This window comes from Lactuca serriola, chromosome 9 (genome assembly GCF_051521515.1).
Source record: "Lactuca serriola cultivar US96UC23 chromosome 9, Lser_US96UC23_V15, whole genome shotgun sequence".
Taxonomy (NCBI): domain Eukaryota; kingdom Viridiplantae; phylum Streptophyta; class Magnoliopsida; order Asterales; family Asteraceae; genus Lactuca; species Lactuca serriola.
In genome coordinates, this window is record NC_136416.1 from 203,763,713 (window position 1) to 203,835,801 (window position 72,089).

Genomic DNA, 72,089 nt, shown 5'->3' on the forward strand with positions numbered 1-72,089 from the left:
AAAACATGAGGATGTATATGGTCACATCTTCACCTTCGTGCGATTATCTGAAGTACCTGAAACATAACTCAAAATTGTAAGCCAACACTTAGTGAGATCCCCCAAAGTATCAACACACAATACACATAACAACAATAACAAACAGCATGCATACAAAGCCTTCATCCTAATTGGACCGCCTCACCAGCCTACAGTCTATCGGGATCACTCACAGAACCTTCAGGATGACTGGACCACCTCAGCGGGCCTTCAGTCTATCTGGACCGTTCTTCGGGCCTTCGGCCTGACTGGTCCGCCTCACGGGCCTTCAGTCTATCCAAGCCGCCCTGGGTCTCTTGGCCTTCAATCTCCACTGGTCCGCCTCAACCCAACCACACTGAACATGTCGACATATACATAACAAATAACCATATAAACATATAAACAGTTAACTGACAATTAAATAAATCTTACAAATCTCTAAGCATAGCATCATCCTATATACCAGGATACTGGTCTAACAGCTCACTACAGCATACCAACATGTAATAAACCAGGATAACAATCCAATGGGCCAGACTTGGTGCCTTCGACCCGAAAGTAAAATGATGAAGACTCACCTCGTAAACTGACAGAAGCTGATAAGTTCCCTGACTCCGAAACTCAACTCTCTATCTGACACCTAATCCCACCAAAGACCAATTCCATCAAAATCCCAAAATACCCTCAGTGGTCAAACTTGGTCAAAGTCAAATGGCCAAACCCACCAAGTCAACTGAGTCAACCCAACCGAGTCAACTCATCCGAGCTTACCAACTGTGAGTATGCATGGCGTACTTCGGAGTTACGATGAGCGTACTCCAACCCTTGCAGTTGACCACCATCAGGGTGGTTGACCTCGTATGCAGGGCGTACCCTTTCAAGCCCAAAAATCATTTTAAGAGCTTAATGGCTTAAGCATGTATGTCCCAACTTCAAATCCATGGTCAAAATATACTCTAGAGTCCAACTTTATGACTTTACATGCCTAATAAGAGCTTAAATCAAGGTCTTAATCCATTAAGACCTTTTACAAGATGCATGGAGCAAAACTAACCAATGGGACTTCATTTTTATAACTTAGGACCCCTCCTATGGTCTGAAAGGACAACTCAAATCGTCAAGAACATGCGATGCTCAAGATAAGACATTTGTGACCCAAAACGTATCACTAAAACACCCATTTCTAGATCTATAAGATTAAAAAATCAAGATGCAAACTTTATACCTATGAAGGGTAGCAAATGAAGAGTAGATCCCAGATCCAATGTGCCTCACTCTCCAAAGATGATTTTGGCTTCCTTCCTTCTTCTTCTAAGCACACAAGCATGCACTTTAAGGCTTGAAATGGCTTCACAAGGTGGTTCTAGGGTTACAACATGAATTAGAGGGTCGAGGCTGAGAAAATGAAGGGAAATAAGGCCATAAGGATGCTTAAATACTAGCCAATCCCCAAAAATTAGGGTTTCCCCATTTAGGAAGTACGCCCAACGTACACCACGTACGCATGGCGTACTCCGAAGCCCTTATTTACCAAAATGCCATTAAGGCCCTTTTGCACATAATTCTTTAACTTTAGGACTAATTGCAATATAAATGAATTAAAGGGTCGAAATTTGAAGTACCTTAACATCGGGATGTTACAGATAGCAACATTTACATATTTAGGGCTTGGTCTCCTTACACCGGATGACAATCTAAGGCTAGTTGGTTTATACGATGTTTCACTTTCAGCAATGGAGTGAAACATCGTGGTTTGCCAAGGCTATTATCTATGTGCAACTGTTTCTTCTTCTTTAACTATAACATGACCATTACCAAGGATAAAGTTAACACTTGATGATTCAATCTTTTCCTTGATCTTGTTGGAGAATTGGAGTTTTTCTTGGTTTGAATACCATCATGATGACAATTCGTCGAACACTACATTACGTGATACATAACACTTTTCAAAATCCGGTTCACAACATCTCCACCTTTTCCTTTCTTTGTCATATCCTACAAATATGCATCAAATTGCTTTCTTTTCTAACTTGTTGTGAAGGTGGTTAGGTATGAACACATAGCATACATACCTAAATACGCGAAAGTATCTTACATTGGGTTTTACCTTCCAAAGTAGTTCGAATGGGGACATAAATTTGAGTCCTTGTTGTGGAATTCGATTGACTACATATGCAGTTGTTTGCATGGCTTCATCCTAAAATCTTCAGGGTATATTTTTATCATGTAGCTTGATTCTACATATTTCACCCAAGTGCCTGTTCTTTCTTTCATAGATCCCATTTTATTGGGGTGTGTTTGGGCAGGTCAGTTGTCTCTTGATCTTGTGTTCCTTCAAATAGTTAGTGAACTCGTCTGAGAGATACTCACCCCCGTTATCTAAACGTAAACACATTACAACATGTTTCAAGCCTCTTCGGAATTTTCTTTAAAATCCTTTAACTTTTGGAATACTTCTGTGTTTTCTTTCATGAAATACACCCAAACAAATCTTGAATAGTCATCAATAAAAGTTACCATGTACCTTAAACCTTTGACTGATGGTTTCTTCACAAGTCCAAATACATATGAATGGATAAGCTCTAAGGGTTGTTTAGCTTGAAAGTTAGACTTCTCAAAAGGGTTGTTGGTGCGCCTTGCTATATTGAGACCCAACACAAAAAGTTTATTTGTTCACTTTTAATTGAGGTAGCCCTGTAACAAGTTTCTTTCTCATCATCAACTTGTCATAGCTTACATGGTTTATTCGTATATGCCAAATTTCACTAGTTTGGTTCCTCCTGGTTCTTTCTACATATGTTGTTTTCGCTGACATGACATATATTGACTGTGATTGATGCCCTTTCAACATAGGTACAGATGGAGTTTCAAACTTCTCATCTTAACATCATTCGGTCCAAAAACCACATGATATCCCACATACGATAACTGGGAAAATGAGAGCAGATTCTTCCTCATTCCTGGGACATTGTACACCTCAAGTAGTGCCAACTCATGATTGCTTTTTTTTGGTAAAAACACGACATCACCTATATGAGTTATGGAGAGTTTAGAGTTGTCGGTTATGACCACAACCCTGCTTCCTTAATATGTAACTAGATCTTTTAACATTTTATTTTCTCCTTTCATGTGGTTAGAACACCCAAAATTGATAATCCATTCATCTAGTTTGTTTCTCTCACCAGGTGTTGTAGCATTGAATGCATCATCTTCACTAACTTGAGCAGTAAGTGCTTATGCGTACCAAGGCTCTTCCTCTTGAGTGGTTGCAGCATTCCTTTCTTCTACAGGTTTTGTAGGGCGATTTCGAGCTATATGATTCTTTCCTCCACAATTGTAGCATTTAAAGATCGTTTGTTGTGATAGTGACCCTTACTCTTATCTCCTTTATTTGAATTTTGGGAACTCTTAGCCTTATCTTCATCCCGTTTAAAGTTTTGACTCGAACCGCCCTTGAACTTTGTTTGACATTCTCAACATAAAGAGCTTTTTCTACGGTTTTATCAGTACCACCTCCCATCTGCTTTGCTAGAGTCTCTTGTGCTGCCAACAAATTTTCGAACTCCACTAAGGAGGGTTGGATTGGCCATCCTTGAATTGTTGCTACAAAACTTCGAAGTTCTAATTTCAAACCATGTATATTGATCCTTTTCATCCTTGTTTCACTAATGGGAGCTAGAGGATCTAACTCTCCAATCTCTCTGCACGTAGCCTTCACTTTATGAAAGTATTGGGGAATCAACAACTCTTTTTAAGACATTGAAAATAGATCATTCTCGAGCATCTGGAGTTTTGTATCATTCTTCTTGGAGAGCAGCGTAAGCAAGGTTTCCCACGCTTCGTTTGGGGTTGTAGTATCTCTTATATGTTCTAGCATTTCTTCTTCCACATTCGTCTTCAGCACAAGCATTGCTTTCCCAGCCTCGATCTTCCATTTACATACTACACCATTGTTATCTTCAGCCTCCGGTTCATTTCTTTATGTTCCTTTTACAGGTTCCCAAAGATCTTGGCCTTGCATATAAGACATTATGCAGGTAGACCAAGTATTTTAGTTGTTTTGATTGAGTTTCTTCACACCACCAGCCACCTGCATCTCAGCCATGACCCACTGTTCTGATACCACTTTGTTAACCTGCTAGAGACCTTAAACAACACTCACACAAAGTTCTTTAAATGTACTATGAAGATAAAAACACATAGGAAGCAAAAGACATTACACGTATGGAAAACACACACTAAGGATGTTTATTATTGTTAGATCATAGATCATTAACTAAAGACAAAGCATCACACGCCTTATAAACATTACAACGAACGTGGAGCACTAAATATGGGATAACCCACCACTACTTCTGAAAACTGAAAAGAAACTAAACAAGGTACTAAATTAAATTAATAGGACATAAACATGTGGAGACCTTAATGCACAGAAACCAGATGCAGAGGTGTTGTACTTTCAATAGAATGTATTTTTTATTTTTGTTGTCACCTTCAACCATTATTATGTAAATATTATTTTACAAAAATTCAATGACCTCATTAGTATAAAACATAATTTCGTTTTTTCGGTTGATTATCATCAAAACAACGAAAGATGTGTAGATACACCCAAATATCCATACTAGTCAAATAGGTCGATTTCAACTTGTTTGATTCAACCAAACTCGAATATTTTTGTATCTCATTAGTTTTGTCTTTAGATGCAAGTCTGTTAATTCATCTTAGGTTGGTGTAGTATTTTTTGTATAATGCCAATAATTGTTAGTCTTAATTATATATGTATGTTTATGATAGAAGTTAAAGCATTGAGAATTGATATGAAAACCATTTAATTTGTTTCTAGACTCCTCAAGCACCAAATGGATTGTTGATTTCTACTATTCATAGTCCTCTAAACTAGGTTGGATTATGATTTTGGTAAACCAATATTTCTTTGAGAAAATATACTATGTTGAGTTATGATTATGAAACCATGATACATGGGAAACTCAACTCTCTATCTGACACCTAATCCCACCAAAGACCAATTCCATCAAAATCCCAAAATACCCTCAGTGGTCAAACTTGGTCAAAGTCAAATGGCCAAACCCACCAAGTCAACTGAGTCAACCCAACCGAGTCAACTCATCCGAGCTTACCAACTGTGAGTATGCATGGCGTACTTCGGAGTTACGATGAGCGTACTCCAACCCTTGTAGTTGACCACCATCAGGGTGGTTGACCTCGTACGCAGGGCGTACCCTTTCAAGCCCAAAAATCATTTTAAGAGCTTAATGGCTTAAGCATGTATGTCCCAACTTCAAATCCATGGTCAAAATATACTCTAGAGTCCAACTTTATGACTTTACATGCCTAATAAGAGCTTAAATCAAGGTCTTAATCCATTAAGACCTTTTACAAGATGCATGGAGCAAAACTAACCAATGGGACTTCATTTTTATAACTTAGGACCCCTCCTATGGTCTGAAAGGACAACTCAAATCGTCAAGAACATGCGATGCTCAAGATAAGACATTTGTGACCCAAAACGTATCACTAAAACACCCATTTCTAGATCTATAAGATTAAAAAATCAAGATGCAAACTTTATACCTATGAAGGGTAGCAAATGAAGAGTAGATCCCAGATCCAATGTGCCTCACTCTCCAAAGATGATTTTGGCTTCCTTCCTTCTTCTTCTAAGCACACAAGCATGCACTTTAAGGCTTGAAATGGCTTCACAAGGTGGTTCTAGGGTTACAACATGAATTAGAGGGTCGAGGCTGAGAAAATGAAGGGAAATAAGGCCATAAGGATGCTTAAATACTAGCCAATCCCCAAAAATTAGGGTTTCCCCATTTAGGAAGTACGCCCAACGTACACCACGTACGCATGGCGTACTCCGAAGCCCTTATTTACCAAAATGCCATTAAGGCCCTTTTGCACATAATTCTTTAACTTTAGGACTAATTGCAATATAAATGAATTAAAGGGTCGAAATTTGAAGTACCTTAACATCGGGATGTTACAGATAGCAACATTTACATATTTAGGGCTTGGTCTCCTTACACCGGATGACAATCTAAGGCTAGTTGGTTTATACGATGTTTCACTTTCAGCAATGGAGTGAAACATCGTGGTTTGCCAAGGCTATTATCTATGTGCAACTGTTTCTTCTTCTTTAACTATAACATGACCATTACCAAGGATAAAGTTAACACTTGATGATTCAATCTTTTCCTTGATCTTGTTGGAGAATTGGAGTTTTTCTTGGTTTGAATACCATCATGATGACAATTCGTCGAACACTACATTACGTGATACATAACACTTTTCAAAATCCGGTTCACAACATCTCCACCTTTTCCTTTCTTTGTCATATCCTACAAATATGCATCAAATTGCTTTCTTTTCTAACTTGTTGTGAAGGTGGTTAGGTATGAACACATAGCATACATACCTAAATACGCGAAAGTATCTTACATTGGGTTTTACCTTCCAAAGTAGTTCGAATGGGGACATAAATTTGAGTCCTTGTTGTGGAATTCGATTGACTACATATGCAGTTGTTTGCATGGCTTCATCCTAAAATCTTCAGGGTATATTTTTATCATGTAGCTTGATTCTACATATTTCACCCAAGTGCCTGTTCTTTCTTTCATAGATCCCATTTTATTGGGGTGTGTTTGGGCAGGTCAGTTGTCTCTTGATCTTGTGTTCCTTCAAATAGTTAGTGAACTCGTCTGAGAGATACTCACCCCCGTTATCTAAACGTAAACACATTACAACATGTTTCAAGCCTCTTCGGAATTTTCTTTAAAATCCTTGAACTTTTGGAATACTTCTGTGTTTTCTTTCATGAAATACACCCAAACAAATCTTGAATAGTCATCAATAAAAGTTACCATGTACCTTAAACCTTTGACTGATGGTTTCTTCACAAGTCCAAATACATATGAATGGATAAGCTCTAAGGGTTGTTTAGCTTGAAAGTTAGACTTCTCAAAAGGGTTGTTGGTGCGCCTTGCTATATTGAGACCCAACACAAAAAGTTTATTTGTTCACTTTTAATTGAGGTAGCCCTGTAACAAGTTTCTTTCTCATCATCAACTTGTCATAGCTTACATGGTTTATTCGTATATGCCAAATTTCACTAGTTTGGTTCCTCCTGGTTCTTTCTACATATGTTGTTTTCGCTGACATGACATATATTGACTGTGATTGATGCCCTTTCAACATAGGTACAGATGGAGTTTCAAACTTCTCATCTTAACATCATTCGGTCCAAAAACCACATGATATCCCACATACGATAACTGGGAAAATGAGAGCAGATTCTTCCTCATTCCTGGGACATTGTACACCTCAAGTAGTGCCAACTCATGATTGCTTTTTTTTGGTAAAAACACGACATCACCTATATGAGTTATGGAGAGTTTAGAGTTGTCGGTTATGACCACAACCCTGCTTCCTTAATATGTAACTAGATCTTTTAACATTTTATTTTCTCCTTTCATGTGGTTAGAACACCCAAAATCGATAATCCATTCATCTAGTTTGTTTCTCTCACCAGGTGTTGTAGCATTGAATGCATCATCTTCACTAACTTGAGCAGTAAGTGCTTATGCGTACCAAGGCTCTTCCTCTTGAGTGGTTGCAGCATTCCTTTCTTCTACAGGTTTTGTAGGGCGATTTCGAGCTATATGATTCTTTCCTCCACAATTGTAGCATTTAAAGATCGTTTGTTGTGATAGTGACCCTTACTCTTATCTCCTTTATTTGAATTTTGGGAACTCTTAGCCTTATCTTCATCCCGTTTAAAGTTTTGACTCGAACCGCCCTTGAACTTTGTTTGACATTCTCAACATAAAGAGCTTTTTCTACGGTTTTATCAGTACCACCTCCCATCTGCTTTGCTAGAGTCTCTTGTGCTGCCAACAAATTTTCGAACTCCACTAAGGAGGGTTGGATTGGCCATCCTTGAATTGTTGCTACAAAACTTCGAAGTTCTAATTTCAAACCATGTATATTGATCCTTTTCATCCTTGTTTCACTAATGGGAGCTAGAGGATCTAACTCTCCAATCTCTCTGCACGTAGCCTTCACTTTATGAAAGTATTGGGGAATCAACAACTCTTTTTAAGACATTGAAAATAGATCATTCTCGAGCATCTGGAGTTTTGTATCATTCTTCTTGGAGAGCAGCGTAAGCAAGGTTTCCCACGCTTCGTTTGGGGTTGTAGTATCTCTTATATGTTCTAGCATTTCTTCTTCCACATTCGTCTTCAGCACAAGCATTGCTTTCCCAGCCTCGATCTTCCATTTACATACTACACCATTGTTATCTTCAGCCTCCGGTTCATTTCTTTATGTTCCTTTTACAGGTTCCCAAAGATCTTGGCCTTGCATATAAGACATTATGCAGGTAGACCAAGTATTTTAGTTGTTTTGATTGAGTTTCTTCACACCACCAGCCACCTGCATCTCAGCCATGACCCACTGTTCTGATACCACTTTGTTAACCTGCTAGAGACCTTAAACAACACTCACACAAAGTTCTTTAAATGTACTATGAAGATAAAAACACATAGGAAGCAAAAGACATTACACGTATGGAAAACACACACTAAGGATGTTTATTATTGTTAGATCATAGATCATTAACTAAAGACAAAGCATCACACGCCTTATAAACATTACAACGAACGTGGAGCACTAAATATGGGATAACCCACCACTACTTCTGAAAACTGAAAAGAAACTAAACAAGGTACTAAATTAAATTAATAGGACATAAACATGTGGAGACCTTAATGCACAGAAACCAGATGCAGAGGTGTTGTACTTTCAATAGAATGTATTTTTTATTTTTGTTGTCACCTTCAACCATTATTATGTAAATATTATTTTACAAAAATTCAATGACCTCATTAGTATAAAACATAATTTCGTTTTTTCGGTTGATTATCATCAAAACAACGAAAGATGTGTAGATACACCCAAATATCCATACTAGTCAAATAGGTCGATTTCAACTTGTTTGATTCAACCAAACTCGAATATTTTTGTATCTCATTAGTTTTGTCTTTAGATGCAAGTCTGTTAATTCATCTTAGGTTGGTGTAGTATTTTTTGTATAATGCCAATAATTGTTAGTCTTAATTATATATGTATGTTTATGATAGAAGTTAAAGCATTGAGAATTGATATGAAAACCATTTAATTTGTTTCTAGACTCCTCAAGCACCAAATGGATTGTTGATTTCTACTATTCATAGTCCTCTAAACTAGGTTGGATTATGATTTTGGTAAACCAATATTTCTTTGAGAAAATATACTATGTTGAGTTATGATTATGAAACCATGATACATGGGAAAGAACACGTATAGAAATGCTTTTAGTTTTACATATATAATGTGATACATGTTTTGTTTTCACAAAGGGACATGATATACAATAAATGTTTTTCTTTTTCTTTTTCTTTTACTTTTGATTGAGTTTCTTTTTCTTTTCTTTTTTGCTTTTGCTTTCTGTTTTTATTATCCATTCTTTTTTATCATATCTTCTTAACCATCGAGAAACACAATTTAGCCAAATAGCTCCAAATTACCATAACCAATTATGAGACTTGTTATACAATTGATTTAATGCAATACATTGAAACGAAAAACAGTCTAAAAATAATCATTTGTTCCAACAAAACAATATAACATGAAAACAAGAGTGTAATAATAATATACATCTTCTTCATAACAAAAATAAAAATTCCTAGTTGTAGAACATGTTGTTGTGTATGATTATGCATGGTATTTGAGGTTTATAGTTTACCATTTTTACCTTTTACCTTTTCCATATTTCATATTTCATCAAATATTGGATTCAATGGAGTGATTTGAGATGGAAAATTTGACACGTTGACTGGTATGCCTTCTTTGCTGCAGCCAATTCGAATTTTTTAGTAGCAACTTCATTTTCTTCTAATTTTGTCTGAACAAAAAACCTTATCCACCACGAAGAGCTTCTCAATTTCGCCTATTATAAATATATAAATTCATTTTTTATTATTCAATGTTTCTTTAAATTTCAAATTTGAAGTAATTGGGATCAAGTAAAATATAAAAGAAGACTTACAGGGCGACCAAATTTGGACATTTCAGCCACTTTGACTCTACGTTGACCAGGATAACCTTTATCAAAATAAAATCAACATTACTTTTAGACAAAATTACAAAAATGGTCCCTGTGGTTTGCCAAAAGTCACAAAGTTAGCCCCTGCTAAATTTTTTTTGATGCAAATGGTCCTTGTGGTTTGCAAAACTTGCACAAATGGCCTTTTTTACTAACTCCGTTAGTATTCAGCCGTTAGGGACTGAATTTGTAACGACATTTTCGTCTTTTCAAGTATAAAGAGACTGAATTCGTGACATTTGGTAAACCACAGGGACCATTTGCATCAAAAAAAGATGAAAATGCCCTTACAAATTCAGTCCCTAACAGCTAAATACTAACTGAGTTAGTAAAAAAGGCCATCTGTGCAAGTTTTGCAAACCACAAGGACCATTTGCATCAAAAAAAATTAGCAAGGACTGACTTTGTGACTTTTGGCAAACCACAGGGACCATTTTTGTACTTTTGTGTTAGTTTTATATAAAATATAAGTATTCATAAGTGCTAAAAAAACTCACCAGAGAGAATAACAAATCCATCTGAAGATACTCTTGCTAATTCTGGAAGAGTCTTGTTGAGGTACCTTGGGGACAAATAGTCAAGAGCATCCGAAACAATAACAAGAGAAAATGATTTTGATTTATAAGGAAGAGGAAACTTAATATCAGCAACTCTAACAATCCCTTTTCTTATAAGGCTTTTGCAGTTTACATCACTTTCATCCAAATCATAAGGTTCAAGACCCCATGCTTCTGTATCTTCTTCTTTCAATAATTTGGACACCACTGAACATGAATCGGGACCCACGTGTAGAACTTTATGCATGCTGTCACCATATGCTTTTTTTAGATATGGTAATGCTTGATTTATCTCTGCTGAACATGAAACACCACCTGCATATTCAACATATGGGAAAATTCATAATCATTGAAATTGAATAGCAAGTTAGCAAACATAAAGATAGCTAATTGTTATTATTATCTTAAATGGTTTACCTTCAAGTCTACTTAGAGCTACTTTATCAATATTGCTTCCACCTGTTGTTACAAAGATAAGTTTGATATAAGTTTTTGGTTCATGGAGATAGGAGAAGAATAGAAGATAGAATTTTTTTTTTAGCCAAAAGAGATTTATATGTACTAACCTGAACCACTATAAACATAGCCAATAATGAGAAAAGCTCCCTGAAAGTTTTGAGAGAAGGGAAAGTCTCACTCAGTATTTGAGTTAAGAAAAGAAGAACATGAGTAACAGATGTTACAATAGATGGAAAAGCTTTAAGAGGTGTGATTACCACAAGAACAAGGCCAATGGATAAGAAAGGGGAAGGGCGTGATTTTGGATTCAAGGATCCCATAAAGGGGATGCCAGTTCCATCACCCAAACGCCTTGATAAACTAGCTGGCCTCCTTGACATCTGTATATGTTGTGATTCACCTGCAGAAAAATGTTTAACTCGTTTTATTATGAATTGAGTTGAGTTATCTGAACTGAAACAATGGTAACTTTGAAAGATCAATGGATCCAATATCAGTGACAAATGGGGTGTTCCACAATTTTAATTCAATAGCTGAGATTTAGTATCCTAAATGGCTAAATCAATCCGTTAATTTTAATTGTTCTGAAGCTGACGAACATTTCACTAATCTAAACTAACACAGTCATTTCCAAAACATGCTGATGGATAATTTTACTCGGGATAAGTATCCAGTTAAAATAAGCGAGACTCAAAATCCTCTTCGAAGAAAAACGGGAGAACGAAAGTGTCCCGAACTAATACATTAAGCGACTTGACCACTTGGTATGAATGTATGACGAAAACCTAACGCGGCATTCTTCAAATCGTTATTAGCCCAGCAAAACAAGCAATCAACCAATTTTCGTTACCACTAAATACAAACAACATCAAATTCACTAGAATCGATCAAGTGAAAAGCATTATTCAACTGATTCTGTCATAATTCGTTGTTCATACTGGTATAGTCCTCAAAATTAACAAGCAGATAGTCAGCAATTGATTAAACAATTCATCGTAATGCGAGAAACAAACAAAAACCACAGTGCGCGAGTGATGATTAGAAAGAGAAAGAGAGTATGTGTGTAACCTGAATGAAGTCGGAGAGAGCTTGGAGCTTGGAGATCTTGAGTTGAGAGTAGTTATTTGGATCTAGATCTGTGTTTTTTTGCAGTAAAATTGTGCTAAAAATCAAGTGGGGTTGTATGTTACTTTATAATTATCTCTCTAGGATTCTCTCTCTCTATCTCTATCGCAAACTGTGATTAAGAAATGTATAAACTTGTACTGTAAATTTCTGCGATTTCTGGTGAAAATGACAGGTAAATGCGCACATCGCGCATGTTAGTAGGGACGGGAACCCGCGTTGTCGGTTTAGGCTTTCATTACGCGTTGAGCGAAATGGGCTTTTTCTTTTCTTTAAAGTTCCTATATTGGGCTGGACGCCTATCTAAGAACCCGGCCCATATATGTATCGAGTTTGAGTTGATGTTTGTTCTACTTATGAGGATGAACACGTATTTGTATAGATGAGAGGAAGAGAGGTCGTCCATGCAGGAAGTGGATAGACAGTGTGATGCTAGACTTGAAAGACTTAGGTCTTTCTAGAGTACATAACATCTAACAGGAGGATGTGGATACATAGGATTAAGATAGTACAAGACTTAGGTCTTTCTAGAGTACATAACATCTAACAGGAGGATGTGGATACATAGGATTAAGATAGTAGAGTAGTATAAGAGTAGTATAGGAATAGTTAAGACTTAGGAAGAGTCATTTAGGTTTAACATTTTCTTCTTCTTGTCTCCTGCCTATGTTTGTGCTAGTAGTCCTAGGATTCTACCTTCATTCCCTCTTTATTTGTTGTTATTAGCTAGTATTCAGCTCCATATGTATGTGCTAATGTTTTTTCCTTACTTTATTAGTTAGTATACTTTATATTAGGGTGAGCATTGTCTGGTTTTTTAACCAAATCGAATCGTGCATCCAATGGTGGACGCAGAACATTTGAATAGCACTGACACTCATATTACGAAGACGTTGCACCTAATAGAAAAAAAAATACACTGCGGGGCCGAATCATAGTAGCGGCCTGGGACCCCCGGGCTCTACATAGGTCTACCACTACGCACATTGCAAGGTGCAATTTCTATAAGGTAAAAGCCAATATTTTGTTCTGATGTGGTTTTGCGGTTTTGGTTCCATTGATTTCGATTTCAGTTTTTAATCAAAAAAATTAGCTAGTGCGATTTTACGGTTATAATGATGTGGATTTTCATGTCCAAACTTGATTTTTCAGTCGATTTTCCTTTATTTCCAGTAGAGAATCTCATTTAAATATACTTAATATGCATGTGAAATAGTTATATGTTATTTGGTAGATTCCAATCGAAATATACAAACTTCTTTATGATATTAGGATTTTGAGATTTGCATTATATGTTGCTCTGCAAAGGATTTCATTTGTAACACCCCGTTTTTATTTTTCGACATATAAAGATATAAAGTTTGTTTATAAAACACGAAGTAAAAATATATTACCCTTTAGCTAAAATAATCTAAATGAATGTTGTAGTAAACGTGAATACAAACATGTAGATATAAAGAAAGTCGAACATGGAGTTCGTACATGAAAGTTATGATTTTTTTAAGTTTTGGCAGATTTATAAATTTAATGGCACGCTTTAAGGAATCGTGACGCGGGGAGTTAATGCACCGACACCACCTACAGTCATTTGCGTGCAAGAAATATCAAGGTAGGTATGTCCATCTCGGAGTTCGCGGCGCGACACAAGAGAAAGCGCAACGCGAATGTTGGTTTCCCAGCCTATAAGTAGAGGTATCAAGCATCTTCCATTATTGCACCTCTTTTAACCTATTTATCCCTCTCGAGCTCTTGGTCCTTCGTGATTCGATTTCTTATCCTGTAGAGCATTGAAAGTTTTGAAAGGATCCTTAAGAGAATGATCAAGTGTCGAAGTTACGTTCATCGTTTTCCAAGTTATTTATCAATTGGGTAAGTTACATTTTCGCTTAAGTATAACTTAATATAGAGTATACCCATTTGTCATTATTATGAACCCGTGTATTAGATTAATTGTAACGTCCCAAAATAAGGTACATTTATCACTGTAACACCCTGTTTATTTATTAGATAAATAAATAAATTAATGATGGAATGGTAGCCCTAAAATAAATATTTATATATCAAAGGATGGTCTCGAGGAGTTAACTGTCATGATTTTAGAGGTTAGGGGTTAAAAGTGTAAGTTTCGGATTGGTTTCGTAAATATTATTGAAGGCAGGGATTAAACTGTAAGTTCCAAACTCAGTTTGTAAATATTTATAAAGACAAGGGCTCCGTGATAATTATTGGGACTTAATTCAAAAGAAAAAGAGAATAGAGGGTTGAAAATGTCATAATTGGGAATTGAGGGTTTAAAAAGATAAATTATGGATTAGTTTTGTAAAGATTTTAGAATATAGGGGCTGCATTGTAAATCTTGGATCTGATTTGTAATATATTTAGTTGGCAGGGGTTGGAAGGGTAAAATATGGGCTGAATTTGAAAAGGAATGTGAAGGGAGGGACTGTTTGTGACATTATGGGGAAAGGTTTAAAGGTATCGGGTATATATTGATCCATAGAACCTCTCGCCGGCGGTCACTTCCACCCTTACAATTCCCGGCGCTGCGCCACCTTGTGGCTCCCCAATCGCCTCCTCCTTTCATTTCGTTTTTTCCGATCAAAGAATGGACAAACATGTAGATATAAAGAAAGTCGATGGATCTCCTCTCTTCTCCATTCGGTTTTATTGCTACGTCGTCTGCTGCCAACCGTCGGTGTGTCCGTCAGCCTCCTAGCCGCCATAGGAGTCGGAATAATCCGCCACGGTTTCGGATGTTGCTGTTGTGAACCGCCACTGCGCTGCAACCGGGAAGACGCGGTCGGAGCTGCTTTGTGTCTCCTTCTTCTTTCGTTCTGCCACCTTGTGAACGTCAAGCCGCCGCCTTAAGCCGCCGCTGTTACCACTCGCGTTGTTGCTGTCGTCGCCAGCCGCCACCAGGCGGGTGGCTGGGGTGTTTGTTACAATTAGAAACATGTGTTTGTGTTGTGCGTGACTTCGTTTGACCGGAAAAGCCACTGCCACCACCGTGAGGTGGTGGTTGCCGCCGTGTACCACCATGGGTGGGTATATTTTCGTGTGTATGTGTTTGTAATTAGATTAGGGTGTGCGTGTGTTGATCGGATGGGCTTTGTAACTGTAAAAATAATTGATTAATGAAAGAAAACCAAAAACCACCACCTTAGGGTGGTGGCTGCCGCTACCGGTCGCCGTGTCGGGTAGCAGTGTGCTTAGTTGTGTTGGGATTGCTAGTTTGGGGATGTTTGGTCAAGGGACTAAAACCCTAATGGGCCTATTGGGCTAAGATGGGTTGGAAACCGTAATTAGGGTTTAGAAAACCCTAATATTGGATTTATGGGCTTAGACTTATTGAGACCCACTTGTGGGCCATTGGAATAATGGAATTGTGTGATTAAGCCCAATCACACCATATGACTTATTTAGAAGAATGATGGACTTAATGGATTAAGTCCTTAATGGGTTAAGTGAGAAACACTTAACCCTAATCGTCATTTTATGTGAAACCCTAATTTCACATGGGTGTATTGTTGGGCCTTCTATTGGGCCTTGATGATTGTGTTATTAATGGGCCATCCAAAGTCAAGCAAATGGACTAGAATACTTAATGGGCCTAGGGTAAGGCCTATGTAAGGGTTTGGGCCCAATTTGTAAAATTGGGCCATAGATGGGCCATACTTTGGGCCTTAATGATTATATGATGTTAGGCCTTATAATAAGACCATGTATAGGCCTGGGCCCAATTTGGAAAATTGGGCCATGTGTTGGGCTTGATTCCTAATTGACTTTGGGCCTTAGGATTGAATGAGCCAAACTTGGGGGTAATGTAGTAATTATCCAAAGAATGTACTATTGGTTATGTGTTGGGACCCAATTATTAATTGGGTGATGTTTTGATATTGACAGATCGGGAATCTGTCATCCAACAGTTGGGGTCGAGTCTGCGGGACTTCAGCAGTATGGGGTTGGGTCTACGGGACTTCAGCAGTGCGAGGTGAGTTACCTTCCAGTAGGAGTGGGTTTACGGCCATAATGCCGACCCACTAGTAGGAGTTATTTGTTAGATGATTGTCTTTGTGATAATTATCTGGTGTGTTGTTATCTGATATGCTTTATGCGCTAGGATGCTATGACATATGTGTTAGTAGTGGTAGGGGTGATATAGCTCATAGTTACCGGTTAAAAGATACCGAAGGGGTAGATAGTACCCATGCATGCCTAGCAGTATGATCATGATATGTTATTATGTGGTAGTGGTAAGGGGTGAAATAGTCCCCGGTTACCGGTTAAAAGATACTGATGGTGGATACTGGTTGAAAGATACCGATGGCGGATACTGGTTGAAAGATATCGATGGTGGATACCGGTTGAAAGATACCAAAGGGGGTATACAGAACCCATACAATGCTTATTTGTCTGTTTATGATGTTAGTATGTGATCAACATGTTTATGATGTTAGTACATGATCAGTATGTTTATGATATATTACTATGCGATAGTGCTAGGGGTGAAATAGTCCCCGGTTACCGGTTGAAAGATACCGATGGTATTATGTGGTATGTGGTATGATGGGGGAACTTACTAAGCTTCGTGCTTACGGTTTACAGTTTTGGTTTCAGGTGCTTTGTTTGCAAAGGAAAGGAGCCGGCTTGATCGCAGCGCATCACACTATGTTTTCCGCACACGAGATCCTTGGGATTATACTCTGATATGATTTCATAATATTATATTGTATTGTTCGCACTTTGGTTTTATGTAATAACCTAATTAAAAATGAATTTTTTTGTTGAATTTTGGGATGTTACAATCACTCTTGAATCGTTCCCTAAAGTATCAAATTAGTCCCTAAAAGAGAAAAGTTGGCAAGTTAGTACGTCGGACGTACGCATGAGTACGCACAACATACTCATGCACCATGCAGAATTGCGGAGGCCAACTAGTACGTTGGGTGTACCAAGGGGTACGTTGGGCATACTAGGCTCATATGCAAAACCCTAATACTTCATTTAACCCTATATAAAGAACATTATGAATCTATTTCTAGCCACCCTTATCAGCCTCCAACCCTCTCTAAAATCCTAATCTCATGTGTTTGGATTATGTATGTGATTTTGCAAGTTTTGAGTGATTCTTGGCTCTTGTAGTTGAAGAATAAGCTTAGAGAAGAATAAGAAAGTGCCATCAAGCTAGAGATCCAGAAACTTCCCATCATTATACATCATTTTCAAGTATAAAGCTTATACCTTGGCTAGTGATCTTCTAGATCTCTTTAGTGTAGGATTTATGAGCTTAAGTCCCCAAGTTTGGACCTCTTTGAGTCTGGGACTCTCCAGGGAGTTTAGGTTGTCCTTTCATGCATCTTATGGCATTCTGGTTGATAAAAATGCTTGCTTGATCTTCCCTTTTGACTCATGCATGAGTAAAGTAGCTTGGAATGGATGAAATGATGTTTTAACCCCCCATAGCCATGCAAAGGCTTAAAGCCCACGACTTTATGGAATAAGAAGCTTTAAATTAGTCAAATATAAAGTTAGGTTAAATGTCTTAACGGATTAAGACATTTAGTAAAGGATTTGGAGATCTGGGGAGTACGTTGTGCGTACTCCTGACTACGCGCAACGTAGTCTGGTTATTCCTCGTCACATGTTTGATCAGTTGTACGCCCAACGTTAGGTGTAGTACCCCCAACGTACTCACGGGGTTTTGACTTTTGTTGAATTTGACATTTGGTCAAAGTTTGGAGTTTTGGGGTCAAGGGAAGGGCAAAATGGTCCTTTTTGCCCTTAGTAGGTTTAATCGTGGCTTTGGACTCGTGAGTTGTTTGGACCTTAATTTTAATTAAGGATAATTATTTTTTCTGCAGTTCGGGTGCTATGTTTTCGTGTCATCAGTGTCAGGCGAGTCTCCTCATTTACTTTTACCTGTATGGTAGGCTAGCTGTAATATCATGACCAACTGAGTCTAGCTGTTATATTATGTTATGTGATGATATTATAATTGTTTGTGACTGGGGCTGTTGATAGACAACTAGGGGTTACAGATAATCTTACGAGCGTGCTGTTAGCTCACTGGGACTACTGATAGTCCTAGTGTTGTAGATAATCCATAATTGTTTACTTATGTTGTGTTGTATGTGGTATCTTAGGGAACTCACTAAGCTTTGTGTTTAAAGTTGTTGATTTGTATGTGGCAGGTACTTCGTAGGATCGCGGGAAGGCGAAGGTCTGATTGTACACATGCATTGGGATTTTACTATTGGGACATGATCTCTTATGTACTCTAATAACTATGATATTTGTGGTTTTGAGATGACTTGTAATTGATCTGATTGTGAAACTATGTTTTTGGAAGTTTTAAAAATGAAAAAATTCGTCTAAAATTCGAGGTGTTACATTAATCATTAATCTTAGCTATGAAGTGACTAATCTACTTATGGGAGCGGTGTTTGTGATAGATACGTTGGCCTGGTTGTTGGATTTCAGAAAGACTGTATGCCGAAATAATCATGCCTCCTGACTATCTTGACTGGCTAATCCTTATTTGATAGTCATTTCAATATTAAGGGGATTAGTGAAGAATATAGATATTAGTTACTAGATTTCCTTATATATTCATCAGTTATATTATTATATGTTGATATATGTTTGGTGTGTTTGCTCGCCAGTTAGATTGTTATAACTGTTTGAGTAATTGTTCATGTGAGTTTTCTTATTGTATTACTTATGACATAGTTTTTATAACATTATTGTATGCTTAGCTATACTCGTAGGCTATTATTTGTTTGTTTGCTTGCATGCTATGTTGGTTGAAATCACTACTAGAATAAAGGCTTTTAGTGACACGTGAATTATGACATGCATTAGATTTATGACATGCATAAGTAGGTGTCGTAAAAATGTCATATCTTATAAAATTTAAAGGATTTCGGACATGTATTCGCGTGTCCTAAAATTGGTGGTTGTTTTATATTTTTTAGGTAATGCACGTCCTTCCTTCTTAGTAGCTAAGGAGGAAACAAAATCCCAAAAAATTAAAAAGCCTGTCATCCTCTACCTTCGTTTCCACAACCTCTCGACCCTCACCGCCTCTTATGATCTCTCTTCCTTTCTCAATGATGACTTAAGAAAAAAGACTGATGAAAATTGCAGTTGTTACAAGAGAGAAAAAAAATTGAACAAGTGTCATATCCAATCATAGCCTGGCTACCAAAAACTCAAAATAAGGGGACACAAACAATAGTCGACTCCAATAGTTTTTATCGTCGCTCTCGACGAGTATCGGAAGAATTTCTGGTCTTAATCAAGAACAACAAGAAGAGAGGTTGTCGAACGAAGCTGATCTTCCTATTCAACAAGTAAACCAAGGGTTTACTGTTTATGTCATCTTTGGGGAGAATTCATCTCTAAGTTTGAGATTTAGGATTTGATAACTCATCAAATAAGTTATCTTATTGTTATGCTTTGTTGTTGTGATTGTGGCCCACGACTTTAAGTGATATTGTAATTCTAATTAACAAAAGTTGTTTGAGTTATGGTATAATATAGTTATAATTTATAGGAATTATTCATTGTATTAACTTATAGGAATGATTCATTTGTAACGTTTGAGATCCACGGTTTGATCAGAAAGAATGTCTTTAATGAATATACAGTATCAATTAATGTAACTCATGAAGATGATGAAACATTTCAAGATGTTGAAAGGATTGTAACACTTGAAAGAATGGAACTTACAAATAGCATAATTGTTTATTTTATGCAATGGTTCGCGGTATCTTTCTCTCGCACTTCGTACACATTTTAGTTTGGAATATATGTTAGTCTTTACTAGCTATGGTTACTATGATTTAACGTTTGTTCACTTATAAACAATCTTTAATATAATTCAATATGGTTTAAGAGATTCACATTTCGGATTAATTGAGTTTTTTAATATGAATTGTTTATTTTTCATTGAATTTGTTTGTCTTTGTTAATGTGAAGATCTTTCATTAAATCTACAAAAATGACTGGTATATCATGTGCTTCAATTCTCTTTACATGTAACTCATACTCTTCTTGAAAGTAGGTTTTCACCATTAATAATAAGTTTATAATAACTTAAAACAAAATAATTTATCAAAAATGTTTATTATCAACGTCACATTGGCATAAAAGATATCTTTTAGTGTCCAAACATTAAAAAAAAATGCTTATTACCGGTATCAAGTCCAAAAAAAAACACCAATAAACATTTTAAATAGAAAAAAATTTCATAAATGGTCCTTAAACTTTTTCGCTTGTCCTTAAAATAATCCTTATGAAACCTTTTTGTATGGATAGTCCCTACAGAGTAAACTTTGCACACAAATGATTTCTACGGTGGTTGTTTATTAGATTGATCAGTTAAATTGATTTTTATTTATTTATTTTATTTATTATTATTATTATTATTATTATTATTATTATTATTATTATTATTATTTGTATAAGAATCATTTCTGCCATTCCTTAAGCATCATTTTTGAAATTTTATATAAGGACCATTTGTGAGATAATTAGCCTCTTATTATTTTTCTTTTTCTTTTTATAGTTTTGGCCCTCTTTTTTACTTTTTTTTAATTCAAATTTCTTTTATTTATTTTGTTTTTAATTTTTTTCACAACTTTGTTATTAAATATTTTTAAAAGTTAAGATTTTAGTAATTAATTTTTATAACAATGTTTTACATGAAATCTTTTTATGAAATATATTTATTTTATGAAATATGTTTTTTTACATGAAATGTAATATTTATATAAATAAAAAATTAAAACTTAGAATTTTTAATCATCATGTAAATATGTTTTATTTAATATATATATATATATATATATATATATATAATTGTCTAGACATTATCTAAAATATTCAAACTACAATACATTAATATTTTTGTTTTCTATTTTTTATCTAAAAAAATTGAAGTATAAAAACATCATTTTATTACTTTTTAATTTTTATATGATGTAATTTTAAGATATATTTCTTCATTTATCTTATAAAAAATATTTATTTTTATGAAAAAATATGATGTGTTATTATAAAAAATGTTATTATAGAAATAGCAATATGGTGCTATTTTAGTTTAAAATTATGATTATGCGGTATTGATTTAAAGATAAAAAATATATTTTGGTTTTCGTTTCGTCATATAAGTACGATAAATTTTATATTTGTTCGATATAAACTTTTGAAATTTAATTTTAAAAAATTATTTAGTTTTATCAAATTTTGAATACATTCCTTAATAAAGACATGAAATTTTGAAAAACTAAATTAAAGAACGTTTGTTAGCTAATAGTTATTTACGCTGCTACATATACTAAGATAATTAACCATATGAATAATATAACATTAAGTACGCTTAATTCATTTTATTTAATGCTTAATTATCTTAGCATTTGTAGCAACGTAGTTGCTTATTAGTTAACAAATGTGTTTTTTAATTTTGCTTCGAAAACTTTATGTCTTTATTAAGAAATATATTCAAATTTTGCTAAAACTAAATAATTTTTTAAAATTAAATATCAAAAGTTATATCGAATCAATATAGATTTACCGTAATTATATTATGAAACTAAAACCGAAATATATTGTTATCTTTAACTTAAAACCGCATAATTATATTTTTAAAATAAAATAGCACCATACTATTATTTCTATAATAACGTGTGTTTTTTATAATGACACATTATATTTTTATAAAATAAATATATTTGTATAAGATAAATCATAAAAGTTACATTATGTAAAAATTAAAAAGTAATAAAATGATGTTTTTATATTTCAATTTTTTTTAGATTAAAAATAGAAAACGAAAATATTTAATTATGTATTGTAGTTTGAATATTTTAGATATGGTATAAATAAAAAAATCATTTATATATTAAATAAAATATATTTACATGATGATTAAAATTTAAAAGTTATAATTTTTTATTTATATAAATATTTCATGTAAAAATAAATATATTTCATAAAAAGATTTCATGTAAAACAATGTTGTAAAAGTCTAATTTCTATAATCCTAAATTTTAGAAAAATATAAAATAACAAACTTGTAAAAAAAATTACTGAAATTTTTTAAAAGAAATGTAATTTTAAAAAAATAAAAAAAAAGAGGGCTAAAAATATCAAAAGAAAAAAGTGAGTGACTAACATCCCAATAATTAACAAATGGTTTTTATACTTTAATTTTTTTTAGATAAGTTTCACAAAATGATAGAAATGATCTTTATTTAATTTTTTTTTTCAATTTAGCAGATCTATGTAACATACATCCAAGTAATGATCATTTGTGTATCATGTTTGTTCCCGAGATCACACATACAAAAAAAAGATTTCATAAAAACTATTTAAAGACATACGGAAAAACTTAAAGGATCATTGTGATTTTTTTTATTTATTTATTAAATAAACAATATTTAGGAAATAGTCCAATGAACACCCTTGTGTAGTAAAAGAATTAGGCCAAGGACTAGTTGTGCAATTCCCTCAAAGATTAGAGAAGCTAGGGTTTCCTACCAACCATAAAAACGACTGCGCCTTTTAGTACAACTCCTGCTAGTCCAGTCCAATCATTTCCCGATCACAATGTCTGTTCTTCAGCATAATCACATAGCAGCTTCACTCTCATCGTCGACATCCTCCTTCTTCGCTCAAAATGGCTTCGATGTTCTAAGGTATCCATCTATCTCCCTGTTTTGGTAACAGAATTGAGAACTACTCGATTAACAGCTGGCTGGTTTCGTTTTCCCACAAATTATTCGAAAGAACAGACACTACTCAATTTTTGTTCTAATTATCTATTTTTTTTCACTGCAGAACTCAGATTGTTAGTGTACCTCCCAAAAAGGCAGGGGTTTGTAAATGTGTAGCTACTTCCCCTGCAGAACAGACTGGTAATTACACATTTTGTTAGTATTTTGTCGTTTTCAATTGTCAACACAATTTAAAGATACTTTTATCTATTCGGTGCTTCTGCATAATTGGAAAAATTCCTTACTGATTAAGTGATTTGAGGCGTATCAATTTTATATTGAACTTTTACCCATGTTTTGGAGGGAACTTATACATTTATTCTTCTGATAACATTTCCATACTACCATCTGAAATCCAAACTTTTAATTCTCATTGTTGCTCTTCTGCAGCTTACAAAACGAAAGTCTCCCGAAATGGGAACATTGCTAAACTTCAAGCAGGTTACCTCTTTCCAGAGGTCTGTAGTCACATGCTACTTAAGAGTTTCAAATGTGGATGTTAAACTTTGTTTTCTTAATTGGTTGTTACATTGCATTTGGAGATGAGATTCAAAGATTTTTCATGTTCTCAATTACAGATTGGTAGAAGGAAAGCTGCTCACATGTTGAAATACCCTGATGCACAAGTGATAAGCCTTGGTATTGGTGATACTACTGAGCCCATTCCAGATGTTATTACTTCAGCCATGGCTAAGGTATGATCATGTGGGTTCTAATTTCTATTCTTGGTGTTTTGAGAATAAGTTCATTTGAAACTTAATACCTTTTCTTAAAATCAAACTCCCCTCCTTTCTCAATGATATATCTTTTGTCCCATGTATAGTCCCTCTTCTATAAGACATGACTAGAAAAGGGTAGTTTTGTAATTAAGTATATACGCCCATAAACACAAATATATTCATTTTCTGGTTGGCAGAGAGCTCTTGGTTTATCAACTGTTGAGGGTTACAGTGGATATGGAGCAGAACAAGGTGAAAAGGTATGCATAATTAATAGTAGTTTTTACTATAGTTATGATTCTAAAGCAATAAAGTATATGTAGCAAGAATTGGTGTAAAAATTCCAGTCATACACCAGTGAAAATTGATTGTATAACAATACTTAAATTAACATTAATGCCATTTATATGATCAGGAACTAAGAGCTCGACTTGCTTCAGCTTTTTATGCTAACCTTGGCATAGAGGAAGATGACATATTTGTATCTGATGGGGCTAAATCCGACATTTCTCGCCTTCAGGTTTGTGCTTGGTTTACAACATAGCTTCTATTTTTTTAAACATTTTGTCCTTTTCTTCTTTATTAGTTTATTAACACAAAAGATAATATCATATCATTATTTACAGTTGACCCTCTACTTTTATTTTCATGTCAGGTCTTATTTGGGTCAAATGTGACAATGGCAGTTCAAGATCCATCATACCCGGTAACCAATTCAATCTTATGCAATCATCAAGAACCAAACTAACAAAATGGTCCCTGTGCTTTCTAATTTCTATCATGTTTAGTCCAAAGTTCCAATCTTTTTTCAGTTTTGGCCCTTAATTCAAGGTTTCTTATTGATTTTGGTCCTTATTTCAAGTCTTCATATCAAGGTTCCAGAGACCAATATCAATATAAAACCTTGAAATAAAGACCAAAACGGAAAAAAGATTGGAACTTTGGACTAAACACGGTAAAAACAAAAAATAAAAGACAATCTCTTGTAATTTACTCTCAAGATGAAGAGTTAATTTGTGATATTCATTTCCCTTTTGCAGGCTTATGTAGATTCAAGTGTGATTATGGGTCAAACAGGAGAATTCCAGAAAGATGTTGAGAAATTTGCAAATATTGAGTACATGAAATGCACGCCAGAAAACGATTTCTTTCCTGATTTATCCAAAGTTTCACGAACAGACATTATATTTTTCTGTTCACCCAACAACCCAACTGGCTCAGCTGCATCAAGGGAACAACTTATTCAATTAGTAAAGTTTGCTAAAGACAATGGATCCATCATTGTTTATGACTCAGCATATGCCATGTACGTATCAGGCGACACCCCTAAATCCATCTTTGAAATCCCTGGAGCCAAAGAGGTAATCAAAATCAAAACTTTTAGATTAATTTACATTTTTCGTCCCTAAGTATAACTGATTCTTTCAATTTTGCTCCCCAAAATGTAATCTTGATCATTGTTTGAGATTTTGACTATATTTTTGGAATCAAATTCGCAAAATTCAGCCATACCCAGAGATGAAAACGGTAATTTTACTTGGAACATGGACCAAAAACGTTACAAGAACCTGAAATAAGGACCAAAGTTGAAAAAGTGAGCTATCCTTAGGGACCAAAAGTGTAATTTACTCAAACTTTTAAGTTTTAACATGTTGTTCATATTGCAGGTTGCAATTGAAACAGCTTCTTTTTCAAAATATGCTGGATTTACAGGAGTTCGTTTAGGGTGGACTGTAGTCCCAAAAGAGCTGAAATATTCAGATGGATTTCCTGTTGCAAAAGACTTCAACCGAATTGTTTGCACTGGCTTCAATGGAGCTTCAAACATTGCTCAATCTGGTGGACTTGCATGTCTTTCTCCTCAAGGTCTTGAGGTTAGTTTATAAACTTTATTTCATAAAAATATTAATTAGCATAATAAAAGACATAAATCAATATATGGAAAATGGAAAATGAATTGAGTTTTATAATTTCTTGTAGGCTATGCGTGAAGTGGTGGGATTCTACAAAGAAAACACACAAATTATAGTGGATACATTTACTTCACTAGGGTTTAAGGTATATGGAGGAAAAGATGCCCCGTATGTGTGGGTCCACTTCCCGGGTCAAAGCTCATGGGATGTTTTCAGTGAGATTCTTGAGAAGACTCATGTGGTGACGACACCTGGCAGTGGGTTTGGGCCCGCTGGTGAAGGGTTTGTTAGGGTTAGTGCTTTTGGACACAGGAACAACGTGTTGGAAGCTTGTAGGAGGTTCAAAGAGCTTTACAAGTAAAACAAAAATAAAACCAGGTTTTGTACTTCTTAACCTTTCAATCAAATAATTTGCTTTCATGAATCATGATTTCTCATTTTCTATTGTATTAGTCTAACTTTCGAATTTTGATATGGAAAGATTGTTGTGGTTTTATGGATATTTAGATTGTACGATTTCATAACAGAAACTAAACCTTAATAAGAAAAGAAAAATGAAAGTACAATGTTGTTATCGGAAGAAACCAAAGTAGGATTCTATAATAAACAAATAAATATAAGTACATTGCTATTTCTTACATTTTTAGCCCTTTTCTAAAGAAAACAACACTCGAACAATAAAAAATAAACCTCCTGTTATGCACAATAAAAATCCATAAATAAATAGCGGTTACTTTGAGGAGTCTGTGTTATAGCCGTAGCTATAGTTTGAGACTGAGCTTTGTGTGTGGCTACTTTGTGTAAGATTCGGTTTTGAAAATGGGGTAAAGTAAGTTGGCACGGGCATCTTGGAGGGCAGTTCGGGCAGCGGGGACTGAAAGTTAAGAACTTGAACCACTTGCCTCATTGAAGGTCGAAAACTACTATCGGGATGTGCACACCAAAGCCCAACAATCATCAAACATTCCATTTCCTGCTCATTGTAATCTCTATTAAGTCGTCGGTCAGCCGCTTCTAGAACCTTCCCCTGCCCGAAAAGTTCCCAAACCCATTCCACCATTCTCGTCTCACCTTTAGCAACCTTCATCTCCATTGGTTTCCTTCCACATGCTATTTCTAGTGCCACAACTCCAAAACTGTAAACATCGGTCTCCCGGCTAGCTTGACCGGTCATTACACACTCCGGAGCCATGTAACCCATGGTCCCGGCTATAACCGTTGTCTGCGATCCTTTCTCATGATCGACAAACCGGGCTAGCCCGAAGTCACCGAGCTTTGCATTGAAACTCGAATCCAACATCACGTTACTTGATTTGATGTCTCGATGCACCACACACTGCTCCCATCCTGCGTGCAGATAAAGTACTGCAGAGGCTAACCCTTGTGCAATTGTGTACCTCACGGGCCATGATAATAAGCTTTTCCCATGAAATAGATGAGAGTCTAGGCTACCATTTAGCATGAACTCATATACAAGTACTAGATCTTTGTGTTCGTGACACCATCCGATGAGTTGGACTAGGTTACGATGGCGCAGACGACTAATGGTCCGGACCTCTGATGCGTACTCCTTTACCCCTTGGCTCGAACCGCTTGATACTTTCTTGACTGCGATGTATAAATCCATTTCTTTGATAAACCCTCGATAAACCCCGCCGAAACCACCCTCCCCGAGCTTTTCTTGCTCCGAGAAATTGTTAGTGGCTCGGGCCAGCTCTTTGTACGAAAACTTTTTCGCTCCGATACCCTTTTCAAATTCGGTATCTAACACAAAAACGTCGTCTTCAGCTTCGTATCTTTTCTTCCTTCTCCATATAAAGAACCCGAGAACCAATCCTATTAGGATAACGCTCCCAATCACCAAACTAGCAAGTACACCAGCCGGTTTGGAGCCAACCTTGGTCTCGGGCTTGGGAAAAGGATTCCCAAGACCCGGACTAACTAGGTTTGGATTGGGATCCATTGTATCCTCTCCGATACCAAGACTTGAACTAAAGTCCCATGTGAATATACTATGTATAGCAGAAGCATTCTCGGTCGCACCGGAGAATCCGAATTCGACCCACTCGGGCAAGTGGTCTCTTAGATCGACAGTGTAATAAATCCGTTGAGTCAGACGGGAACCACTTCGACCGAAACCGGTGAACGCAACACTAAGGTTATGCAAACTAGAATCATACCTAATCAATGCATCATATGTTTTCCCTTCCCTAACCCTACTCCGCCACGTCACATTCGTTACCGAATCCATCGACCCGATATCGATCCCGACATGTTCGTTCTTCGGGTCCCATGCGTTCTGAAAAACATCGAACTCAACCGCAACAAACTGTACGCCGGTTGAATTCAACTCTTTGTCGGGCCCCGTGAGCCCGAGGCTTCCACTAGTGACATTTTCAGGAACAATGGAACCGTTTGGTGCGAGGAAAAACGTGAGTCCGTCACCATACTTGGAGCTATTGAGAGAGTTGATGGTGAAAGTGAACCGTGTCGAGAAGTCGGTTAGGTTTTGCGAGCCGTGGTCTCAGAGGTGTAATGGCTCGGAGTACACGGCTCGACCGATGCTAGCCAACGCATGAATATCGCGTTGGTTTGTGGTGAGTTGGATCGCGTTGTTTGAAGGATACGCGTCTTTCTCGTACGTGATGTCGTCGTCGTTTGGACTGAAACCGGTTTTTTGGAAGGATAAAGCGGCGGCATAAGGTGGTGGAAGGAGGAGGAGGATGGTGGTGGTGGTGGTAATGAGGAAAATAACTATAGGGCTGCTGAAAACAGCCATGGGTGGGTGAAGGTTGCGAGGTGGTGGTGGTTTAGACTTTAAAGTATAAATCATTGGATTTGTAAGGTTTGGCAATTAACACTTGGCTAAGTCAACTCATGAGTCATGAACAGGACAGTGCTGTTTAAGCCGGCTGAAGCACAACTACAAAAGAATTGTAAGACTTATTATTATTATTATCATTATTGTTGTTATTATGATTATAATAATAATTATTATTATTATTGTGAAGCTATTTTTTTACTTATCTTGTATGGCGTCTATTAAAAAAAAAAAGATTTCGGAAAAATGGTATGCCAGATGATTTTTTCTCTTTTTGTTGAAATATTGAAAAATTGGTCAATTCAATTTATACATTATGTATTTATGTAGGTAGAAAATAAGTAAAACCCAGTATTTAAAAAATCAAGTAGGTTTCGTTTTTTATTTTTAAACTGTTTTTTCATCAAAATATCATATAGGATGACAATTGGAAGGCCCATACATGAAATAACAACGAACCAGATTCCAAAAGTGGATTGCTGTGAATGTTGTACTACATGCATTACCACTGGTACATCAAACTGATGACAAATAAGAGGGTCACACTCACATCAGAAATTATAAATGCATTAAAATTTTAATTATGTTTTTTATTTTCTTTTTCCAAACACTAAATATATTATTTCAGAATCAACTAAGTTACATAGTAAAAGTTATTTGTTCGTTTGTAAAAGTGAAATCTAAAGGTTCATTTCATATCGATTTCATTATTTTCATGGTATGCACCACTATTATGGACGCAAAAAAGTTAAAACTTCATTTTGAATATTTTATTAGCATAACGAATATTTACATAAGCTCTCTTGAATGGTGCTTGTTTGCTGAAATTTATTTAGAAAAATAGTAAGTTGTGTCATCTATAAGATACACATTAAATCTGATCCATTGCATCATATGGAGGTAAATCGTGGATCAATAGTAGTATTTTTGGCGTGTGAATCTTTAAACTCTGAATCGTTTGAATGCCATCATAGATTCGTAGGGAACTTATTTAAGCATTTAACAACTTACAACATCCACAATTAGGATGATTTTTCACTAAACTTGATATCACACCACCAAATGAAAAGGTTTAAGTTCTCTACACAATATATCAGTTTTTTAGAGCTTATTTTTGGGTTAGCACAAAAATAAAAACATATGGAAATAAGTTTAATGTGAGGCCACTGGCATACCGTCATTTCATGGGCTTGTGAGCTAACATGGCTTCGAGCCTCGCAAGGCTACATCGCGTGCCTTCCCACAGGGTGCCTGAAGGGCGTTAGCCTTTACCATATCCGTGAGATATCCCTCATCTTGAAAAAAAAAAACTAATTATTTTTTGGGCCAAGGACAAAAAACACGGGCAATTTCGTCATTTAATAGGCAGTTAATGGAACATATTAGATGGTTACAGCCTCACAGATCGCAATTATAAGTTTTGGAAACCATGGAAGGAGTCATGTCAAAAGTTTGAAAGTTAGACTAAAAGTATAGATTAAGGACCAAAACTATAATTTACTCTTTTTCTATTAGTCTATTCATGTAATTAGCACGACATTATAATATTATCTTTACATGTCGTTACTTACAACAAACAATCCTTTTATGACAATCTAATAACGTGGATAACTACCTAAAGAATAGATGTGCAATTTTCAGATGAATTTGATTTAATATACTTTTTAGTAAAACCTAAATCAAACCGAGACAAGAAAAAGAAAACTTGTAACTTGGGTTTTTAGGTTTTGGGTTATTATTTTTTAAGTTCCATGGTTCAGTTTTGGATCTTTTTTTTTTTTTTTTTTTTTTTTTTTTTTTTTTTTTGGTTTTAAGGTTAAAAGCTTAGTATGTTAAATGCCATTTTTCATATAAAAAATTTCTTTAACATCTTCAATCATTTTCCATTTTATGATGTTTTTTTTGGAACATTAAGAATTTTTTTAGAAAACAAACTAGTGAGACACTATACAAGTCATAAATTACAAGTCAAATGTAACACCCATATTCGCAGGTATGATTATCCAAGGTTAAATTTGTCATTTTTGCATTCTTATGTCCTATGTTGAGTGTAGGATAGTCCCCTATGTTGAGCGTAAGAGGAAGATGTCAGGTGGGGTATTAGTGACTTATGTTGAGTGTAGGTTGAGTAACGACGAGCGTAGGTGCGTTGCACCAAAACCCTAATTCTTGGGGTTGGGAACCCTATTTAAAGACTCTTAACTCATTGAGGGACTCTCCATGCTCAGCCTTCACCTTCTTATTCAATCATCTCGAAACCCTAGCTACCTTGTGTGAGTTTTGAAGCCTTAGAGTGTTTTGTGTGCTCTTTGAAGGAAGAATGTGTTTGTAGAACCAAGTGTGAAGTTTCAAGGTGTGTAGATCTGGGATTTGCAAGCCAACATCTATCTCTAGAAGGTATAAAGTTCCCATCTTGGTGTTCTTTCATGCTAGATATAGTTTAGTCATGGATTTATATGCTTTTTGTCCCATAATCATATGGTCTTTGAGAGTATGAGTTACTCCAGATCGTTTAAAGGCAATTTCCAGATGTTTTTTTTGGGGTTATTGAGTCATAAAATTGAGAACTTGGTCACTCTTATCCATCCATGCATGAGTTCTTGAGCAAAAAGTGGTATTAAGGACTTAAGGTTTTGATCTTGTTCTCTTTTTAGCCATGCAAATGAGTAAAGTCAGAGACTTTACCATTAAGACATTATTTGGGTTTAGATCTGAGAATTGGATGGTTGGTCCTTGTGTATTAAGAGCTTAATAGAAAGTTGGTGTATCAGCGGAGCTACGTTGAGCGTAGCTTTCTCTACGCTTAACGCAACCTGGTTTTTTCCTATTTTCCATCTGAAGCTCTACGCTGAGCATAGGTGTTGTGTTGATCGTAGCATCAGGAGGTTGACTTTTGACCAATTTGACTTTTGGTCAACGTTGTTGGGTTTAGTCTTGAAGCTATGAATCAAGACTCTTTGAGTGGTGGTTATTATCTTAATTGTTTGTTAATTAGGGTTTTATTTTAGATATGTTTAGTGTGAGGAGTTCTAGTATCATCAGCTTGAGTGTAAGATTGTTTTGTCAGCAGATTGAGGTGGGTCTTTTCACTAAACTATGTAGGTTGCTAGATTGTCTCTGTGACTCTTGCATGAAAGACTATGGTTGGATCACAACACATGTATGAATATTGTGGTTGGATCACAACACTTGTTTGTCTTTGTGACTTGCATGGAAGACTATGGTTGGATCATGACAGAAAGGTTACAGTTGGGTTGTAATCTAAGAGTGATTGTAAGACTATGGTTGGATCATAGCATTCACGCAGGGATGGGCCCACCGATATGTATGATATGTGGTATTTTAGGAAACTCGTTAAGCTTTGTGCTTACGATTTTGTGGTTTAACATTTTCAGGTACATCTAGTTCCAAAGAGAATGGCTCGGCTTGACTGCACCGCATCCCTTGACGATTTTTCGTACTGATTATTATGATTCACACTGATGTTTGTGACATAATTTTTATCATGACTGATTTTGGAACATTTGATGTATGGTTTTGATGGCTTGAAAATGAAAATTTTTATTACTATTTTTGAAGATGTTACCCCAAACAAGGAGAACAACACCAAACTAACCAATCTAAACTAGGCTAGTTTGATTTACTTAACTCATTTAAATACCAAAACTTTGATGTCATCATTAACTTTTTGTTGCAAACACTTAGAATTTTTTAAAGTACTCATATTTCTCCCCTTCCAAACGTTTCATAAGGTAGAGTAAGTGAAAGCTAATCTCAACTTAGAGAAATGCTTGGTGACATTACCTTTTCTGATCAGATTCTCGAGTTGCGGTGGTGGTGACCATAAGCACGAACAACCTCGAACACCTTATTAATGATTAATTTTTAAGTCATTGTGATGTTTACAATTATTAGATAATTTTATAAACCGTTTACAATTGTGTAAATTATATATCAAACATATGATAATCTATATATAACATGTAACAAAATGTATGGAAAAAAAATACGAACTACAACTTTTAGCAACATGAAAATACAAAAACATCTATTATAACATTTGTATTAATATATATATATATATATATATATATATATATATATATATACACACACACACACACACAAATAATAAAAAGTTATGAAAAATGAACACTACAACTTCTAGTAACAAAAAAAACACTAAAATATCTATTATAACATTTATATTAACTCTTCATATTTAAATTACAAATCTCTTCAAATACATGAATGTTTTTTAAGAGCAAAACCTTACAACCTTATAAATGAAAGGAAAATAAAAAGTTATTAGTGATTGCTAATTAATAACCATATGTTAAAACCTCTTGAGTTGTAACTAATAAATATATATAAACTAGGCGAATGTCCGCGCGTTGTGCAGAAGCATCTATATAGCTGAAATCTTTACAAATATATGTTTTTTTTAAATATAACAATAATGTTGTTAAATTTGATATAATAATTCGTATACTAAGTTGATATAGTATATTGACAATTTTGAATTATATGTTTATATATATATATATATATATATATATATATATATATATATATATATATATATATATATATACATCTATTAAAACTGCATAATCTCAATCTTTTAAATGACCTCTACCCGCGGGTGACTCATGAATAAAATTAAATATAATAAATAGTTTAATGCTATTTATAGTTGTTGTTATTATTAATTATTTTTTTAAAATTTATTTGCATAACGTTTTAATTTCTATCATTGTAATTATTTAGAAACATAAAACATTTTTTTTTTTATTTTAAAGGTAACAATATAATCATTTATATAGAGTTATTTTCAACTATTTTTATTGTAAGTTATTTTAATATACTTATTTGAAAGCTTTTAACGATTATAAAAATATCTTTAGAAAATATTTTAGTTAAATTGATATTACAATTTAGTTTTTGCATTTAGCACTACAATTTATCACTTTTAACTATTCACAAAATATTCTTTGGATTTTTTAAGTGAGACTAGAATTTATATTAAAGTTGACACTGTTATGTTATATTTAAATTAACAATTTAAGTATATTGTCCAAATTGTTCAAAAATTATAGTTTTAAATTGATAATGGTTTACATACAACAACATATTAAATATAATAAATTATGTATAATATGTTAAAAGTTAAAGACATAATTTAATAAGTAGAAGTAAAAATAGTATTTAATATTGGAATTTAGTTTATTTATGATTATACTTTAGGTTTGATGCTCATTTAACCTTATTAACCAACTTATAATCATTATTAGAAAGACACTACAATTTATCACTTTTAACTATTTACAAAATATTCTTTAGGCTGTTTAAGTTAAACTAAAATTTATATTTAAGTTGATCCTGTAAGGTTATAGTTAAATGAGTAATTTAAGTATTTTATACAAAATGTTCAAAAGTTGTAGCTTCAAAATGGTAATGGTTTAAATAAAGCAACATATTAGACCTAATAAATTAAGTGTAATATGTTAAAAGTTAAAAACATAACTTTATAGGTATAAGAAAATATATTCTTTTAGTATTGAAATTTAGTTTATATATGATTACACTTTAGTTTTTATATTTATTTTAACCATATTAACCAACTTATAATCATTCTTAGAAAGAAATTGAAAAGTCATGGGAGTTTCAAATGAATGTGGTGAAAGGAAAAAAAGAATATGAGTTTCAAATGAATGTGGTGCAAGGAAAAATGCTAGTTTTATAAGAAAGAAATTAAGTGTAATATGTTAAAAGTTAAAAACATTTATTATAACATTTGTATTAATATATATATATATATATATATATATATATATATATATATATATATATAGAGAGAGAGAGAGAGAGAGAGAGAGAGACACACACACACGACAAATAATAAAAAGTTATGAAAAATAAACACTACAACTTCTAGTAACAAAAAAACACTAAAATATCTATTATAACATTTATATTAATTCTTCATATTTGAATCACAAATCTCTCCGAATACATGAATGTTTTTTAAGAGCAAAACCTTACAACTTTATAAATGAAAGGAAAATAAAAAGTTATTAGTGATTACTAATTAATAACCATATGTCAATAACTCTTGAGTTGTAACTATTAAAATATATATAAATTAGAAAGCTTTTGAGTTGTAGTGTAGGTTTCAAATGAATGTGGTGTTTAGAAATATGTATTTATTATTATTGTTACTAGGTGAATGTCCGCGCGTTGCGCAGAAGCATCTATATAGCTGAAATCTTTACAAATATATGTTTTTTTAAATATAATAAAAATGTTGTTGTTAAATTTGATATAATATTTTATATACTAAGTTGATATAATATATTGACTATTTTGAATTATATGCTAATATCTGCATCTATTAAAACTGCATAATCTCAATCTTTTGAATGATCTCTACCCGCGGGTGAGTCATGAATAAAATTAAATATAAGATATTTTTAGTGATATCTATAGTTGATGTTGTTAATTAATTTTTTAAAATTTATTTGCTTAACGTTTTAATTTCTATCATTGTAATTATTTAAAACATCATTTTTTGTATTTTAAAGGTAACAATATAATCATTTATATAGAATTATTTTCAACTATTTTTATTGTAAGTTATTTTAATATACTTATTTGAAAGCTTTTAACGATTATAAAAATATCTTTAGAAAATATTTTAGTTAAATTAGCGGCCCAAGCCCTAGTTTTCGGGATTTGGTCTCCATTTAAGAGCTCTAACTTCTACGATTTACCTATTTGGCATCCCCCATCCTCCAGAAACCTTAATCTAAAACCTTAGCCTCCTAGCCTCATTTTTGGGTGTTTTTGTGCATTGTTGTGCAGCTTGAAGAAGAAGTAAGCCATTTTGGTGCCAAGGGAAGCAATATCCACACAAATTTCTACCTTCTAATCACCTTCTAGACTTTGGTGAGAATTAAAATTCCTATCTTATTATGTTTCATCCATGGATCTTTTATGTAGTGGGGTTTTATAGCATTTTGGTTAAGCTTGGTCCCTTTTGCTTGGAGTTTGGAAAACTCCAGGCTTTTGAATTGTTGTTTGAATGTTTCCGGACTTACTAGGATGAACAGAGAGTAAGCTTGAACTCTCTTTGAATAATGCTAATGGATCTAGCCATTTTTGGTCATGTTTTAGATCTAGGGTTAGGGTTGAGCTTGTTAGAGGCCTTTACATGGATAAAGTTGGAAATTTTATCCATTAAGGTCATTGAATGATTTATGGAAAGTTTGAGCCTCTGGCTAGATGGGTAAAGTGCTTATCAAGAAGGTTATTAAGCCAGTAGGATGTGACATGCCTCTAATTGATTACGACACGTCTCATGAACCAAATCTTGACTAACCGTCACGATGATTCTACCTATTGACTGTTGACTTTTTGACCAGGTCAGACTTTGGTCGGTTAGAGGATTTGAATAAGGTTTGGCCTCGGTTGGATGATTAGGTGGTTTGTGTTAGTTGTTCGTTGCGGAGGCTATGGTTGTGATTCTTTTGTTAGACTCGAGTGAACTTTCTCACTATATTTCGTATGAAAATAGATATTACTTGTAATATGGGATGTAGATACTGCTATGTATGCTTATACAAGTAGACTAGATTAATCTTTTGTATGTTTGTTGTTTGCTTGATTGTATGTTGCTTTTTTGTATCATGTTTGAGAGGTTGATGATGGAACGACGTTAGGCTATGAGTCTAAATACTCATAGTCGTTGACGGAACGAGGCTATGAGTCAGCTATTGAGTAATGTTTGAGGGTTGATGACAGAAAGACACTAGGCTGCGGGTCAACTATTAATGGCGAAATGGCGATAGGTTACAAACCATTTGTTTGTATGCATTGTATATGTATTGTTGTATGTGGTATCTTAGGGAACTCACTAAGTTTTATGTTTATCCGTAATTTACAAATATTTTTTCATGTTGTTCTAGCGATCAAGGTAAGGCGCGGCATGATGTACACTCAGATCGTTGGGTTTTTATGATGTAGACGTCCATTGATTCTATATTAATACTCTGTTTTTGAAACTATGTTTTATAATGTTGAACAAATCTATTTTTATATTATTTGTGGGAACTGAGTTTGACATTATATTATATTCTAATAATGAAAATTTTAGTTTGAAATTTGAAACATTACATATAATTTTTTTTAACGGCACAACTTTTGTTAAATAGGGCACACCTTATGTAAATGCCCACATGATACTCTTTGGATTAACTTATGATATATATGCCATGGAAGTTTATCTTGTAGTATTCAATACAAACTGTTAATATGCAAAAATATTTAAAAAACTGTGGATAACCTAAGTTTCACTTATGTCGCTAAACAAAATGAATTACAGAACTAGTACACATTCCAACTTGTGATTACGCAAAATCCATTAAACCAGTTTAACTAGAAACGTTAACAACTTCCATTTCATTTGGTTTAATTCTTGTCTAACAACCAAAACTTCAAGATTCATCTTTCATCTAGTAGATGTTCATGTCATTTCCCTCCTATGCCATGTAAGCAAGCATCAACATATATCCCAGTCATCATGGTAGGTTTTGAATAGTTGCGAGGAGTTCAATGACAAAACATATAAAAAACGACTTGATATGTAATAATAAAAAAAGAAGAGGGTCACAGCATACTACCCTATCAAGCCATATTATTCTTTTGTTTATTAAACTATCAATTGTAGTTTATATACATACACTCAATATATTCAAGGGTATTTAAAAAGTTGAAAAATGTAATCAATGAGGATATTCTTGTTCATTGGTACATGAAAATAATATTCAAAAGTTTATAACATAAAATGCTCTAATAAAACTAAGCAACTGCAAACATTCGTATAGTGATTCCAGAATAAATAAAACAAACATAAAAGATCCCTTCAAAATTTTATGAAGCTCTAAAATCTCACACTTTAGCTTCATCTCTATCACAACAAATCCAAATCTTTTTCAAGAACCCTACCCTAAACTTGTTGTTTCTTCAAATCAAGAAACACTTTACCAATTTGCCCCTCACACGCCACAGAAACTTCCGGATCCAAAGATTGAAGAAACTTAGCGGATAACTTTAAATTAGTGAAAATCGTAAATAATTTCCCACAAAACTTTCTGACTTCCGCCCTTTTGGATTGCTTTTCAGGCATATTCATCACCAATTCCTTAATCAAAACACAAATTTCAGACATATGTCTACTCACCATCTTCTTTCCAACATCGCTTCCTTCAATGTTCAAAGGCTTCAAAATCTCCAACACCAAATCCAGCCCTTCAACTCTCCTAAATTTCGATTTCGCCCCTCCACATTTCTCAACTAAAAACCCAAAAAAACGTCTCCCGATCCACGCCCACCTCCTGAAAATCTCCTTCAAGAAATTCAACTTGAGCATCGAGTTTTTCCCATCGAAATAACGGGTTAAAGCCCCTTTAAAAATCTCAAACACTTTCTCCAATTCATCTTCCTCGAAGCTTCTAGAATCAATGATCTTCAAGATCCAGTAGATTGAATTCTGGGCCAGATTCACAATCTTTCTGTATCGTTGAAACGAAGCTGATTGTTTCTTTTTTGATGGAGTGATTGCTGATTTCTTCTTTTTGAAAGGTTTTGATGCCAATTTTAGATTCTTTTCAAGTAGAGGCTCGAGAAGTGATAGTTGTACAGATTCGTCTTTTGGATAATGTTTTGCTTTGAAGATTTTGTGTTCCATGATTTTACAGATCCTGTCACCTAGCTGTTCACTTCCTTCAGTTGTATTGGGGTTCACGAATGCTTGTGCAAGATTTGTGAACACCTTCAATACTTGTGGTTTACCTGCATGATATCATATGATGTTAAATTAGATTAATTTACATTTTTGGTCCCTGGGTATAGCTGGTTTTTCAAAATTCTAGTAAGTTGAGGTTTTTGTAACGTTTTGGGGGTCAAATTTGCAAAAATCAGGTGATCAAAATAGTAATTTTACTTGGATCGGGGATGAAAACTGTTACAAAACCTCAAATAAAGACTAAAACTGCAAGATAACTCTTTGGGACTAAAATTGTTACAATAGCCCCAAATTTAGACCAGAATTGCGAAAGAACTTTTTTGGGATGAAAATTAGTACAAAAACCTAAAAGAAAACCAAAATTGCAAAATCAGCTTATACTCGAGGACCAAAATCGTTACAAGAACATCAAATAACGACCAAAATTGCAAAAGTTGGCTATACTCAGGTACCAAAATTGAAAAATCGTTACAAGAATCTCAAATAAGGACCAAAATTACAAGAGAATTTTTTGGGACCAGAATTGCAAATGACAGCTATTATACTTGGGGGACCAAAATTCTGAAAATAACGAAATCGCAAGAGAAGTTTTCAGAATCTAAATGCAAAAATAAGCTATACTCAAGAACCAAAATTAAAAGAAAACTCTTTTAGGGACTAAAAATGTAACTTACTATGAAAATATTATAAAAGTAAAAAACTTGCCTTGATTCTCATGAAGGTAGATTTCAAGCAAGGAAAGAACACGGAGTTTGAAAAGAACAAGCTGAGAATGAGCAGTTTCCCCTCCCGCTTGGTTTCGTTTCTCTTTAAAGATCTGAGCCAGATACGAATCCATTCTAAACATGGCTTCATCGTCCATTCCACCGTCGGAATCGGAATCGGAATCTCCTTTTCCGGCGGAATCAGTGATTCCCTCGGAGTCTTCGGATTGGTCATCAGCTGCTTCACCACCGGTTTCGGCTTCATCGGAATCTTCGGCTTCTTCGATTTCTAGAAGATCATCGTCATCAGTGTCATCATCATTTTCAGTATCGGAATCTTGACGCCTTGCGGGTTTTAAATCCTTTTTTATTACTTTCAACATTCGGAGTAGACCATCGTCTGTCACATCATCACTGTAGTATTTGAAAACCTACAAAAGGTAAGTGGAAAAATGTCAACAATGGAAACTTGAAAATTCTATTTCAACTTCTATTTGCTTATTATGAAGAAATCAATACAAGTATATCGGTATACCTGCTCAATGGAGGATCGCATGGGAGCTGATGATTGAGGAAGCAATGAGAGGAGTGTGTCAACAAATACATCCATTAACACAGGTGCATCATCACCATCTGCATCTGCTTCATCTTCTCCAGATGAATCAAGAAGATCGGGTGATGGGAAGAACTTTTTGCAGCAAATTATGATTTCAGAAGCAGCTTCAAAGAATTCCCCTGGTCTGAGTAGGATTTGGAGCAGCAATTGGATGAGTAAGTACCTCAATGCATGCAATCTGTGAGCATCTGCACTCATCCCACAATTCCTTTCCTGAAATTGTTCAAACTCTCTTTTAAAAGGAATATCATGAAAGGTTTAACTTGAAGTATAATGTTGTAAGCAAAAAGAAATGGAAGCAGGATGATGTGATATACAAATAAATGAAAGTAAATTGTTATTTCTTTGTGAAAGTAGGAGTGAATTACCTCTTTGGAAAGCCAATTTTCCATGGCTTGCAATTTCTTGAAAGCCTTTTCATCTTCATCACTCAATGACCTAAAGAGAGATACAGACGGAATGTTGCGCAAAACACTGAGAAATTTCATGAAATAAGAACCAAGATCATTAGCTTCTTTCCCACTTGTAACTGTATGAGGCCATTCTCCTTTTTGGGCATTGGCCAAAAGTAATTGCAGCTGTTCAATACACATCCTGCAAAGAGAACTTGAAGTTGCTGCTTTTGGCCATCTAAACTTCTGATCTAACTCAAATGAAGTCACTTCAGTCCCTAAAGATGAAGAGAACAGCCCCTGAACAGCTAAAAACTTCAAGATTTCTTTCTGAACACCAAACTTTCCTTCACCTTCAGGCAGCTCGTTTGAATCCTCAGTCTTATCAAGCTTTGCATGTTTTAAAACACTTGGAAGAGAGTCCACAACCCAACTTTTGAGAAAATCTGAACTGACATCTTTCTCTTCAATTGAACCAATTTCTGAATTATCATCAGTTGTTTGACTTTGGTCAGATGGTTCTTCTAAAGGTCGCACATCAAGAAACATGTCGATTAGGTTTTTAATGAAAAGCATGCAGCCAGGTTCAGTAGTGAAACCTGACATTAGATCTTTTACAGTTTTAGTCCTTGTAATGCAGTCGAATTTCCCATTGCTGTGTTTTTGTAGAGCCATGGTGACAGCTACCCGTTTTCCATCATCATTGCTGACCCAATCTGACAACTTTTCAAGAAAGTATTGTGCAAATTTGTAAAGCCATGAATCCTTTGTGGAAAGTATGTCAATTAGACATTGGACAATCTTGTAGGATAAAACAATGGGTATGCAAGAAACAGGGAGTTTTGGTAGAACAAGAAGCATAACATCAAACACCAAGTGTTTTCGATCATGAGAGGATAGAAGAAGCGACCCTTCGATTATAACATCCCAGAAATTTTGTAGGTTTTTCTGTAGATCTTCTTCATAAGAACTCGATTTGGGTTTCTTTTTGTGCTTCTTTGTAGAGTTTAATCCTGTTGATGAATCAGTGCCTTCTGGGACAACATCGGGTAATAGGATATTCACTAAAACAGGCCACACACCATGAACTCGAGGCTGACAAAATGTTGACTCCTGCAAACCCACAATAAAAACTTCAAAAATTACAACTTTATCCCTCGAACTGATGCAAATACCATGAAACCATTTAAAAAAAATCACCTTTAGGCAATTTGAAAGAATGGATAGATGTTCAGGAGAGAACATTGAGCTAGAACTGTATGGATTTGGCAAAAGCTTCCCAAATGATCTGTTGTCATCAGATAGTTTTTCTCTTAGTTTAAGAGCTAGAAGTAATGCATCAGGGTTTCCAGCTTCTGTGGCTCCTTCAAACCATTCATGGAGACCAGGAGCATCAAGAACTTGCTTCAAGACAACTTTAACAGGCAACTGCAATCCATATATATACATTCATTTCACACAGATCATGAAAGGGTATTAATGGAATGATAAAAAAAAATTGTTTTATCCCATCAATTATTAAGTACCTTTTCAACTAACTGCAGGATAACAACAACAGCAGGCTCCTGGAGATAACGTTTCTTGGTGGCTAGTGTAATAACAGCACCAGTGAATTCCTTAATATACTCGCTTTCCTGAATCAGTCTTCCTGATCTTGCAAGAGCACCATAAGCAAACAGACGACCTAAAAGACAATCTTTGATTTCCTGTATGACATAAAGAAATACACAAACATTTAGAAAGGGAGTAGATAAGTAAGCAGTCATGTTCAAAAAAAGTTAAAAAGAGATTACAATCCCACCTGTCCCTTCATAGAAGAAGAGACTTCCAATAAGTCAACTATTAGTTTCAGCAAAGAGTCCAATGCAATATCAGAAACTGCACCAACTAACATAGTCAAGCCCAATGCAAACCCTTGTCTTGCACACTGAAAAAGAATAACCAAATAAGCACCTGCTAGTAAAGACAACAATGGCCATATAAGTAAAATCAAAGTGAGGAAGCACACACCTCTCTTGATGAGGAAACACCACGAACAAGCCTTCTGACAGCATATCTTAAGGAAGGTGCACAGTTATTCAATCCATCGTCTTTCTCAGCTTCCAATTTCAACCCGCCGTCAACATCTTCCTTCTTCTCGAGCATATTATAAGCCTTCTGAACCGCTTGCAACTCCATCACCAATCTCTCTGCAGCAGCTTCCCTTACCAAACCATCGGCAGATCCCAAATCCTTAAACACGCCTATATGAAACTCAGGCAAACTGTTACTTGTTCTACTCTTCTTAACTTCTTTGACCTCCAAATTTGCTAGAATTGGCTTCACTTCAGCGTTATCACCTGATGTAGCGCGGTGTTTTTCTTTATCTAATGCTTTTCGTTTTTTCTTCCTCTCCATTGGTTTAACACCATTGGAGCTGTTATCGTTATTATTTGATTTTTCTATCTCCTCTTCGTTCTTCTTCACCTTTTTCATCTTCTTTTTCAAATGCTCGCTCGAAACTTTGCTATCAGAGCTTGTATTGCTCTTCTGGATATCTATTTCTTCTACACTATCAGAGCTCCTTTTCTTGCTACCCATTGATGTCAACGAATTTTGAAAATATCTGTTAAATCAGAAACAAAAACACATAAACACAAAGATTATTGGAGCATAAGAGCATAATATTGATTATAATGAGCATGTTACACGAATACGAACCTATTGTAAAATATATATTATGTAACTATTATAGCTATTATAATCAATAAATAAGAAAACAAACCATTAAACTAGCTAAATAACTTAACCATATTAGTTTTTTAGACATGTTTGTAGCAGATTGTAATCAACTAGAAGTTACATTGCACCGATTGGCTATTTCCTTCAATCTTTGTACCATAAGCCCAACCAGAATCGGTTTCTCTTTTACTAGCCATTTCTAAGAAAGTAGCAGTGATCAAAACATGAATTAGAAGTGTAATACTAACTTAGTAAGCCTAATCATCAAACCACAGTGAAAGACAGCAGAACCAAGTGAAAACAGGAAAAAGAAAAGAAAAAAAAATAGCAAAAGTTTCCAATTTTGGACCTGAAGTCGCCGGAGAAGAACCTGGGCGAAGGTAGAGAAGTCGCCGGAAGAAGGCAGTCGATCCTGGTGGGGTTCGCAGGAGGTGGACGCAAGGAATCGGATGCAGAGCAAGTCCAAAGCGTAGAGGCGGGACTCAGGAGGCGAAGGAGCGAACGAGAGTACGAGACTGATTTTAGTTAGCGTGAGTCGTCAACCCTAATATGTTCTTTTAAAAAAATAAAAAATAAAAAATAACCCTATCGCTAAATCCCAGCTATCTTAGGCTATGTACGCCATAGCGGTCGATGGCCGCTCGCCTCGCTGTTCGCTATAGCGACTGCTATGGTCGCTATTGACAACTGTAATCTGAAGTGCTTTAGGGTTTTGCTAAATCCTAACGGAAAAGATGAAACGGAGCGTTTTTGTTTTTTCGAAGTAAAACTGTCTGAAGTCTGCGGACCACTTCTGCAAACCTCTGCAGCAGAAAAGGTGGACCAAAGTGCTGCAGACTGTAATGAGAAGCATGTTTGTTTTTTAATGTCTGCAAGCTGCTGTAGATATTAAAAAATTTAAAATAAAGTAATTTAATAAACTCAAAATAGTTTTTTTAATAACAAAAATTTAATAATTGTAGTCTTAAAACATTGAAATAAAATTCAAACAACCAAATTAGTTTTACAATCACATTTTTAAATAAAACTAGATTGGTAACCCCCGCTTCGCGGGGGGCAGACGGATCAGATGTGTTCCTATAATATCGGTTGTAACCTTTGTTCAAGATATTTTGTATCTACTAAACGACACGTCTCTACCCATTTAGTCAAAATCTGACCCTGACAATGTAAATTATCAGCAAATTATGTTGCCATTATGTTTAATTTGCCATCAACCAGACGTAACATTATCATTGGGGTTAACATTTTTTGCATTTCTCGGTTTTATATTATCAGCATTCAAACATTCCCTACTTTTTTATAATAATCATGAAGTACCGAAGACTCAAAAAAAAAAAAGATAAAAGAACTATAAAACAAATTGTATGAAAATATATACAACGTTTATATAGAGAATGTCAATTGTAAATAAACGTTTATATAGAGAAAGAATCCTAAAGGAGTGAAGAAACTGAAGTTAGAAATGGTTTCTTCCGTTGTTGGGACCTAGAACATCACAAAGCCATATAAGTTGATATTGCTTCACAAAAGGTTAAAATACTCAACTTCACTCAAAAATTTATACAACTCCCATCCATGCTAATATAAGATCAAAAAAAATTGAAAAATTTTGGATTTAATATAAATCATGTGGGTATAAACCCACAACATTCATGAAGAAGAATATGTTTTAGAATAAATATATGTTAGTTCAAACTATTGGCAACAAATCGAATGCAACTGACTATGCAATTAACCGGTTAAGTTGGAAGGTGGTAGATAAAATGGGCAATAGGACAAACCTCGAACATGAAAGAAGCATTGTGTGTCTGTCATTTTCTGATACATCCCAACAAAAATTAAATCAAGGAACAACCCCTTACCTGCACCCTCCCTCACCTCAATATAATAATAACACATGACTGAAATACACAAAAAAAAAATCAGAAGCATGAACTTACTTCAGGATGGCTTGTCAGAAAGGCGACCAACTTTCCACGCCCGCAAGCATTTTTTGTGAATTTGTTCTACAGCTGTCAACAGAGTAAACGGTTTTGGTCATCAAGTAATATGTTTTGCAATATTCGTCCTTGGTTGAAGTTTTTATATCATTTTCGATTCATTTTCCAAGTTAGATGAGTATTTTTTGCCCCCAAAAAATAGTGAATTTTCTTATATAACCCCAAATAAGTGACCAAAATTTGAAAAGAAAACATTCTGGGACTATAATTGAAAAAATGACTTGTACTCAGGGACAACATGTAATTTACTCTTAAATGAATTCATTTGCAGTTTCTAACTGATGTCCATATATTTGTTGTACTTGAGCAGAACACTTTTGTAAAAGAAGAGCAAACATGTTAATAGAAAAGATTAGAGGTATGGACAAGTGAAAAGGCAAAACTAACTTCTCTAATTCTGCCACATGTTGTTCATGCTCTACCTTAAGTTGCTTTATTTCATGTATGAAGATGTCAGCCACTTTTACAACAGTTTCTTTTTGTTCGACTGCATCATCTCATGAATCCTGTAATGCAATACTACAGGGTTAAATAGGGAATAACCTGGAAAAAATCCATTTTTGCCAACATCTTAGGATCTTTACTGTTCCTTTCCTTCATTTCTTTAATATATATATATAATAAAAATAGTATGTACCAGCAGCTTTCAGATACATTTTGGTAAATAGTTGTGTAACTATAAAAACAGTATATAACATATAAAAGACGGAATTGAATTCCGTTTATTACGCCACAAAATGGAATCTCGGATTCCAATTCCTACGAAATTGTTATATCTGTATCGACTATTTAGCCTTAAAAGAAGTAAAGATCAACAAACCTGGATAGCCAACTGAGAAAAGCGCCCAAGATCAGCAAACATGGCCACCGACCCTAGAAATAAAAGTAAAACAACAAAAATTTTATATTAAAAATCGACACTTTAGACAAAAGAAGGACAATTTCGAATTTATATAAAAAAACGCTTACCTGTGATGCATAATAAGATACCCCCTAAAGATTTCCAACGTCCGGTTTGCGTTTTTTGAAGAATCTATACATGTGAAACGGAGATAAAACCTTATAAATGTGAGAATTCCAATGACAAAAAAGATAAGTGCCACTACTTTACTAATCTTAAGAATAAATTATTGCCTATCAACTACTATTTCTCTTGGATATGAAAAGTGAGTAATAGGAACATTGGAAAGACCGATTTCATTCCTCTCGCCCAAGAAAGCAGATGCCAATTGACTGTAAAGAAATTACCAAAATACATATTCCATTACACAGAAAAAGAAATAACCAAAATAAAACCGAGAAATCACATGAGCATAACAATAAGAAGACCATTTCTTAAAAACTGTGAGGAATGTCTCATGTCGGGGGTATTCAATCAGGACAAAAATTAGGGACAAAATAGACTCGATTTCTAAGCTTTGAGAGTTTGCGGTTCCTAATTTCAACTGTTGATGATTTTTCTATATTTTTTCTAAGACAGGGGCAACTTGGTCAAATGTACAATATTCTCCACCTTTGGTCACTATCTTTCTTTTTCCATCAATGGAATGGTGTTTTTGATATTTGATGACCATGTTAATGAATCCCATAACTTATAATTTATATCCTCAATAAAAAAATGAAAAAAACATTATCACCTATAAACCGGTGGCACTTATCTTTTTTGTAAGCTGGTCTACAGCAACATTGCTTGATCTGTTCCAAAAGAAGTTCAAATAATGAAAAGACAACAAATTTGGAACTCTAAAAAAAATTAAAACTAAAATAAACTGACATGCATGCTGAACATGGATCTTCCATTTGAGTGTGAAACAACATATCAACACTTGTATCCTTGTAGTACTTATGTATGCCAATCTATATTAGTGAAAGGCATGCCACAGGCAAGTAGTTAACTGTATCCAAATAATGAAAGGCATCAACTCTTGAACCTTCAAACAGCAAAAAAAAAATATTAAAGTGAAATGCATACCAAACAGAGAAGTATCGTCATCCACTCAACCTAGTTGGTGTTGAAGCCTATATATATGTCAATAATCGGATTCTTCGATTCTTTCTGTAGGAAAGAAAAATTGACAAATACTTTAGATGCTAAAACATAATCAGATGGTGTATGCTAAAACATAGCAAGCTGTTAGAGACGTCGTTTGTATGCTTTTCCTTCGTTATGTCGATGTGTATGGCAAAAGTAAGCACCAGAAAGAAAACAATGAACTAAGATTTAGAAAACATAAAAGGCTACGCGAGGGAAGAAAGACAAAAGCTTTGCCTCCAAATGTTGACAACAAATTCGAGGCGACGGAGAGATACAACCGGGATCGTAGTTGGTGTCCGGCGGTATTAGATTGACGTCTATGACATCTATTTGATGGATCGAGTCAACGACGTCGTCATCATCGTCGGCCCGAGTGTTCATGGTGGAAGGTTCGATTCCGATGCCCTAAGCAGATCAACAAACGACCATACTCTTTAATTCTAATCGTTCTTGAAGACTCTTCCGTCGTCGAAACCTATCGCCACCGTCCATGGATCTCTCCCTTAGAAGGTCGACGATCATTCTCATACTCCTTTCCGTCTCTTCACTTTCCTGCAAAAACAGAGCCATTAGTTCACCGAGTCAAGCCATTTTTTTATTAAGAATCAAACAAAATCACTATCGGGTTGATCTGAATCGCTTTATATTTCCATGAATGATGAATTCAATCGATATGTATTTGTCGATTTGACAAGGAGAAATTGATTAGCCCTAACAGTAAAGCGGTATGAAACAGGGATTAGTGGCATGCAGCATTTGAAGCCGACGTTCGGAAATCAGGATTTTGGACTTTAATCAATCCAAAATTAAACCTGATGTGATGATGGTGGTGGGTTGCGAAGCGATGGTGGTGGGTTTCGAAAGAAAAGAGAAGCAACACGTGTGGAGTGTGGAGATAAGGTGAAGAAGAATTAACGTAGGAATGGAAGAAGGAAGAAAGAGAAGAGAAGGTTTGGATAAGCGGTGGAAAGAAGAAACTGGAAGGGCTGATTAACGTAGGAGTGTGGAGATAAGGTGAAGAAGAACTACACAAATCGGGATTCGATTGGTAAAACAACGGTGAAGCAAAGTGTAACGACCGAAAAATTCCAACCAATTTAATTTTTCCAAAAACAACCCGATTTCATTAAATCATTACAAAAAGGTTTTCAATACAATTTATTTAGAGTATTCCCATAATCACATCACAACATAACATGAGGAGCGGTACGATCACGCCTTCGCCTTGCCATGGTCTCCTGAAGAACCTGAAAAACATTAAACCACAACTGTAAGCCCGAAAGCTTAGTGAGATATCCCCAAAATACCAACCACACATACGCCCATCCAGGCTACGACCTTCCGGTCCAAATCATAAAGCCTTCCGGCCCATAACATACATAGCATACATAACATAACAGAACACAGAACAGCCATGCACTTCGGGTCTACTGTGAGACTGGTCCGCCACACCGGCCAACAGTCAACCTGGTCCACCCTCCGAGTCTAGCCATATACATCGAGTCTACAGTGTGATTGGTCCGCCCGCATCGGGCCTACAACCCACCTGGTCCACTCTCTGAGTCTACAGTATGATTGGTCCGCCCGCACCGGACCTTCAGTCGGCCTGGTCCACTCTCCGAGCCTCGGCACGTCTGGTCCGCCCTCTTGGGGCCTACAGCCTATCCGGACCGCTCGCTGGGCCTTCGGGACAACCGGTCCGCCCTGGGTATCTTGGCCTACAGCACAAAGCAGGACCCGCCTCAACCCAACTCCAGTCCAAACAACCATGTGCACATAAACATACAATCATATAAAAATTCACAGTCAACAAGCCGATCAAACAGATCACATAACATATCATCATCCTAACCAGGATACCGACCTAACCGGTCACTAGCATAGCATCACCCTACATATCAGGGAACCGACCTTAACCAGGTCTCTAACATATACCATCCTAGCTACCAGGATGCAAACATATCAAAGCAATAACATAACAACAAATACCCAGATCTCAATCGGATAAAGGGCCGGCCTTGGTGCCTTAGACCCTGTCGATATAGTGAGGATAACTCACCTCGCACCGCCGAAACTCTGAACTGAAGAGCAGATTCTCGAATCACCAACTCACCGCAAATCCCAAACTAGCCATCATAACAAAATAAACATTAGGCCAAGCATACATCCACTTATCGGGACAAGGCCAAAGTCCAAATTTTATACAAAGTCCAATATTGGCCCAATTTACCAAATTGGGCCCATCTCACCAAATGGGCCTAGATCCAAGGTCCATAACAATAATTGGGCCCAAAACACTCTATCCATAATTTCCAGACTTGGCCCATAAACCAACTACCCACAAACGGCCCAAACTTTAAGGCCCAATATTAAGGTCCAATCAGGGGGAGTACGTTGGGCGTACCCTCCTTGGTACGCGGGGCGTACACACTAAAACGCAGTTGAGGATCGGGGCCCTGACCCGCTACGCGGGGCATACAACCATGTTACGCGGGGCGTAACTTCGCTACTCATAAAGTCCTTATAACCTCTTAATGGCTTAAGCTCTTAAGCCCAAACTTCAGATCCCTAGGCTAAATACGCCTAAGATTCATAAAGTCTCAAACTTTATCACTTGGGACGTCCAAAAGCTCTTAATCTAAGGTCTTAATCCATTAAAACCCATATATCTCACACATGGAACAACTACAGCCCTTGGGACCTCATTTTTCTTACTCAAGACCTCTCCAAAGGTCTGAAAGAACAGATAATCTCGGCCAACACAAAGCATGAATCAAGATGAGAACTTTGGGACAAGAAAGATGCTAAAACTTCACAACACTTAGATCTATGCAAAATAAATGGCAAGCAAGAAGATTTATACCTCAAATAAGCTCCAAAGGATGATATCTCTTCAGATCTACAAGCTCCAATCGTTCCTTTCCTTCTTTGACAACTTCTCATTTCTTCTTCTAGCTTTTCTCTTGCCAAAATGAGCTTTCCAAGGCCAAACACACCCAACAATGGAGGGAATACGGGTTTCTAGGGTTTCTGAGGTTAAGGGTGAGCTTAAGGAGGCTAGGGTATGCACCAACATATTCCTTATATAGTGGTTGACCCTAAATTTAGGGTTTTAGAACTCTGAGAGTACGATGGGCGTACCTCTAGTACGATGGGCGTACTTAACCTTGCACCCGCGTCCATATACGCCTTACGTTGGGCGTAATCCCAGCTTACGCTGGGCGTACTCGGCGAGTCCTCAAATTTCATACTTGTCCCTCAATTTCCATTTTCCCACAAGATGACCAAAATATTATTTCTCTTAAATCCCCGGGACTCACAATTAGGTACTCTTAGGAACGGGGTGTTACAATTCTCCCCCACTTAAATTAGGCTTCGCCCTCGAAACCTTCGGCATCTCTACTTCAGAACTTCTCCCGCCACGCACCACCTGGCATTAACCCAACCAGGTCCTCAAGACGCAACCATCGAAACCCGAAACTTACTTTCTCCTTTCTAGTGGTGTCCTGACTACCGCCTCAAGCCGACCACCGGCTTCACCCTCTGATAACCACACCTATCAGGCTCCACACTTATCAACCGAGTACCACTCCATGGCACTTCCTCAATCCTGATCACAACATTCACTTGGCTCTTACGAGCTAGATATAACCCTAAACCACCGGGTTCCCGATCCGGGTCCAACTCTAACCATCCCATGCTGACAGAACAACACATTCTTCAGCCTCAGAGCAACTCCCATGAGTTCTCCTCTTGTAATCGCATGCACATGCTGCACTAGCTCTAACACCCTCGGGTTAGGAAAAACCCGCCACACTGACGACACCTCCAAACATCCCCCAGGATGAATCGCCACTACATACACAATTCCTTGATCATAATCAAACTGGGAATCTAAGACCCCATCCCTACACCCCTTCCGAGCCTCTCGGCTCTACTCCCGCGGAATCCCTTCCGCGACCTCAGCAGACATCCATTCCGGATGTGATCCCATACCACTGTCGCAATCATGCTGCTCAATGACCATAATTGGACCACTCCAAACATAACTTTGTGCTGCTGCTTTCACTTCCGTGAACTTACACTCCCTCTCGGCACTACATTCCTCTCTCTTTCTTTACCAAGGAAATCCACTTGGCCGCCTCGTTACTACGGCAAGTGCCACGGTGCTCGCCCGATGCTACACCACTCCCTTATAGCATAACCGTTATCCATGCAACACGCATACTCTGAATCTGCTCGCAAGGACTCTCGAGTCCATGCACCATCTCCACTAATCGAGATCAATACACGGGGCCAGACCTTCCAATGCTAACATATCGCGACATACTCAATCTATTTCCTTGAACCGATCTAACAATACCTGCAGAGTCTTCAGCATGACTGGACCGCCTTACCAGGCCTTCAGCCAAACTGGACCACTCTCAGAACCTTCAGCCAATCTGGGCCGCCCTCCAGGGCCTTCAGCCTGGCTGGACCGTTCTCCGAGCCTTTGGCCTGACTGGTACGCCTACTGGCCTTCAATCTATCCGGACCGCTCAACTAGCATTCATCACTCCGAGTTATCTCTCCGGGAAATCCTCCCATGCATGTTGTTCTAGCCCTCTAGGGGTTCCGAACTCTATCTCCATCATACAAACTCGATCCCGGCCTGATCCCAGGCCCTCCACAATCAAATACCCTTGGTCTGTATCCCGCCCCGCATGCCTGTCACTTACTCATACCGGCCTACGCTCTTGGCTGACAGAACACTGCTGAATCCCATACAGCTAAACAACCTCACATGCTCATCGATCTTCCGGAGAATTTTCCAATTCTCCCCCACTTAGGGCACTGACTATCAACCACCGGTCGCTATCACCGACCTCCCAAAACAACCCTGCACAAAACCAACACTTACACGCGGACTGATTCCCACTAGCACTAACAACCTTCACAAAATCACATATCAACACTGATTAACCCGAGCTCGAAAGAAACTCAATCTGCAGTTAACCACTCCTCATAATGCGGATGCTAACCATCCCTCAAATCAGACGCCGAATTTCCACTAATAACCCCCATGAATGATAACCAACGAAATTCCCAACACTAACCCATAACCATACCATAACCCTCAAAGAACAACGAATACCACACCGAAAACCACACAATAAGACTAGCAGATAAACAGTACTCCACAATAATCACAAGATAAACAAGACATCAAGAAAGAAACATACCCGCGGCTGCATCCGGCACTGCTCTGACCTCCTCTGTTGTAAGCTGAAAAGCACGAACCTGAGCCCTTGGGGGCTCCGCTCCACCCTGACCTCCACCCGTGATCCTCAAAGTGGCCGGTGTTGGAGCCTACACCGGTCCTACAACGAGTTGTGGACAGTTGACCCTCAAATGTCCAACCTGATGACAATGATAACAAATCCTCAAATCCCGAACCGGCGTTGACTGCCGACAATCCCTCGCATAGTGCCCCTCCTTTCCGCACTTGCGGCATGCACCACCGGACCTACAAACTCCGGTGTGACTCCTCCCACACTTCCCACAAGTGTGGCTACTCAGATCTCCCACTCTAGAATCAACGGTCTTTGACCGTTTTGGCGCCGGCTGCGACTGCACCGGAGCCTGCCTCAGCTCACGCAACTGCAACTCAATCTCTAACTCACGCCGCCTGGGGCCTCCTGCAACTCCAACAAAGTCTCGCACCTCTGCGTAGACACAAACTGTCTGATATCCCTCTTGAGCATGCTCAGATATCGAGACATCTAAGCCTGCTTCGAAGCGAACTCAGGGCAGAACATCGCCCTCTCTGTGAACATCCTGGTGATCTCAGTCACCGACTCCGAACCCTGCTTCAGCTCAAGGAACTCCTGGGCCAATCTCTCTCTCTCTCAACTCGCGGAACATAACGAGTGCTGAACATCTCTCTGAATTGATCCCATGAAACCGCAGCCCTCTGCGCATCCGAATATGACCCCATGGTCAATCTCCACCAATCCTTCGCCCCGAGCCTCAACAGGTTCAGAGCACACCTCACCCTCTGATCAGCAGGGCATGAACACGTGAAGAAACACCCCTCCACGTCCGATAACCATCTCATGGAAACAATCGGGTCCTAAACTCCATCAAAGGTGGGAGGCTTCGTATTATCGAAGTTCCGATACTGAAAACCCCGACCAGCTCCTCCCCTTGCCGCTGCTACAGCCGCTGTAGCCGCGGCGGCAGCCGTCTCTGTGAGAGCTGCATAACGCTCATCAAAATACTCAACCATGGCGGCCTTGATCGACCCAAACAGTTCGGCAACTCAGCCCGAAACAACGCAGCAATCTCATCACGCAGGATCTCACGAATCCTCGCATCCAACTCGCATGTGCTCATCTGACCAATAACCTCGGGCGGTACTGACCCGCCCGGAACTCCCTCTCCTGACCCGGATCCACTCCCAGCATGCCTCAGAATCTCCATATCTCAGACACTTCCCACTAACCTGGGAACTAACTCTCTGTTGGATTAGTGTCTAAGTCCATAACTATTTTGGTATGTACTTGACCCGATGGTGCATGGTCCTTTTGGGTTGCCTTCACCAAAGCAACTTGATTGGAGAAATAAATAGAGAGAGAGGTTATTATGATTTATTAATATGTTATAAGAATAATATATTAAAGGAGAAATCATATTTGTTTAATTAATATTGATCAATAATTAATTAAGAATTAATTTTGTGATCAAGTGTAATTAATTAAACTAGAGGGGATGAATTGTAATTATGTGATAGTTACAAAATAAGGTAAGGATTATCTTAAATATAGGGTGAACGAATTTAAGGAGATAATGCCTTAGAATTCGACTAGGATAATGGTTTCTAAGACTTATCTTATGGTTGCTTGGTGGGCAAGAAACTAGATAAGGATAAGGACTAAAACCCTAGTCTTTACACCTATATAAACCCCCTAAGGCTCATGAATTCGTCTAAGCCTTCCCAAGAAGTCCTAAGGACGAATTACTACCTCTCTCTTTATACCTTCTCCACTTGCTTATGGTGTTTGTAAGCCATTAGAGGAGTGACACTTGTGACTCTAAGCCTTCCAAAGTCAATTCAAGGAGGAATTGGGATTGTTATTGCTACATAACAATCAAGGTAATATCATAAACATAATTATATGTTAATATTGATTTCCATATGCTAGAATTAGGGTTTATAGTCTTGGATTCAAAGCATGTACAATAGAGAAACCTAGATCCAAGCATTAGGGTTTGTATGAGCACATAGGATGTCTTATGACCAAAACCCATCAGTGGTATCAGAGCCTTGACTGGTGTCTATTGTATTGATGCTTGATATGTTTAAAAAATTCGATTTTTGGTGTTCTGCTTGATGGACTCGGCGAGTTGCCCCTACTCGTCGAGTTCCAGAGGGTGACTCGGCGAGTCGGTGCATCAGACAGAGGTATATTCGGGATTTCTTGTTGTTTTTGCTTATGGATGGTTACCTTATCATGTTAGATCAATATCAATCCGATTATATGATATATTTGACTATATTTTTGATCTAATTGAAGATATTTATCAATTAATAAGATAATTGCTTCCTTATAAGATAATTGATTAATTATTTTGAGTAAATTGATAAATTGTTTTGCAAGAAATCATTAAATAAATCAAATATTGATAATTATGTAATTAAATGTTAATTTAGATTATTTGTTATTTGATCCTTATTGTTATGAAAAGTTTCATATTTTGCCCTTTAGGTTTTATAGTTTAAATTTGAACCCAAAAGTTTTGTAGTTTTGAAATTTAAATAGTTGAAACCCTAATGTTTTGAAAAAAGGTTTCAAAACTTGCCCTCAAGTTTTGGAATTTAAATTTTGATTAAATATTTTAATTTTGATGCATATTTAAATTCTAATCCCTAATGTATTGAAATGTTTCAAAACTTGCCCTCAAGTTTTGGAATTTAACAGTTGATTAAAAGTTTAATTAGGAATGTTAAATTCTAAAACTCTAGTATGTTTTGAAAAAGGTTCAAATCACACCCTTATGGTTTTATTAATTAATTAAGGTGTATAATTAAAAGAAGTTTAATAAATCCTTAAAAGTTTAGGTTTACAATTTAATTGAATTAATAGTATAATTGTTAAATTAAACCGCATAGTATTTTAAAAGTGTTAAAATGCACCATATACTATATATATAACATTAAAAGTCTAACATTATATATATGTATGAGTAAAAGTTAGTCTTACCGTTAGTAGGTCTCATTCACGAAGCTGGTCTATAAGGGGTGTTTAAGGAAATTGCCTATAAAATGGCGATTGAATGGGTATCCGCTCTTACCCACCGCACTCTTGACTAGTGGAGGGTCGTTAGCCGAACGGGTAGGATAGGACGAAACCTTCCATTATAAGTATAATAAAGTATAAAAGTAACTAAATGTTTTCATAAAATTCTCAATCTTAGTTACTTAGGCAAAAGTGAATTGATGCAATTCCATGAAATTACACTTTGTGCCCTTGCGAAGACGTTAGTGGAGCGTGTGTGGTTTACCGGCACACTAAATGGTTCTAAGCAAAGGTAGCAAAGGGTGACTCAATGTTTGTCATAGTTCGGTGGAGCGTGTGTGGTTTACCGGCACATCGAATAGGTGACTGTAACATGTGAGGGCACCATGTAAGTTTGCATGGTTATTCACACCCGCTTTGTGATCCTCGGCATCCCAGTCACAAACAAGAGGGGCATATCGAGATTTAAACATGCCATTGAAAGTTCAATGAATCTCAAAGGATCTAGGAGTTTTCATAGATTTAAAACTTAAATTTCTTTTTCGTTTTTCGTGGTGGAAATTAGTGAATCGTCATTCACTTACCTTTAAATATTCTTCAATTAGGGTTACGGCATCCCTCTCCCGAGTTGTAGAATATTGTGTTGGGTCCTAGCCTTAGTATCTCATTTGGGTGATTTACTAAGGACTCAATCAATCAACTAACTTGAATTTGTTTTTTCTCCCGTTTTGTAGATGTCAGATTTCGACAACTATGGTCTTCCCAAATCCCGTGGAACAAGCATTCCACATGAAGATGGTATTCCACGATTCAATTGAGGAACGAGAAATCATGCTTCACTTCCTCCTCCTCCTCCTATTGTTCTCCCCAACCCACAAGATCACAGAATTGAAAGGTTCAATATCACTAAAGCCCTATTGGAAATGAAACATGAAGATGGTAAACCCGTGTGTGCCCACGTTCTAGGAATGAAATCACACATTGATAGGTTGATAATGTTGGGTGCATCATTCCCAGATGAGTTGGTTTTGCGGTCACTTCCTGAATCATATAATGAGTTCAAAAGAAAGTATTATATGATGGATCATGATGACAACCTCATTGACCTAACTTACATGCTCATTGCTGCTGAATCAGAAATGATTTGGCGAAGCAATGAAGCGTATTTGTTGGGAAAGTCAACCGACCATGCTTCCGAGGACGTTTTAGGAGAACCGACATGCGTTTGCTGCCAAAAGAAAGGGCGTTGGATACAAGTCTGCCCAAAGAGCCTGAAGAGTCCAGAAGATGGGAGAGTCAAAGAGTATGGTTGCGCTTCAGGTAAAATCCACTATCTAACTCCATTAAGTTCCTATTCATTGATTCTTAATACATAATGTGATAAGATTGCATTTGAATGTTTTGCAGGATCGGTGTAAAGAAAGGAAGCTTGGTGAAAGAGCAAGATGAATCTAATCACAAGGAATGGATCTTGATCGCATGGACTTGAAGATTAGATTTTGAGCTTAGATAGTTATGATAGAGTTGTTAGAAAATTTTCTTTTGAAATACATAGTTTTCAATGGATTTTGCATTGTAAGGACAAATGTTTTCCGCTGCTTTTATAAATAAAATAAATTTTCGTTTGACTTATTTATTTGTTTATTTCCTTGCAATGAAATCGTTATGAAAATTGGTGGTTGCATATTTCTACATCAAATGGATATGATTCTTAGTTATGTTGTTTATGGAGATGTCAGGAATTTACCAAATAGGGAGAGTTTCTCATCGCCCAAGTTTCAATTGGACAGAAACATGGAATCATGCAACTTGGTTGCACGATGAATGAGAAATTTCATATTTGGAAATTAGACTAATTCATTGACAAAGTTTCAAGTAAAGGACTTGGAGATCGAATACACAAAGTTGCGTGTTGATCAAGTCCACCATAAGAGTAACAGAGATATTCGTCATGATTTACTAAAGGTCTAGTAAATATGATTATACTTACAAGATTAAGTGTAATTCTGAATTGATAGCAGAACGAATAAGAAGAATCAAGTAGACAGAAAGATAAAAGTTTCTCCATTCTAAGAAGATGGGAGAGTACCTTTTATGCTTTATGATATGTCTTAATGATTAAGAACCATATCTCAATTAATCCTCTAAATGAGTCTTAGTACAATTGTATGTCTAAGAAGAGGAATCAAGACTTGAAGAAATGGTTAAATCAATAAGTCAATCATACTTCGTTCCAATAACAAGTCTTAAAGTTAAGATTGTGACATCGAGTGAAAAAGTAAGGTTTATAACATTCATCAAATGTGGAAAGTTGTGATGTCTTGGATAAGACAAAGACCAACTACGACCAAAGTTATGAAGTGTTTTGTCTTGATAAAAGCTACACTAACTCTTGAATATTTATTTGTCAATAAATGTTTTGACAAGAGAATCTTATATGTCAAGGAGTCAGTGGGAGTCTTAATGGTCTTGAAAGGTTTCAAGAACAAATCAAATAAACCTTATCGATCATCACTAGCACACGAGTTGAGGTTTACAACCTATCGTGATGACATTATTTTGGTTTTGTGCCAATCCAGTCGAGTTAATTATGCATGAGAGTTCTATGAGTTCTCATTTTGAACGCATAAAAGGCAAAGCACCTTAATAAATGAAAGGTACATTGATAGGAAAGGGTGAGTTGCTTAACTACTTGGAAGACATGGTGGGCAGCTGGGCTACCATAAGGCAAGAAATCAAGATTAAGAAAGTTCGATCCATATGAGTTTGAATTTGTCGTAAACTTTGGTTTTAACAAATTCACATGGATAGGAACACATACACCGTTTTAAATATAAGTGTCATAAGATTTCCTTCTTCATGAAAATGATTGTGAAGAAATGCTTTCACTAAGAAAGATTTTAAGAAGATAGTAAAATTGCATTCTCGAATTCAATCATGGTTACGGTATCCCTTTCCATAATTTTAATTGTGAGGTTTGGCAATTGTTTAGACACACATATGAACTATCTAAGGCAAAGGTGTATAATTTCAAGAAGCCTTGATAAAAGATTATCAAAGCACTAAGTATTAGAAACATGGACTTAAGAAATTCAATAGGTATTATCTTTCTGGAAGTTTAGTTGTTTCTGAATACATGTCGAAGCTAGTGGGAGCATAAGTGTTATGTTTTATAATAATCATCATGATAGTGGGAGCATAAAAGTTATGATTATATGATTATTAAGGCACGTATTGCAAGTTGGCAATATTAATTATAGAAAACAAGAGTTATACTTTGCAAAGTTGAAAGGTTGTTTTGCTATAATTAAGGGAGAGAATATTATGCTTCATTTCAAATCTAAAGGCTTAGGTTGTGGAATGTTAATAAATTTAGTCAAAGGTACATAGTGTGTTCTTAAAATTTCGATTATGATTACGGCATTCCTCTTCACAATTTGAATTTTGAGAACATAGCAAATAAAACATTATGCGTCGACTCCCATACGCTTCGGGTATAGGATCGATTGCAAATGCTTTAATGTTTGACCAGTCTAAATTTTTCCAAATGTCTAGCGCATTTAGAGGGAAAAGGAGTAGAATCGGTTTTGACTAAAATAATTAAACAACTATCAAAGGACAATCCAAAGTTTGACGAGGATTGGTCGCTTGTGAGTAGTTGGAAGTATAGTATTGGAAAATATGGAAATGTTTCTGTATTGGATGGACCATATCGACATTATTATGAATAGACAAGATTCTATTAAGAATAAGTTGTCATATGGAAAATATGGAAATGTATTCATATTGGGAATTGAATATTGAAAAATCTATGACTAGATTAGAAACTTTGATGCAAAAGGATGCTCAAAGGAATGTACTTTGAGTGAGAGACATCATATCTAAGGAATTGTCTTGTAACAATCTCCGATAGAGGACTTTGTAATATCATTGGCAATAGTCTTTGTGACTTTGGTGCAGTGACATTACGAAAGGATAGTTGCATAGAATGTTAGAATCAAGCATATTCTATAAGTGGCAAGAATTTGATATTCTTAAACTTATGAAAAATGGATTTGGAGTTGTGAAATGAGAATGATTGGAAATGTGTCCAATGTGATCTATTTCACAAAGTAAGAACCATGAGTAAACATTGTGTGCATGCTAGGAGCATGGGACAAGTGTTGTAATTCAAGTAAGAAGTTGATTACCCAAAACGACAAATAATGAGTAATCGATATGGTGATAAATAAAAGGAGTTTTATTTATACTCAAAGGTTTGAGGCCATATGGGATTAGTATTATTCTTGTGTTTCACATTTGCATGTTTTGACTTCCAGAATAATTGAGTTTATTAAGAATAATCGAATTATTCGAACGGGCCACAGTCGTTCATATGTTGGAAGTAGATATGAATGAAGACTGTCGTGAATTGGTGTGTGGATTGTCTAGAAAAGTATTAGACATAAGCAAATGTTTGCTGCAATGTTCATGAGTGCTTACGAATATGATTTGAGCATTGGATTAAACCCACACTCACTTGGATCACTCCATGAATTGTATCACGAGTGATTGGTGAGACGATAACATCTTATATTCTTGAAACCGAGATGTGTGAGTTGTATCTTGCGAATCGGTTGCACATTGATAATATGTAAACGCACTAGTAACTTGGTGTTATAAAACATATTGTTGTGTGTGATTTGGTTAGTGAGTGCAAGCAAGCATTGTATCAAAGTTTATCCGTTCCTTTTATTCAAAGTAGGATAAAAGCGATATCTTTGGGCCCCTCGATGGTTTAGTGATGACAAACGTAAATGCTCGGTTGGGCTAGGGCGAATTTGATTTGTTCAATTAGTCTGTCGTCATAAATCAGAAATCGAGAAGTAGTACAAAGAGAATGATTTGAAATCATGTCTCATATGATATCTAGAATGGAGGAATATATGATCCCTTATCTAAGGACACGCGTATTTGATATGATCAGAGTTGACAGCGGCTTTGGAAAGCTACGATTGCAGATCGGGATCCGAAGTCATACGCAGAATAGTTGTTAGACTTATCCAAGTGGGAGACTGTTGGATTAGTGTCTAAGTCCATAACTATTTTGGTATGTACTTGACCCGATGGTGCATGGTCCTTTTGGGTTGCCTTCACCAAAGCAACTTGATTGGAGAAATAAATAGAGAGAGAGGTTATTATGATTTATTAATATGTTATAAGAATAATATATTAAAGGAGAAATCATATTTGTTTAATTAATATTGATCAATAATTAATTAAGAATTAATTTTGTGATCAAGTGTAATTAATTAAACTAGAGGGGATGAATTGTAATTATGTGATAGTTACAAAATAAGGTAAGGATTATCTTAAATATAGGGTGAACGAATTTAAGGAGATAATGCCTTAGAATTCGACTAGGATAATGGTTTCTAAGACTTATCTTATGGTTGCTTGGTGGGCAAGAAACTAGATAAGGATAAGGACTAAAACCCTAGTCTTTACACCTATATAAACCCCCTAAGGCTCATGAATTCGTCTAAGCCTTCCCAAGAAGTCCTAAGGACGAATTACTACCTCTCTCTTTATACCTTCTCCACTTGCTTATGGTGTTTGTAAGCCATTAGATGAGTGACACTTGTGACTCTAAGCCTTCCAAAGTCAATTCAAGGAGGAATTGGGATTGTTATTGCTACATAACAATCAAGGTAATATCATAAACATAATTATATGTTAATATTGATTTCCATATGCTAGAATTAGGGTTTATAGTCTTGGATTCAAAGCATGTACAATAGAGAAACCTAGATCCAAGCATTAGGGTTTGTATGAGCACATAGGATGTCTTATGACCAAAACCCATCACTCTCAACCCAACCCTAGAGGTCATGGTTTCCCTGATACGCGTATGGGTCCTGTGCTTTCAGTAGTACGGGCCCATACTACCTTCCACACCTACCCATATTTGTATGAAGTACTACCACAACACCCTAGTGAAAACATGCATAACAAACGCTCAACCCTCACTACTAGAAGAACACTGGAAATCTCCCACAAGGAAACCCTAGGCTAACAGGCATAAAAAATCAGGCAACATTATCATGAAATCCTAAAGATCCCTAGCCTAGCACTAGCATGCTGTTCTATCAAAGCTCAAAAACAAATATCATGTATGGTATTTTGGGGTTACTTACTGGCTCTGGCTGATCGTACCTCCGCGTCCTCCTTTACTCATTTTGAAAACCATTTTAAATTCTCTTTTGAAAACTCTCCTCGATTTGAGACTGGAGTCACACGAGTGTTCCTCCAATTCACTCAAACCGAGGCTCTGATACCAACTTGTAACGACCGAAAAATTCCAACCAATTTAAATTTTCCAAAAACAACCCGATTTCATTAAATTATTACAAAAAGGTTTTCAATACAATTTATTTAGAGTATTCCCAGAATCACATCACAACATAACATGAGGAGCGGTACGATCACGCCTTCGCCTTGCCACGGTCTCCTGAGGAACCTGAAAAACATTAAACCACAACTGTAAGCCCGAAAGCTTAGTGAGATATCCCCAAAATACCAACCACACATACGCCCTTCCAGGCTACGACCTTCCGGTCCAAATCATAATGCCTTCCGGCCCACAACATACATAGCATACATAACATAACAGAACACAGAACAACCATGCACTTCGGGTCTACTGTGAGACTGGTCTGCCGCACCGGCCAACGGTCCACCTGGTCCACCCTCCGATTCTAGCCATATACATTGAGTCTACAGTGTGATTGGTCCGCCCGCATCGGGCCTACAACCCACCTGGTCCACTCTCTGAGTCTACAGTATGACTGGTCCGCCCGCACCGGGCCTTCAGTCGGCCTAGTCCACTCTCCGAGCCTCGGCACGTCTGGTCCGCCCTCTTGGGGCCTACAGCCTATCCGGACCGCTCGCTGGGCCTTCGGGACAACCGGTTCGCCTTGGGTATCTTGGCCTACAACACAAAGCAGGACCCGCCTCAACCCAACTCCAGTCCAAACAACCATGTGCACATAAACATACAATCATATAAAAATTCACAGTCAACAAGCCGATCAAACAGATCACATAACACATCATCATCCTAACCAGGATACCGACCTAACCGGTCACTAGCATAGCATCACCGTATATATCAGGGAACCGACCTTAATCAGGTCTCTAACATATATCATCCTAGCTATCAGGATGCAAACATATCAAAGCAATAACATAACAACAAATACCCGGATCTCAATCCGATAAAGGGCCAGCCTTGGTGCCTTAGACCCTGTCGGTATAGTGAGGATAACTCACCTCGCACCGCCGAAACTCTGAACTGAAGAGCAGATTCTCGAATCACCAACTCACCGCAAATCCCGAACTAGCCATCATAACAAAATAAACATTAGGACAAGCATGCATCCACTTATCGGGCCAAGGCCAAAGTCCAAATCTTATACAAAGTCCAATATTGGCCCAATTTACCAAATTGGGCCCATCTCACCAAATGGGCCTAGATCTAAGGTCCATAACAATAATTGGGCCCAAAACACTCTATCCATAATTTCCAGACTTGGCCCATAAACCAAGTACCCACAAACGGCCCAAACTCTACGGCCCAATATTAAGGTCCAATCAGGGGGAGTACGCTGGGCGTACCCTCCTTGGTACGCGGGGCGTACACACTAAAACGTAGCTGAGGATCGGGGCCCTGACCCGCTACGCGGGGTGTAACTTCGCTACTCATAAAGTCCTTATAACCTCTTAATGGCTTAAGCTCTTAAGCCCAAACTTCATATCCCTAGGCTAAATACGCCTAAGATTCATAAAGTCTCAAACTTTATCACTTGGGACGTCCAAAAGCTCTTAATCTAAGGTCTTAATCCATTAAGACCCATATATCTCACACATGGAACAACTACAGCCATTGGGACCTCATTTTTCTCACTCAAGACCTCTCCAAAGGTCTGAAAGGACAGATAATCTCGGCCAACACAAAGCATGAATCAAGATGAGAACTTTGGGACAAGAAAGATGCTAAAACTTCACAACACTTAGATCTATGCAAAATAAATGGCAAACAAGAAGCTTTATACCTCAAATAAGCTCCAAAGGATGATATCTCTTCAGATCTACAAGCTCCAATCGTTCCTTTCCTTCTTTGACAACTTCTCCTTTCTTCTTCTAGCTTTTCTCTTGCGAAAATGAGCTTTCCAAGGCCAAACACACCCAACAATGGAGGGAATACGGGTTTCTGAGGTTAAGGGTGAGCTTAAGGAGGCTAGGGTATGCACCAACATGTTCATTATATAGTGGCTGACCCTAAATTTAGGGTTTTAGAACTCTGAGAGTACGTTGGGCGTACCTCTAGTACGCTGGGCGTACTCAGCCTTGCACCCGCGTCCATATACGCCTTACGCTGGGCGTAATCCCAGCTTACGTTGGGCGTACTCGGCGAGTCCCCAAATTTCATACTTGTCCCTCAATTTCCATTTTCCCACAAGATGACCAAAATATTATTTCTCTTAAATCCCAGGGACTCACAATTAGGTACTCTTAGGAACGGGACGTTACACAAAGGAGAAGCAACACGTGTAAAATGACCTGGTGACAGATTTCAATACCAATGAGGGTTACAGGGGCAAATTGTATTTTAACAAAAGAAGTGGGCTAGATCTGCCAACTCCTAATGTAGTTTACTAAAGCATAAAAATGCAGAAGAAGCAAACTATAGGGACCAAGAATGACATAAATGAGTAATCTAAGTAGAAGGGCTGAAATTGATAAAAAAAAGATGGATGTTTACTGTTAAAATTCTTCACATCTTTAATATATATATATATATATATATATATATATATATATATATATATATATATATATAATTCATACATCATGGAGGAACAAAAAAATCATATAAGCAAAGATTATACAACAAAATCAACAAATAACTTTAGCATATTCAACGATTTAAGCACAACATTCATAACAATTCAACACAAAAATTCATAAACCTAAACATAAAGTTTATACAACACCATCATCAAATAAGTTTTGCATTTAAGTTTATGATTTCAGCAAGGATTATGATTCAACACAAAAATTTATAAACCTAAACATAAATTTGAGCAGAAAAGTTGTTTAAAGAACAATTATATCATAAATCAACATTCAATAAAGATTTTAGCAACGATTCTTCACGTCTCACCAACAAAACCGGTACTCAAATGTATAGAATTGGTACTCTATAAGAAATCAAAAAAAAAAAAAACTAACCTGATGTTGAAGACGATGGCAACAAGGATCGAAATTGCACTTGGTAGCAACATCGGTGACCGGTCCGGCGACGGAAGGGCAGGGGCGGCTGGAGTCGGTCTTCAACAGGGATGAGAAGGGTGATGAGAACGAACGAAGATTAAGGGTGTTGCGGCGTTTTTTTTTTTGTTTAGGCGTAGCGTGTTTTTTTAAGTTGAGGTTAGAAGTGGATAGAAGAGCCAAGCCCAATGTTGTATGGGGAAGAGGACGGGAAGAGGTTTTTGAGCCCGAAGTCTGCGGAAAAACAAACTGCTGCGAACTTAAAAGTGTTGCGCGTGTGCTGCGCTACGTAGCACTAAGAGGTTCGAAGAGCTTTTTTTAAAAAAAACAAACACAACCTTAGTGTGGTTTCTGGTATGGAACACTATAAACTCGCCGCCGCTTATGTTAGTTCTTTATAGAAAGTTACACTTGCACCCCTTCTATTTTGGATAACTTTCAATTTCACTCCGAACAAAAAAAAATAGAACGGCTGAAAATAAAATAAAATAAAAATAAGAAAAAAGCAATGTTTTAAAAACCGGTTTTTTAGTTGAACCGATCGGGTGACCGGTTTCCGGTTCAACCGGTTTTCTTAATTTTTTCTGTTTTTATTTTTTCTTTACATATATATTATTATATAAAACATAGAATTTAACATCCACACATTCAAACAATAAAAATACATATGAAAATTATTGTAGATCAATCCAAACACATTAATAAACACATTGTCATAGGTTTTACATCAATCCAATACATCCAAAAAAACATAAAACGTAATACCTAAACAAAAAACATAGTTTTAGCTTAAAAGTAATGCATCAAGATCAAATCAAATTATGGATCTTGAGACATTGGAGTGTTATACGCATCAATCTCACGATCACTTAATAAATGAAATTCACTGTCAACTTCATCATTATTAAAAACAGGGTCGGTTTCTTTTTCTACAATATAAAAAAAACAAGGTTAATGTCACGAAATAGCTTAATAATAAACTAAAATTATAACACTTCATTAATATTTATGGAAAAAAATATCACCTTGTGTTTGAGCAGCCGGTTCGTGCTCTTATTCGTCAAGCATATTTTCTAAATCATTGTAATCAAGCTCTCATTCCGGCTCTTTTTCAACCACCCAAAAATTTGTCTTATCAATACATTCATAATCAATAGGATCGTAAGACCTTTTATCAACCTTGAGTCTACAAAATCATTCACAGAAAAAGTTGTAAAAATAAAATAACATTGCTATTAGTTAAATATTTTATTATAATAAAACGTACCTATACTTTTAAACGCAAGTTGTAGTGCACAAATACAAGATCATTTAGTCTTTGATGTTCCAGCCTATTCCTCTTTTTTGAATGAATCCTTTCAAAGACACTCCAATTACGTTCACATCCGGAAGAAGATGCGGTTTGGCTTAGTATTCTAATAGCAATTTTTTTGTAATATTGGAGTATCTTAGCTAAATAACTTCCACCACTCATCTACATATACAATGGTAAGAAAATATGTATATATATATATATATATATATATATATATATAGTTAATAATAGTATACAAAAGTTAAATGTTACCTGGACGGGTACTAGTACGAGAAACAATGACACTATATCTACCAAAAGTACCTTCACTGTCACGAAACTTGCCTAGAGATAGTGTGAGATCTAAAATGCTTGTACCGGAAAAATTCTTTTCAACCATATCGAGAACACCTTGAAACACCTCTCTCTTATAACAAACATTCTCATGATTATACTGAAAATTTGGATTTAACCAATACACTGCACAATGAATACTTTTTCTTAGCATTATATCCCAACGACGATCAATTATGTCAGTATAAGGCTTGTATAATTCTTTCTTCTTCTTAAATAATTCATTTACCCCTCTTATTGCCCGATACATCCCCTCATAAAAATAACACAATGTAGGTTTTTCATATGAATCGCATAACCGCAAAAGTCTTAACAAAGGAGTCATTACTTTTACCATAATCAAACAATTTCTCCAAAAAATTTCATTCAAGACAATATCTTTACATTCAAGTGCATTTCTCACTTTCAACATCTTCTTAAAGTCGTTAGATATGACCATTGCTTGTAAATCGGCTTTATGGTCATACAAACTTTTTAATGCAATAAACGCAGTACCAAAATGGGTAGCACCTGGACGGATGATTTATGTCCAACCATATTTTTTTTTCTTAACCAATTCAAGGGCCACTTATGATTGTAAATAAAAACAGTAACTCTAGACGCAAGAGTTACCAAACTTTTTACATTATCCAATTCCGAAACATCCTTTAATATAAGATTAAGACAATGTGTTACACATGGAGACTAAGTAATAGAAGGATATCTTTCACATAGCTTATTACCAACAAGTTTGTAATTGACAGCATTATCAGTAACAATTTGAACCACATTTTTGTGTCCTACCATTTCAACAATCTCAGCAAACAAATTACACAAATTTGAAGCATTACTTTCTATATCAGATGCATCAACAAATTTAAGAAATGATATTCCTTTCGGACAATAAACCAAAAAAATTAATTAAATGGCGTTGCCTAGCATCCCTCCACCCATCACTCATAATTATGCAACCACTTTCAATCCATTAACTTCTATATGAATCAATTAACAATGAAACAGACTTCTTTGCATCAGACAATAAATTGACCCTCAAAGCATGATAATTAGGTGCTTTATACCCATGACCAATACCAGCTATTTTATATACCATGTGTTGAAAATAAGGAGAGTTACAAGCATTGATAGGTACACATGCATCATAGAACCACTTTGCAATTGCTAAATCGACATCACGTATTTTTTGCTTAGTTTGCATGGCAGATTTAATAGTGGGCTGAGAATGATCATTTATACTTTTTGTGAAGAAAGGATGAAAATTTGATGTACCTTTCCGTTTTCCTTCCTTATTAGTCCGTGCTTTGACATTTCGATTTTGTGTTTCTTCCGTCTCTTCATCGTCATTCGAGATAGTAACATTGTTTATGCCATCACCACTAGCTTTGCGTTTTTCCTTTTGTGTCGTTTCTTTTAAAAGACCTTGCATTAAGAAACGGACTTCTAGAGATACTTTAGTACAAACTGATATGTCACCACTAACACCGGCAAGGTGTTTCTTAGCTCTGCTTATTCCACCACCACGCCAAATTTTTTCACAAAAATTACATATGTAACTCTTGTTTCCTTTTTCATCCTTAGCTAGAGTTATATGTTCCCATGCTTTATCCGTCTTCGTTCTTACATTTGATTGAACGAAAGGTTGTGATTGAGATTGTGTTTCCATTGATTGTTTGTCTCTAGAATCCATGTTGAACTGTATTTTAAACCATAGAACAATTTCAAAATTAGAATAACAAACATAAGCTAAAACTAATAAAATTTAACAAATACAAATTGACTAACCATTAACTAAACAGTTTTTGAAGTTCTATATATATATATATATATATATATATATATATATATATATATATATATATATAGAGAGAGAGAGAGAGAGAGAGGGAAAAGTGAATATACCCTTAAGGGTATATAAGATTAGGTACCCGATGCTTAAAAATGTGTCGTTTGGTTATTTGCTTATCAACTTCGTTTCAAATTGATACGTGAATACTTCATTCCTTAAAATATAACAACTACTGACTCCTTCCTAAAAACACTGAGGCTCCATCGTTTCTTGAGTTTTGCTGATTCACCATCGATTTACAACAAGTTTCGATTCGTGATTTTGGCTTCGGTTCTTCCATCAATTTTAGAGCTTTACTGATTTTCGAATGCTTCCATGATTGTGCGATTTTCCTTGATTTCGTGTATGCATTGGTTTTCGAATCCTATTTAGAATTGCGGTATTTGTTTATATCATCCTTTTTTTTCTGGTTAATCAAGTCACGGGATGAGGCTTTTCAATTTCATATTTTGAAATTTGTTCTTGTTGTGCCTTAAGTAAATTTAAATTAAATTTATACTAATTTCATTAGATTGAAGTTTGCGAGCGATACCAGGTTAATTCTATGGTAATTTCTGTGTATTATTCTTTTCAGATATAATGTTGCTGGTAACGTACACCAGGTGTTTGTTTAAATGCCTTAGTGAAGTTTTGTTCATATAAATGTCAATTTTAGTAGCCAAGCAGTGATCTACAAGGGTAGAGAGTTACCCTTTTACCCTTGTTGGGTTTATACACCTCCTTCTTGGATTTTGAGCATCCTAACTTCACTCATAGAATCATGTATCTGGTTGGTGGTTACAAAATATGTGGTGTTCATAATTTTTTTTTATCTCCACTAGATGTTCGATTATCATTGGGCATCAGACACAAAGAATAGGACTAATAAGTTCTTTGGACCTGATTGTATACTTGAAGCTACAATTAGCCCATCATTTTTGCTGGTAATGTACAAAAATAATGGTTTGTTGTTGTCGTTATTTATTATAGCATGCCTATATGTTTAAGGGTTTGTTGTTGTTATTTTTGGTGGAGGTTCTTATGCTTAGCCGATTATGTCACCGAAATCTTGTGAATTTGATAGGTTATTGTGCATATGTAGATCAACGTCTCCAAGCTATGAGTTTATGACCCTAGGATCACTTGAAGATCATTTACACGGTTAGATATATGTCAATATTTTTACCACTGTTTTGAAATCCATCAATGTTAGTATCTTTACCAAGTGTTCCTCACAGTAGGTTGAATGGATGAAAAATGAAAATTCTAATTACAAGGGTTTGGAATGTTGATCATATTGTAGCTTTTGTACAACCATTCTTTACACTGTATTAAAGACTAAAGCCTTAATAATAAGAAGGAAAATTGTGCTCATTTTTAATGACTTGCGTTAGTGTTTGTAATTATTTGAAAATTAAAAGCAGTTCAGTTTTATTTAACCCGATTTATTTTGTGCAGGTGATTAACATTGAAAGATCTTGGGTTGCACGGAGACACCAAAGAAGCTGAAGATTGTATTGAAATATGTAATCATGTATTAGTTAGGACACAATTTTTATCGTTTTTTAGACGAAATGTATAAGTTGACAGTGTATAGAAAACATTTTTTTGGTGGATTGGGCTGAAATAGCAATGTACTTATCATACTTTCGCTTTTAACCCACAATAGCATCATATTTTTGTTTTTCAGCCACAATTGCGTTATATTTTTGTTTTTCACCTACAATAGCATCATACTTTCGTTTTTAACCCACAATAGCATCATACTTTCATTTTTAACTCACAAAAGTATGAGGTTATTTTGTGAAAAAAATTGAAAATATGAGGCTATTTTGTGACAAAAAAAAACAAAATTTTGAGGCTATTTTGTGAAAAAACAAAAGTATTATGCTATTATGCGGGAAAAAAAATTGTGAGGCTATTTTGTGAAAAAAAAAGTATGAGGCTATTTTGTCAAAAAAAAAAAAGAAAGAAATTGTGATTCTATTTTGTGATAAAAGGAAAGTATGAACTGTTTTGTGAAAAAAAACAAAAGTATGTTGGTTTATTGGTTAAAAAGGAAAGTTAACGATGTTATGTGTTTAAAATGAAAGTAAGATGTTATCATTGGGAAAGAGCCCCATCATTATTCACAATGTTATTTACCAAACACTTCATACAACCAACTAGGAAATCTAGAAATTTAATGATTGACATTTCATTAAAAGATCTGGAAAGCTAGTTTTACACTCAAAATTCATTAAAACAATAAAACTTATATCAACATACAATGGTGCTTGTACATCCGTGCTTCGCTTTTCACCACCTTCATTGGGGATTCGCGTAACATGGTAGTCCCTAATCAAAGCTACTACTGGGACTTATAGTGGGAATCCCTGGAAAGGTAAATATGAAGACAACTCAGCTGCATCTTTCACCACGTAACAATCTATTAGTTCAATTGATATTCGTCTTCTTCATATATATACAACGATCAAAATGTTGTAGCATGAAAAATGGAAATATTATGCAATGTCAACAAAATTAAAAGCTCAAAATACCTACATAATAGGAAAAATAATTACGAAGCTTTTTTCATAAATTATAAATGATAAGATATGCATATGGACCCAACAAAATGATTAAATAAACTCTTGGTTTAGTTTTTTTATTGGTTGTAAACTATAGATCCCACTAGACACTACACTATTAATAAAGCTCTCCCTCGTGAGCTTTTTATTGGTTATTACCTTGACTGCAATTGCTAACACAAGAGCAAGATGAGTTTGTGCATTCACTTTTAATCCAACACCAATGCCATAGAAGAAAAGGGTACAACTTAACTTTCGAATATAGAGGAAAACATACAATTTGATTCATATAAAAAATAAAAAAAAAATAGTGTTATTATAGGAGACGACATTTTGTCAAACACTTGGTGGGCTTCTTTTAATATGGTTGCAAATGAAAAACCATGTGAGATTGTCACACCCCCAAACCAGAACAGCGGAAACGTTCGGGGGCGGAGGACGTCATGTTCAGTATCATAACAGTTCATAGTAAGGAAAGTACACACCACCACACATAAAAAAGGTTTCAAAATGTTTACATAAATGTATTTGTTACATGTTCAAAAGATAATTACATAAACATCTTTCAAAAGAAGTAATTTGTAACACCGTAAAATTTAAACAATTTTTCTCTTTTGAAAAACCATAGAATACCATTCACAATCATTGTAAAAACATTTTATCAACATTGTATCAGTACAAAACCCCAAGATCAGAATATATAAACTCCAATGTGCGTGTGTACGAATCATGTCGGCGCCTTCCCGCGCTCATCACTGGTACCTGAAACACATCACACAACGACTGTAAGCATAAATGCTTAGTGAGTTCCCCAAAATACCGCATACAACACATACGCCACTCGAGGCTATAATACGACCCTCTGGTCGATGTATCTCAGCGGGACCCTCTGGTCCGGTCATAGCTCGTTGGGCCCTCCGGCCCAGTCTGTATCGTTGGACCCTCTGGTCCGGTCTAAAACATCATACAACATACATATAATCACATAGCACATAATCTCATACATAACACATAAGACCATCTGGTCCACACATAATACCACTCTAGGTAACGTATAGTGAGAAGACTCACCTCGGTGTCTCGGTAAGCCTCTGACTCGGTAGAAATGTGATCTAGCCTCCGCCTAATCACATAAAGTAAATACTCTCATAAATACAACTATACTCAACCCTAAAAGTCAACAAAGTCAACGGTCAAACTTTGACCCGACTCGTCGAGTGTAATAGGGCGACTCGGTGAGTCTACACGTGTCCACTGACTCTCTTAGTCCCTCTCTTGGCACGTCGAGTTCTTCTCTTTACTCGACGAGCCACACCTGGCATGAATCGCGGGGCCACCCCGACTAAACTCGTCGAGTCTCAAGAACAACTCGGTGAGTACCGTCTTGAACCCCAGTCCTCTAATCCCCTTCTGACTCACTGAGTTATCCCCCAACTCGACAAGTCTACCCACAAAGAGATCTACGGGAAACCCTAACCCTACTCGCCGAGTCTCAAGAACAACTTGACGAGTTCATGCCATGCACCAGCTCTATTGACCTCCTGAGGTCAGATTCGTGTCCCTAATCCATAGATCTGGCCTTCCCAAGCATGAAAGTCACGTAAAGTTCGAAACTTGA

General features: G+C 36.1%; 4 protein-coding genes and 1 pseudogene across 14 annotated transcripts; 1 reads left to right on the forward strand and 4 right to left on the reverse strand.

The window, feature by feature from the left end:
* Positions 1-9,661: 9,661 nt before the first annotated feature.
* On the reverse strand, positions 9,662-12,414 carry LOC145073861 (putative pectin methylesterase CGR3). The gene is made up of 7 exons (XM_079020337.1): positions 12,277-12,414; positions 11,466-11,608; positions 11,316-11,355; positions 11,167-11,208; positions 10,690-11,064; positions 10,136-10,191; positions 9,662-10,036 (listed from the first exon to the last, which is right to left on the reverse strand). The coding sequence occupies exons 2-7, from the start codon at positions 11,586-11,588 to the stop codon at positions 9,884-9,886; spliced, it is 789 nt and encodes a 262-aa protein (XP_078876463.1). The 5' UTR covers positions 11,589-11,608; positions 12,277-12,414; the 3' UTR covers positions 9,662-9,883.
* Positions 12,415-22,875: 10,461 nt separating this feature from the next.
* LOC145073776 (LL-diaminopimelate aminotransferase, chloroplastic-like) lies at positions 22,876-36,627 on the forward strand. Of its 4 annotated transcripts, none has more exons than XM_079020270.1 (11): positions 22,876-23,033; positions 23,176-23,252; positions 23,502-23,569; positions 23,690-23,806; positions 24,028-24,090; positions 24,246-24,350; positions 24,486-24,536; positions 24,871-25,191; positions 25,498-25,704; positions 25,811-26,121; positions 35,429-36,627. In XM_079020270.1, exons 1-10 carry the CDS (start codon positions 22,945-22,947, stop codon positions 26,102-26,104), a joined length of 1,392 nt encoding a protein of 463 aa, XP_078876396.1. In that variant the 5' UTR covers positions 22,876-22,944; the 3' UTR covers positions 26,105-26,121; positions 35,429-36,627. The 4 variants fall into 4 exon arrangements, with proteins under 4 accessions (XP_078876396.1, XP_078876394.1, XP_078876395.1 ...); XM_079020268.1 differs by lacking the exon at positions 35,429-36,627 and adding an exon at positions 31,960-32,142; XM_079020269.1 differs by lacking the exon at positions 35,429-36,627 and adding an exon at positions 28,984-29,285.
* Positions 26,474-28,522, reverse strand: LOC145076479 (L-type lectin-domain containing receptor kinase IX.1 pseudogene; annotated as a pseudogene).
* A 698-nt stretch (positions 36,628-37,325) lies between the features above and the next one.
* Positions 37,326-47,796, reverse strand: LOC145074732 (uncharacterized). Of its 8 annotated transcripts, none has more exons than XM_079021071.1 (18): positions 47,075-47,796; positions 46,778-46,861; positions 46,580-46,662; positions 46,443-46,500; positions 45,940-46,038; positions 45,775-45,838; positions 45,626-45,678; positions 45,193-45,311; positions 44,746-44,817; positions 44,587-44,667; positions 42,092-42,686; positions 41,883-42,008; positions 41,608-41,787; positions 41,282-41,509; positions 40,058-41,194; positions 39,609-39,902; positions 39,075-39,504; positions 37,326-38,416 (listed from the first exon to the last, which is right to left on the reverse strand). In XM_079021071.1, the coding sequence occupies exons 10-18, from the start codon at positions 44,604-44,606 to the stop codon at positions 37,572-37,574; spliced, it is 3,855 nt and encodes a 1,284-aa protein (XP_078877197.1). In that variant the 5' UTR covers positions 44,607-44,667; positions 44,746-44,817; positions 45,193-45,311; positions 45,626-45,678; positions 45,775-45,838; positions 45,940-46,038; positions 46,443-46,500; positions 46,580-46,662; positions 46,778-46,861; positions 47,075-47,796; the 3' UTR covers positions 37,326-37,571. The 8 variants fall into 8 exon arrangements, with proteins under 8 accessions (XP_078877197.1, XP_078877196.1, XP_078877198.1 ...); XM_079021070.1 differs by having other exon boundaries at positions 46,580-46,700; XM_079021072.1 differs by having other exon boundaries at positions 45,228-45,311; positions 46,580-46,700; positions 46,778-47,796.
* A 17,454-nt stretch (positions 47,797-65,250) lies between these two features.
* LOC145076480 (uncharacterized) lies at positions 65,251-67,763 on the reverse strand. Its single transcript, XM_079022342.1, has 6 exons — positions 67,069-67,763; positions 66,802-66,971; positions 66,024-66,589; positions 65,705-65,905; positions 65,611-65,617; positions 65,251-65,360 (listed from the first exon to the last, which is right to left on the reverse strand). Exons 1-6 carry the CDS (start codon positions 67,761-67,763, stop codon positions 65,251-65,253), a joined length of 1,749 nt encoding a protein of 582 aa, XP_078878468.1.
* Positions 67,764-72,089: the final 4,326 nt, after the last annotated feature.

What these genes read in the sequence shown, in the direction of transcription:
- LOC145073776 (XM_079020270.1), top strand. Translation starts at nt 22,945, where the DNA reads ATGTCTGTTCTTCAGCATAATCACATAGCAGCTTCACTCTCATCGTCG. An exon ending in CCGACATTTCTCGCCTTCAG is followed by an intron (nt 24,351 to 24,485) that starts GTTTGTGCTTGG and finishes TTTTCATGTCAG; the next exon opens with GTCTTATTTGGGTCAAATGT. An exon ending in TTCAAGATCCATCATACCCG is followed by an intron (nt 24,537 to 24,870) that starts GTAACCAATTCA and finishes TCCCTTTTGCAG; the next exon opens with GCTTATGTAGATTCAAGTGT.
- LOC145076480 (XM_079022342.1), bottom strand. Translation starts at nt 67,763, where the DNA reads ATGGATTCTAGAGACAAACAATCAATGGAAACACAATCTCAATCACAA. An exon ending in GCAAAGAAGTCTGTTTCATT is followed by an intron (nt 66,972 to 67,068) that starts GTTAATTGATTC and finishes TTAATTAATTTT; the next exon opens with TTTGGTTTATTGTCCGAAAG. An exon ending in TGTCAATTACAAACTTGTTG is followed by an intron (nt 66,590 to 66,801) that starts GTAATAAGCTAT and finishes TCATCCGTCCAG; the next exon opens with GTGCTACCCATTTTGGTACT.
- LOC145074732 (XM_079021071.1), bottom strand. Translation starts at nt 44,606, where the DNA reads ATGCTTCTTTCATGTTCGAG. An exon ending in ATGCTTCTTTCATGTTCGAG is followed by an intron (nt 42,687 to 44,586) that starts GTTTGTCCTATT and finishes CTGATTTAACAG; the next exon opens with ATATTTTCAAAATTCGTTGA. An exon ending in GTGTTTCCTCATCAAGAGAG is followed by an intron (nt 42,009 to 42,091) that starts GTGTGTGCTTCC and finishes ATTCTTTTTCAG; the next exon opens with TGTGCAAGACAAGGGTTTGC.
- LOC145073861 (XM_079020337.1), bottom strand. Translation starts at nt 11,588, where the DNA reads ATGTCAAGGAGGCCAGCTAGTTTATCAAGGCGTTTGGGTGATGGAACT. An exon ending in CCATTGGCCTTGTTCTTGTG is followed by an intron (nt 11,356 to 11,465) that starts GTAATCACACCT and finishes CAAAACTTTCAG; the next exon opens with GGAGCTTTTCTCATTATTGG. An exon ending in CTATGTTTATAGTGGTTCAG is followed by an intron (nt 11,209 to 11,315) that starts GTTAGTACATAT and finishes TTGTAACAACAG; the next exon opens with GTGGAAGCAATATTGATAAA.